Here is a 72,089-nt window from a genome sequence, read left to right as displayed (position 1 = left end):
AATTTTTTTTTCAACGTTTATTTATTTTTGGGACAGAGAGAGACAGAGCATGAACGGGGGAGGGGCAGAGAGAGAGGGAGACACAGAATCAGAAACAGGCTCCAGGCTCTGAGCCATCAGCCCAGAGCCTGACGCGGGGCTCGAACTCCCGGACCGCGAGATCGTGACCTGGCTGAAGTCGGACGCTTAACCGACTGCGCCACCCAGGCGCCCCAATAACTACCTTTTCTCATTGACCCTTCATCACCAATCATCAAATTATCAAATGGCAGGAGTTATCCTTGGTTCAATTCTGGAGGGAGGCCCTTCCTAAACATTGCAGTGATGAACATAGAAAGTGCATTTCTCCATGTAGCATGGTTGAAGAGAATTAATCACAGCAGGAAAACAAGAGTGATTCAATAAAGACATCAGGGCTTTTTTAAGACATGAACGAAGGTGATAGCGGAAGCTGGGAAGCAGGTGTAACTGCTGCTGTTTTCCAGAATACATGTGAATGATTGATGTGAAACTTACTTTCTGTTCATAATATCACTTATTCAAGGCACAGACTTGACTATATATGCCACTGTTTCCTTTCATATCCATTTAAAGTATATATTAATGCATTTTTAAAATTTTCACTTTTGCAACAGGTTTTTAGCATTACTAGATTGAGGATACTTAATGTTTAGACCATGGACTCTTTAATCTGATGAAAGGTATTTTTTTCTCTCCCTAAAAACATGAATAAATATCCACATTTTTACATGCAATTTTCAAGAGTTTACTGAATCCATAAAGTTTGCAGACTCAGATTACAGATCGGAGTCTGAGATTACAAGATTTGAACTTTGATTTAAGCATTTATCATTTGTAATTATGTAATAAACTTGTGTGCAGTAAAAACTACATTTCAATAAGCTAGCATTTTCAGTGTGTTCTGCAGTTAAATAGTTTTGTTGAGTGTTAAAATATGTTACACTAAAAGTATTTCTTTGGCTCCATAGTCAAAAATGCTTTTAAGAATTGCTGAGTGAAACAAAAGTTAACAATTATAAACAGGGTTCTCTTGAACAGGGATTTCTCAGAGTTTTTAATTTTCTAATGTGTGTTTTGATTCTCCAAGGAGGGAAATAAAACCTGAGAGTTTGAAGAATATATTTACATATTGAACTTTTCTCTTTCACAGAGAAGCTCACAAAAATGTTTTTTCTCTGAATCTCAAAAATTTTGGAAATATTATAGTAACCTTTTTCAAATCAGGCAACAAAGATTTGCTTTGGAGATGCAACTACTTTGGGTAGCTCTTGTATATTGAATACAATTGAATCACATTGATTCAAGCATATTCTGATACATCTTAAAGCCTTCACAAATGAATTTAGTTATTTCAGATTTTAACTGGCACTGGTGTGCAAACTGATCAGTAGGGTATTGCTCAAATAATTATAGACTCATTGTTGTTTAAGAATATAAGAGCCTGAAATAAATGCATGGGAAGCAGTTTGAATACATTTATCAAATAAGTTCCTTTCTGTTGTCTTTTGTTCTTTAATTTTTTATTCTGAGATAGAGGGAGGGAGGGAGGGAGGGAGGGAGAGAGAGAGAGAGAGAGAAAGAGAGAGAGACAGAGAGACAGAGAGAGAAAGGGGTCAGAGGGAAAGAGTGAATCTGAGGCAGGCTCCCTGCTCAGTGCATAGTCCCACGCAGGACTGGATCCCATGACCCTGGGATCATGATCTGAGCCAAAATCAAGAGTCAGATGCTCAACCAACTGAGCCACCCAGGCACCCCCAAATAAGTATACTTAATAAGTGAAACTGCAAACCTATTTCTTAGGAAACAGAGCCAATATCGTGTTTAGTGTCTGAGTGGAGAGTCCTATACTTAGGGGACTCAGAACCAAATTCTAACCCCACTATGATTCTGACACTGGGTTAGAAGCTAACCATTCTGTGTGGCAGATTAGAGTCAACTTTCTGCAATTTACATTGTACTTAGTTGGTTTTCCTGGGATTATATTACATAATATAGAAAGACAGAACATGACTCAAGGAAAACATCTAAACATGGCAGACTGTTAGTCCTATTCAGCATCCAAAAAAAAAAACATATATATATACACACACATACACACATATATGTATATATGTGTATGTATATATTTATATATACACAAATATTATATGTGTGTATTATATATGCATATAATATATATGTAAATATATATGTATGTATATTATGTATATACATATACTTATATATGTAAAATTTAGATCAAGATGTGTCTGTTACACTATAAACTCATCCAACGGTAAATGAGTTTGTTACATTATAAGCTCATCCAAAATGAGTTTGTTACACTGTAAGCTGAGCCAGTTTTGTCTAAGTATATAAGCTTCTTACATGGAATAACTTGATCACTTTTAAAACAAATTAATTTATGACACTTAAATTCATTACTTTAGTGACCTGATAAATTTAATGATGCTGCCAAATTACTTACGTTGTCTTCATTTAACAGCTAACTAGGAGAATTTGAGCCAGAAAAAGTAGAAAGATTCAGACATCTTTAAATATTAGTTAATCTAGCTCCATCTTGGTCTCCATTTTTGCCTCTGTTCCTACATCCATCTCCGTCACACCTACCTCTATATCCGTATCTATAGCTGCATGTACATCAGTGTATATCATTCTTCTCTCCCAGCCAGGATCTTGGAAAATACAGTTACTTTCCTCTCATAGATTTTTGTTTTTTTGCAAATAACTCATTCACATTTACAAAACACATTTTCAAACCGAAATTATTCCTCACTGCTAACTTGAAAATGTGATTTTAATATCTTGATTCCCTTATTTCCCAGGAGATTATATTCAACCATAGATTCGGTACAAGCGTATTCTATCAGGACACATAATTAGAAATGAAATTGCTCCAGAATAGTTTTATCTGTGGTGGAACCATCTTACCTTTAGTTATGTGCTTGAATGGACGCAGCCTAATTATCAGCTCTCAACTGAAAATGAGTAGTGCAGGCTCCAGCTGCTCTGGAGCCTGCATTTTATTTGTTTTATTTTTCTCATCAATGAGGCAAGTATAGCATAAATCTGTGAGACACAAAACTGAGACAGGAGCTTCAACACTTTCTACAGCTATATTAGGCAGAGTGTTGTAAAAGCAAACACATTGCTGTCTGCAAAGTTAAGGGGATGGAGTTTATAAAAGTCCACTATTCTGGTCAAGAGAGAGTCAGTACATCACACAGGTGTGAAATTAGAGATTTCCGAAGGATTAGAACAAGATGAAAAACACAACTGTAAATGGGTAACAACAATACAACTCTTCTTTGATTAACAAATGGAATTCTCTGGGTCTGAGTCATTACTAATCACTATTGTAAGAATAAATATGGAGGTGTTAATAGACATTTTAACATTAGTGACTAACACGGTGCTAGAAAAATCAGGTTTGGCATATTTTATTTATTTTTCAATAAAATGTGCTCTAAAAAACAGCATACTTTGAATTCAAGAACACACACAGGCTGCTTGTGAAGAGATAGAAAGTACCATTCCACACAAATGGCATTGTTTAAAGTTTTTCAGAATGCATGAATGCAGTTGGGTAACAATATAATTGAATATTCCCATTTTCTATACCCTTCCTTTAATTGGCTGGTGTAGGTGGGATAAGTAATAGTAACATTTGTTTGGGTTTCTGTATGTGGATTTATGCCTTGGGCTCTGTCAGTCTGAGGTCCTCAAATTCCAGATAACTGCAACTTCATGAGAACTGTGTCCTGAAAATTCAGAGAATGAGGAGTGTCAAGCCTGGAAATTCTGTATCATTTGCTCATAATTTTTCTCCCACTTGAGGGAGTCACTGTGGAGTGTCTTGAACAGGGTAAAGAAGAAAATCTGTGTAATTTGACGTCATGAATTGAATTTTCCTTAATGTTGTTATATGTACAACTTCTTTCACCAGGTAACTGCTTAATCACTCTATTGCTCTGGCTTGACTTAACTTGTTTTGGAAAACAAAAGCAAGAATTTAGACAATGGAAAAGTTTCACTAATGCCACATTAATGCTTTCACAGAGCAGAAGTCAAACATTAATTTTGGCTGCCTTGTTTGATATTTGCCTCCTTTATTTCTGTATAAAATTACTGCAGATCCTCACTAATAAATTTTCTTTCAGCAAGTTATTGATTAGATTTTTAACCTTTGGAACTGGATTCCTGTTTTAGCATAATGTATCTCAGCTGAACTATATATTAATGTCATCTGATCTTCTGCAAAGTCCTCCATGGAGAATTTACATTTATGTTAGATGTGTTGGTAGGGCAATTTATTGGAAAGAAAATCCATAGTATAATTACAAAACAACATGGGTGACCTATTTTTCTCATTTTACATTTTTCTCTATTGATTCCAGTTAATGTATCTTTGTTTTGCCAGTTAAACTCCAAGGTGTCTCTGCATATACTTTAACTGAAAGTATGATAAAAAAAAAAAATTACCAGCATGACTATAATGAGGAAAAAGTACTTCTGACTATATTTTATCCTAGAGGTTGATTACAGTTTTGGGGGGGAGAGGGGATACTCATATTTATCATGCAGTGGGAAGCTAGACCACTGAGGACAACTTTCTTAAAGCATTCATTCAGTTGTATAAACAATACAATTCCTAGTTAAAGAGAGCAATGTTAATATAATTAAGCTATATTTGGATTTAAAGAAAGGTGATATGCGTATTCATCCCTCTAATTAAAATATATAGTGCTACTATGTATCTAAAAGTAAGAAAGTCTTTCTCAATCACTAGAATCAATCATTATTTACTGAATATATTTTAGAAGAGCAGCACATAAGTTTGGGCAAAAACCATCTTAAGATGGTTATCTTATCTTAAGGTGGTTATCTTATCTAAAAAAGATAACATTTTATCTAAATCTGAAATGTAAGTAAACCAGAAGCCTCATTATGTTGCTTCAGTTCAAATTATTTCCTAAGCACATGTAATTTGGAACAGCAAAGTGTTGGGTGATAGGTAAGGTTATTTGGAGTTGACCCTCTTTCTCCTATTGGTGAAAAGTGTGTATATGGATCTTCACGCCATTTTCTTTCAGCTGTCTAAAACAGCAAATTAAAAAAAAAAACAAAATAAAACAAAATTGAAGCATGGGTTATAGTAGGCAAACGAAACATCCAAATGAGAGCCATTTCAGAGAACCCTGGGGTACAGAGCAAGTTAGTGAATGACCTAGGGAAGGCTCTTTCGCACATGGTGTGCTAATTATTTCCACCTTGAAAACTGTGAGCTAAAATAATTTTAACAGGAAACAGAAATTGGATGATAGGTATATAGGAAATGAGAATCTCTGAATTAAAAAGGCACTGTCTGGAAACTCTGCTAAGGAGAAAACAGAGCACCCAGCCTTTTAATAGTTTACATAGCCATTGGTACAGAAAGATTCAAAACCTTAGACATAAAAATGCCAATATGCAGTGAAAGCTAATGGTATACAACAACTGAAATGTAAAGACATAAAGAAACACACACACACACACACACACACACAAAGTGAAGAGAAAAGTATGACTTAAAGAGTTTGAAACCAGGTGTTTTCCCAACAGTGTGATGGAAACTATAACAGACCAATGGAAGAAGGACTGAAGCAGAGGGGGCCCGGATAAGAGGAAATTCTTCTCAGTGGGGTGTGAGCAGAGGTAGAGGGTCTTGGATTCCAGGGGCTGGCAGAGAAGACTCAAATACATGAACGAGATATCTGAATATTTAGTGCAAAGAAATGGAAACGTAGGAATAAATGAAGCAGACTAAGGATTCTTTATTCAAGAATATGTGGTGACAGGAGAGGAGACGAGACCTAACCTAAGGCAAAATTGGGATACTGATACAGGCGGGGACCGATGCTCATGCTGGATTTAGAAGTGGGGATATATTCTGTCAAAGCACAACAAGGCACCCGATTCTCTTTTTGCATCACACAGTGAGGCTTCTGGATATATCTGGTAAGGAAATCTGATATTCCAGATTTGGAAAGCATTCCAACAATAACTTTATAAGACTTCTTGGTCCATTTTAAATTCCCTATTTCCTTATGTGTGTTATTCTTCATTTCTGCAGATTGAGGATCTTCAAACTACTAAAACAAGAAAGAACTTAAAAATGATTCAGTGGCTGGGAGGGCATTTTTTACGTTTCTCCATAGTTAATCCATGGAGGAAAGTAACATCCCCAAATCGGGAAGAAAGCAAATAGCTGTAGAAAGAAAAGAATAGTAGGCTGAGTGCTTCAGAGTCAGCAACACGACAAAGAGGATATAGGCTTGGAAATATCTGTACCTACCCTCTGGGAGACTAACATTAGTGGAGGACTGGTCCTAAAAGTGGTCATTTGTCATGTTTACTGGCTGGTTTCTAGATACCCTGTCCATTTCAGGGCACTTCTAGGACAGCTGGAAAACAGGCCCCTACCAATGTTCACTCCCCCAGTTTTGGGGAGCCAGAGCATGGAGATAACCAAAATGCCTGGATATTCCTGTCTAAGGCTTTGAATCCAGGACCAGTGGTGCGAAGTGTGACAGAGCTCACAATTCATTCTGGAGAGAACAAAAGCAGCATCTGGTGCCGTGATGGCTATGACAGTGGTATGTTCATGTCAATACCAGCCATTGTGCAGGTGTCAGAAGGGCAGCATGGTGATTTTCTGTTATTCCTTTTGGATGATTTTGGCTGTAGTTCTGGGGCCCAGACAATTTCAGTTCTTTCTAGTTTACCAAGTCTGGACTTTCAGTCTTTGAATGACTCTGTGAAAGACTGCCATCCTTGAAATAATTTATTTTCACCTTATATTAATCAGAGTAGGGCTTCTTATATTTGTAACAAAGAATTCTGATTAATAAACAAATTTACGAAAGAAGAAATTGTTGCTCTAATAATGGAGGGAAATCCTACCCTGGGAATAAAGATATAGAAATGATGAGTTATGTGTAAGTAGCCAGAGATATCTTAAGAAGAATACAGACCTGGTGTGGGCTTGTAGGCTTCAAATACTCTCTCTACTATGTAGTTGCTATTTGAAAATTAACTCATTTCCTTAGACTTCATCCTTTATGACATCGGGATTATAACACCTACCTTACATAATTATTAAGAGGATTAAATGACTCATTTATAAAATGTTTAGAAAGAGCCTTGGAACACTGTTAATCCTTAACACTTATAATTATTGTCCTTATTTATTTGAATTTATTTTCATAACTTTTTATGGAATTATAGTTATGCACATGATAGATGCCAGACACTGATTTTGGCATGACAGATAGAGGAGTGAACATGACAGGTTAAGATCCTCATGTAATTTACATCCTAATAAAATTAGAGGGTTTCTATACTTAGAGATGGTGAGTGGAGCAGATGATAAAAATCATTCCAGACGGAGTAAGGAAGCATGAAAGGCTGAAGTGACGTCTCCTGTTTGGGGAATAGCCATAGTCAGGTGTGACTTCTCCCACATAGAGGCATATGGGACAAACAGGAAATTGTGCTGAGGCAAAGGAACCTGGCTGAACATCACTAATATGTGAATATTTGCAAACTTTCCCCTTCCATTGCCCAGATGCCTCTGGCATCACACAAATTTTGGTTCTGTTTCAGGAATTCTAAAGTGAGTCCTCCTCAGACTGAAAAAAAGGTGATTTTATAATAAAAAGTAGAGTGATGTGAAGAGAGATTAGGAGTAAAAGTCTCAAGGTCAGAGGATGAGTTTTTATGGATTTGAGAGGAGCAGATGGTGATAAGAAGTAGTGGCAAGGTACAAGTGTGGGATTACCCAGTAGTGAAAACCTTATAAAGGTCTATGCAGAGATGACTCAGTATATATGTCATCCTGACCATATGACATAATTTGCATTGATATGCTTTTAGCTGGTAAAGCTCGGAACATTTAAATGTGTTCCCCTGATGATGCTTCTGCTGTATGGCTCACTCTGGGAACTTTTTTGGAAAGAAATAGCTTTCGTGGGAAAATTGGATCATGCCATGACCCTGTGTTTTTTTTATTTTTATTTTTTTATTAACCACCGCTATAGTTTTCTGGAAAATAAACCATATTTTGTGAAGATTTTTGGAGTTGTGCTCTTGTCCTGCCACATTTGAACTATTCTGAAATTACTTTTGGTTGAATAGATTACTTCTATAGATCAACCTAGATGCCATTCCAGATTAAATAGAAGAGTTCTATGAGTTCTAAACAAGACTGTTGAGTAAAGGGAGTGCCAGGCTAAGGAATTTGAACTTCATTCTGTATATAGTGAGGTAATCAAACAACGATATTTGGAGTTAGCTAAATCTGTGTTCAAATAAATTTTTGTACTTTCTAGTTACTTACAGGATGGGGCAAGCTGGAAGTGTCTCTATAAAAGGGAATAATAAACACTACTGAGGATTAGGATCAAATAGGATAACATATATGGAGTACATTGTAATATCTGGCATCCCAGTGTAATGTTTACTGTGACTGAAATGTGGGGCTAGAGGTGAGGAAAAACAAGTCAGGGCCACAGATATATATTTGAAGAAATGATGGCTAAAGCTATGAACTAGAACAGGGATCAGCCAACTGCAACACTCTCTCACTTGTTTTTGTAAAGAAAATTTCACTGGAATGCAACTACATCCATCCCCTTAAGTATCTCTAGTGACTGTTATCATACTACCATAGTAGAGTTGAGTAGTTGTGACAGAAACCACATGGCTCAGGAAATCTGTAAATTTGTTATCTGGCTCCTAACAGAAAATCTTTGCTGAACTCTGGACTAGAGGGATAGATGGGCTGGATTAGGAATAAAATTTGGAAAGAAAACCGAATGGGCCTGAGTCTATGTATGAGGAATATCTACGAATAAGGATTTTTTTCTTTCATCTTTGGGATATCATTAGTGCTTCCCCTTTATCTGGAGAATAACAGGATCATCATCGCATTCTACTAAAAGGATAGTAGAGATCAAAATGAATCCTTTCATCATTTCCAAGTTTGGTTTTCTTTGTATCAAGGAAATAGAAGCAGGGGCAGGAAATCCAACTGTTTCCATCATTCAGCCTTCCTAAAGATTCTGAGCATTTCTTAGCCATAAGAGGAAATTCACAAAGGTAAAATTCTAGAGATTTCCTATAACTAAGCCCAAAGCTAAGAAAGTAGGGGTTTACTAGTCAAAAACCTATGGGCATAAGTTCTCAAACTGTCATAATATCTCCATTGTTCTAATAAAAATATATAAAAGACCAGTGATATAGTTTGACATTGTACTGTATATCTTAAGCTTTACTGAAGAAGTGAAATAAACAAACTGGTTTGTGTGATAATATTTTAAATTTTCCTCTTTAGACTCCAGTTTAATCCTATTATTCCCAGCCTGGAAGACAGAAGTTTTAAATTGCAAAAGGAAATTTGCAGAATTCCAAACAACTGAACTAACTATTCCAACACATGGATGTTGCTTTAATGGCTGCATCTAATACTGTCTCTACAATCCTTCTATTAAATTCAGTGAATGAATAGCTCAAGAGAGATGTCTTCCCTAACTCTGTGATATGTTCACCAGAGGGCACCCTTGAGGATGGCATTTTGGCTTCAGGCCCTCACAGATTTAATATTTGTTCATAAACTTTAGCTCTCATTGGCACATCCTGACTGAGAATGTTGCTTCTCAATAATACATATCCATTTGGACATCTGTTCCTACATAAATATTACTCTGATTCAAAAAAATTTACCAAAGCAAGTTAACAAAAATTATCGTAGAGTCCAAGTGCCAGATAAAAAAAAGGCAGTTTAAAGAACCAAAATTGTTATCTGATTTGGTGATTTCCTACTCAATTAGTTTCATTACCATTTCATATTTAGTTTTTATTTAAAAGTGTCTTATTTGAATGTGTTTCATTTGAAAGACTTTTATTTAAAAACCTATAATACTTGAAAGTAACTGAGATGGGTTAGAAATACTTTAGCCATTTTATTGATATGGAAAAAGCTGGCATGACTTGAGCCAGCCATTTTTGTTTTTATTTTTCTAAAAATTCTGACCATAAAATATTTAAATCCTTTCCCTGAAATACTCAAGCATTATGCTTTTATCTATGCATCTTGATGTGTCCAACATGAAGGTTTGTTTTGATTTTTGACTACTTGCTTAAGACCACAGATGAAAGTGAAAAAAAAGTATGTGTGTCTGAGAGATTTATAGGAATAAGTTAATGAAGATTTTCCATGCAGTTCATTCTTGATTTTTCTGAAGTCCAATAGTAGATGAGTTTCAAGATGAAATTCTAGTTGAAGTTATAAAACATATAAAAATCGAAAACTCAATAAATCTTGTTTAAAGACTCCAGGAAGAACATTTATCATGCTGTTCGTACTCTCCAGTCATCACATGCAGAATCCCTAAGCAATAATACGAACTAACCACCTTCATTTGATTAAACAAAGGTTACCTATTAACCTGTCAAGACCAACTAAATAAAAGTCAAATTCTCCAAATGTCTCTGTCTTAACAATGAGTTGTGTTAATTCTACAGCCAAATTGATTCTGATGCATTTATAGGAGAAAATTGCCAGTATTTAATAATGAGAAAAATCAGAATATATTATAAAATTAAAAAAAAATACATTTTAAAACAAACAGGTACTTTCCAATCCTTATAAGTAATGTAGCTTCAATTTCACAGGACACTATTCAGAGGCCCTCCCACTGTTCTCTATTTCTTAGGAATGGCCACACTATTTAATCCAAAGCGTCCGAAGACATATCTGGGGAGCTGAACACACCATTTTCTGCAGTAGCAACACGATAGAAATATATTTCAGACCTGATATAGGTAGTTAAGTTTTTCCTATTTTTATTTGCCTATGTATACCAGCTGCTACAGCTCAGATTTCTCTAAGGAGAGTATGAAATAAGAAATTTAATTTAAAAGTGTAAGCTGTGAGCAGTTGAGGTTTAATTCAGGAATTTATAGACTTACTACTGGCAATAAGCTCTAAGGAGTACATCTAATATAGTGCATTATGGCAGCATCACTCAATGTGCTGTAGTTAAAGACTTGTCAGCATTTCTATTTTAAGCTCTTCTTTTCTGATGTTTATGATTTTACCATTAAGAATTGCTGGGGCTTAAAAAAAAAAAAACAGTTTGTGAAGATTGAGTTCAGCAGCAAATTGTACCGTTTTCCTTTCTGACCAGTAGAATGAATGAATAGCAAAGTTCTGTGGAAGGATGGAATCGAGTTAACTAAGTTAGGACTTCACCTTGTTAAAGGAAGGGAGGGGGAAATCTCCAGCTTAGGTTCTCATGTGGATTGTGTACTAGATGTTCCAATTATGTGGTTATACACAGGAGTACATAAGTTGAGTTTGCAATCAGGAAGAAAAGTCAATTGGAAATGAAAAAATATCATCCTTTTTCAAAGCCTTGTTGTTATATGCGATATATATTTGATAAGGTATCCCTTATTTGATAGAATAATGCTATGGTGTGATGTGTAGTGTTAAGCTTTTGGAAAATGGGTTATATAAAAATGGGATATATTAACATCTGCCATCTTATTTTTTCTAGGAATAAGGAGATTTGTGCTCTTCTGTAGTGGTGGTCAATAAACTACATAGATGTTTACATGCCATCTCAGAGTGTGGACTCTGAGCTTATATGTCAGCATTAAACCAGAAAAACACACAGATAAAATTACAAAAGACAAACAAAACAAAACAAAAACCCAGCCTTTGTGTGTTTTTATTTCTCTCACTAGAGTGACCAGAGGGGAAAGCTTACACTGGGAAAAGTGAAAGCCCATAATTAGATATCACAATATAAAAAGAGACAGAAAACAACTCCCTAATAATGTAGTACTATAGTATGGTATAGTATAGTATAGTGTAGTGTAGTATAGTATAGTATAGTATAGTAAAGTCTATTCCATAGCTCCCTTACTAGACTGTTTTTATCCAAGTGTCATGGACACCACTAGGGTTGAATTGATTCCCCCTTTCAGGAAAGTATGATGACAGCAGCTCCTTAAATTTCCAGTGTGTATTCATGAAGCATGACTCTATTCCTTGGCATCAATTAATTGGTCCAGATGGAGCCTCAGGCCTGAGCTGAGTCACCTCAAATCCCTTTTCTGAGGGCTTGGAATTAGGAACAAGGAGAGGCAGAGGATACTATATTGTAGAGAGAAAGAGAGGAAGAGAATAGAGAGAAGGAAAGGCAAAATACATACATACAGCAAAATCCTAATAGGTTCCTGCCTTTGGTTTGTTCCTGAGGCCTGCATATCTGTTCTTGGGTTCTCTTGAGACTACAGGGTCCATGAAATAAATCCCCTTCTTGTGTTAAAGCTTCTTAGCACACATTAGTTCCACTGAGATCCTAACAAATGCACAAGTTAACAAGGCGATACGAATATAGTAGCAGTTATTCCATTTCTTAAAGTCATAAGACTTGAATCATTTCTGATTTCTCATATACTCAGCTTTTCTACACTGGGGATCATATTGATGAACTATTCTTGATTTTCATGCCTTATTCAAATATAGACCAGATGTAGTGAAGCCTATTTTTATCACTATTTTTCTCATTTCCCTCTCTGATTATCTATTACTTTTTTCCCCTACACTGCATCTTTTCCTTTGAGATGTGAACCCTAAAGACTTATTAGTTACCTGGGACATAAAATCTCCAATTTGAGCTTCAGCTCAGGTCATGATCTGACAGTTTAGAGCCAGGAGCTGGTTTCGGATTCTGTCTCCATCTCTCTCTGTCCCTCCTCCATTTGCACTCTGTCTATCTGTCTGTCTGTCTCTTTCTCTCTCTCAAAAATAAGTTAAAAGTTAAAAAAAAAAATTAAAATCTCCAGTTTGATGCGAGTCTGGGTTTGGATACTTTCGATGATAAAAGATAAGAGTAATACAGAAATAATAAAAACTTCAAATGGGATTAAATAATAAAAACCTCAAATGGGATTAAATAATTCTTTTGATGATAAAAGACAAAGGTGATATGGAAATAATACAAACCTCAAATGGGATTAAATAAAATAAAAATGTTTTTCAAACATGGGCAAAAAAACAGCATTATTTCTGAGGAAACCAGATCTAGTTCTATTTTAAGCCTCTTCTTTGGTAGCCCCCAAAAGCTCTAGTTTCTTTGAAGGAGGTAGCAAATTAACTGCAGCAATTTCAGCATTTCTACAACACAGTATTTCACCTAAAGGAAAACAGAATCGTTTCCCGTAGCTTCTGAAAAAGGCATGGGACCCTCGTGCACTGTTGGTGAGAAGGTAACCTGGTGCAGTCCCTGTGAAAAACAGTATGGAGCTTTCTCCAAAATTAAAAATAGAATTACCATATGCTCCAGTAATTCCACTGCTGAATATTTACTCAACGAATACAAAAATACTAATTCAAAATGATATATACACCTCTATGTTTATTGAAGCATTATTTACCAATTAGCCAAATTACATAAGCAACCCAAAAGTTCATCAATAGAAGAATAAAGAAGATGGTGTATATACACAATGGACTATTACTCAGCCAGAAAAAATGAACTCTTGCCATTTGCAACAATGTGGATGGAGCTAGAGAGCATAATGCTAAATGAAAGAAGCCAGTCAGAAAAAAACAAGTACTATATGATTTCACTCATATATGAAATTTAGGAAACAAAACAAACAGATAATAAAAAAAGAGAGAGACAAACCAAAAAACAGACTCTTAACTGTAGAGAACAAACAGATGGTTACCAGAGAGGAGGTGGATGGGGGGATGGGTGAAATAGGTGAAGGGAATTAAGAGTACACTTATCTTGATGAGCACTTAGTAACATATAGAATTGTTGAATCACCATATTGTACACCTGAAACTAATTTAATACTGTATGTTAACTATACTAGAATTAAAATTTTAAAAAAAAGGCATGGTGTTCCTTTTTATGTTTTTCCCCACACCAAGTCAGGTGACCATCTGGCCGAAAGCAATGAGATGTGCAAAATTGGCCTAAATCAGTAGAGGTCCACTCTTAATCCAGGAAAAGGAAAATCCCACCCCAAATGCACTCCTGATAATAGGAGAGAGATAACTTCTCAAAGAATGATCACAGATACTCAGTAATATAAAGAGGGAAATGATGTAGAGCAAATGTGTAGCACCATATGTGTGCATTGTTTTCCCAAAGTGAAGTTAGTTTAAAGAATTTGGATCCAATGGTATGAATTTGGGTGAGAAGATGAAGCATGGCCAGGTCACAGAAGAAGGAATATGCAGGATATAAGAGCTCCTGTGGCAACATAGGTAGTAATTAAATAGGCAGAGAATAGTGAGAACACGGATCACTAGAACCAAGGCCGGAGAGGCATAGAACAGCTAAAGCAGAACACAGCAGTAGCCACAGATCTGGGAGAAGAGGAGAATCCCAAATCCAGATCTGAGCTCCCATGACCTCAGGGGACTGAAAAAGATCAAGGCCAAAGGAGAAGAGACTCTGCGAAGCTTTCACTTATTAATAAACAGAACATTAAAATTTACTAATGGAGGCAAGGACTGGTACATACTAAAGAATGTAAGTTAAATTATACCGGATGACAGATGTCTTTACTCATCTCTTCAGTCACCTATTTCATAGGTTTTCATTGTGTATTTATTTACTGTGAACCAGGTCTCATGCTGCTTCAGAAAACACAGATACAAAGTAGACAGGATCCTGACCTCTTGACGGTTATAGTCTAGGGAACCTACAATTACATTGTAAAAAGTACCCTAATGCATGTCTGCCCAAGTGGCTCTGAGTTCAAATAAGAAGGGCAGCTAATTCAGAGAGATTTTGGAAGGCTTCTGGAATAGGGATGCTGAGCAGAATCCTGAGAAATTAGTAGGAGGTAGGTAGGTATGGAGAGTTGGGAGAAGTGTTCTAGACAGAGGGACTGCCTTTGTGCAGAGATCTTTATATACATATACACAGCAGTTCAATCATGTTCCTATTTCTCCTGCTAGGGACAGAAAATAACAGCATAAAATCAGAGCATCCAAGACATGAAATAGATCTGATCTTCATGAGCTGGGATCTGAGAATTCATAAGTATCTTACAATGGTCTTCAAGGGGTCTGTGAACTACATCCAAAGCACATCCAAAAATGTGTTTGTGGGGGCGCCTGGGTGGCGCAGTCGGTTAAGCGTCCGACTTCAGCCAGGTCACGATCTCGCGGTCCGTGAGTTCGAGCCCCGCGTCGGGCTCTGGGCTGATGGCTCGGAGCCTGGAGCCTGTTTCCAATTCTGTGTCTCCCTCTCTCTCTGCCCCTCCCCCGTTCATGCTCTGTCTCTCTCTGTCCCAAAAATAAATAAACGTTGAAAAAAAAATTTAAAAAAAAATGTGTTTGTGGGTAGACACCTTTATCTAAACAAAGGTTTTAGAACAATTATCATAACTACAAAGGGATTGAAAATACCCAAAAAAGTTTTAAAAGATTGAGAATTTTAAAAAAGAATAGAAAATCTCTAACTTACAGGTCTTGTAGAGGAAAACTGGAGAAGATGGATGATTAGAGATTATAAAGACTGCCAAGGTGGCATCTATGCTGCACTGAGGGCCAAGAGTGTGCATTCAGGCTTTAGGCTCATTAAAGGCCCTCTGGTAGTGTAACCAGTGTGGCCCACCCCAGTGGTCTCAATTCTAGCTCCTTGGATATTACTTTATTCTGCATTCTCTTCAAAAACTTTGATTCTGCTCTTAGGACGCAACTTCCTGTAAACTGCCTCCATGTTCCTCATCCATTTCTTAGATTGCATTGTCTCTCTGGGACTAGCTTCCCCTGTGTTTTGTTTCGGGAGGTAGAATGAGAAAATTATAAACATCTCTTCTTGGTTGACTTTAACAACTGTTGAAGTTCATTTTGTTTGGACATGAAATGGAAGATGTCTCCAATGTGCCCCTCTGGTGAGTGGTTTGTTCCCATGCAAGTCTCCTAGGAGTCCTGAGGAGACTGGCTACAACTCTACTGCATTCCATCACAACATCTCCTTGTTTGTCATGCAGTGTAGACTTGGCACTTCATTTTCTTCCATCCTCTATGGAGACATAATGGACCTACATTGCATTCCAGCTCTATTCCTTAGGAGCTGGGAATTTAAGTGTGGTTCTAACTCTCTTTACATCTGGCAGTGATCCACCAGGCCAGCTGATTCCAATTCTCTTTTCTTCTGTGCTGTATGTGACAAGACTTCAGCACTTCTTCTGCCTAAGCAGGCATCCCAATAAGGAAGGAAATTCTCACCCTTCCCTCTTGAAGAAAATCCCAGTTCTATGAGTGTTTGTGTTTTCTCTCCGAACCTCTTTCCAAATACTTTTTGAGTAGGAGAAGGGGAATATTCTGTCTCCTGCTCCTTGTAGAAGAAAGAAAAGGGCCTTGGTCCACCAACAATGCATTCCTCACAAGGTTGCAGTCATGGTGGACATGAATTTTGGCATCTCTCAATAGATCCAGTGGAGACTGCTGATCTCAAATGCTGGTGACTCCTTTAGAGTATGGAATGTTTTGTTATATTCAGCATTCTCTTAAAACTATCTTGCCCTCTCAAGTCCTCATAGGTGGGCCCACTGTTTATCTTACGTATAGATTCAAGCATGCTCAAATTCACTGGATAATCGATAAGGAGAAAAAAAAAACAGTATCTTTAGGTATGATGGAATTGGGGCACTTAAGATTTAAGCCTCTCTTTCTCTCTTTTTGAAGTCAGATACAGAGTCTTAGCATAGATTGATGTGTCATGGTTTCTGAGAGGCAGGCTTTTCCCAGTTGTTATAATAGAGCTTGGAAGCAGTAGAGAAATTAAGTTGATGTTGTGGATACACTGCCTTGGTATTTATGGTCTACAGAGTGTCCCTGTGAGCCAGGAATAAAGGGGTGGGTAGGTAGAGGACATTATCATGGTGCCAAAGTGATGGGAGACAAAGTGGAGAACAATGAGTCCTTCTTGAGCTGGCATGGGGAATGGGATGAGCCACAGTCACTATTTAGATCCTGGTCTGTTTTTCTCTTTACCTGAGTATATTGTGGATCATCCAGAGGCAAAAATTCTATTTAGCAACTACTTTGAGTGTTATCACCAGATTTGTAAATGTGTCCTACTAGGTTTTTATCTTGTCCTCTTGCAGAGACCGAAATCCTGGCTTACTCTTGTTAGTCGTTTGTCCCTGAGTGGTGAGGATTTGCTAAGAAATCACAGACTAAAGACAGACTGCTGCTTGTTTTCCCTTCTAAAATGGCTGTTTTGCAATCAATATGTAAACTACCTCATTTTGGACTCCAGTGGAAAATTGCCTTTTATTATTTGCTGTCCATCACTTGCTGCCTATTTCCCGTTTCTATTATGGATGAAATCACCTTATGTCTTGGTGGAAGGCAAAACTTGCTACCCACACTCAAGGCTGAAAACACTGAATGCTCACTTTTCTCAGTGCCTCTTTGAAACCAGAGCACAATAACAACAACAACCAGGCTTGGCTACTCAGATGCAGCTGCTCTGAACTTTGATGGAAAGAAGCAAGGTGGTGGTAGGTGATGGCTAAGCCACTGGCAACACTGAATCTCTAGGATCAACAGTTTCTGATTTTCCAGTGGATCTTTAAGTGTTCAGAAGTGATGACTGTGGAACCAGATGTGCTCAGCATCCAAGCTGCAGCAGCTGTGGCATCACGTCCTCACCAGACCCCCTTGGCTACTGTTCTGCCTTGTTGGTCCAAACCAATTTTGAGTCCAACATCTTTAATTGTCCAGCATTCCAGGTGATTCTGTGAACTATCCAAAATCCTATTTTGTGTATATCAGCCAAAGACAATTTTGACACTTGCCACTAAGAAGATAAACTGGAGCACTGTATTCTGTCTGGCTGTGTAAATTTCTACTATCAGCTCATGTGGCTGACTTCTCCCTCCAGTGATTTTCATATTCAGGCTACATTTCTTCTAGAACATCTTGTTGGGGCAGGGTACTAAGCCCAAGAATGACAGAAATAAAAGATAGAAGAAATAAAATTGATACAGTAATAGTTATTAGCTAAGTAATTTTTTTGTTGGGGCACCTGGGTGGCTCAGTCAGTTGAGCATCCAGCTCATTGGCTCAGGTCATGATCTAATGGTTCATGGGTTTGAGCCCCATGTCAGGCTCTGTGTTAACAGCTCAGAGCCTGGAGCCTGCTTCAGATTCTGTGTCTCCCTCTCTCTCTGCCCCTCCCCTGCTCATGCACTGTCTCTACTTCTCAAAAATAAGTAAATATTAAAAATAATTTAAATAATTTCTTATTAGGAAATATTTAAAAATTTTTGTTGTACTTATGGGCATAATGGGTATATTATATTATTAGTGGAGATTATTTTACAAGTATATACCTATGTCAAAACTTATACAATGATACATTTAAAGATGTACCATTTATTTTATGCCAATTATACCTCAATAAAGGTGTTAGCACTTTTTATACCTGGCAAATGCTTATTAGTGAAACTTGTAATTAATGTTTGTAAATATTTATGTTATATAAATTATGGAAAGAAAATTGTTGCAGAAGAGTTTGAAAAGCATACCAGATAATTGAAAAATGTTAAGTGATTATTTTGACAACATCTTTAATTGCCCAAACATATCACCTGGAGAGTTTAAGACTCTTTTCAATAAAGCATTTTTTTTTTATGAGAAAGGGAAAAAGCAAATCTTGCCAGAAGGGACCCTGCCTGGCACTCACAGGTGGGTGGAGGCTTGTTCTCGTTTAACGTTAACAATTTCACAAAGAGAGCCACCTTTTTACCATGATAAATCAAGGCAAACACATAATCAATGTGTAAGTATATATGAACACAAAGAAAATTTAAACACCAGAGAAGCCATGAAAATGACCGTAGATCTCCCTGTCCTGGCTAATATTAGTAACTTCTGCCCCTTTACCAATCACAGCAGGAAGCTCATTCTGTTCTTCTCAACTTCTAATTTTTTTTAATGGTTTATTTATTTTTTTATATGAAATTTATTGACAAATTGGTTTCCATACAACACCCAGTGCTCATCCCAAAAGGTGCCCTCCTCAATACCCATCACCCACCCTCTCCTCCCTCCCACCCCCCATCAACCCTCAGTTTGTTCTCAGTTTTTAACAGTCTCTTATGCTTTGGCTCTCTCCCATTCTAACCTCTTTTTTTTTTTTTCTTTCCTTCCCCTCCCCCATGGGTTCCTGTTAAATTTCTCAGGATCCACATAAGAGTGAAACCATATGGTATCTGTCTTTCTCTGTATGGCTTATTTCACTTAGCATCACACTCTCCAGTTCCATCCACGTTGCTACAAAAGGCCATATTTCATTTTTTCTCATTGCTACGTAGAATTCCATTGTGTATATAAACCACAATTTCTTTATCCATTCATCAGTTGATGGACATTTAGGCTCTTTCCATAATTTGGCTATTGTTGAGAGTGCTGCTATGAACATTGGGGTACAAGTGGCCCTATGCATCAGTACTCCTGTATCCCTTGGATAAATTCCTAGCAGTGCTATTGCTGGGTCATAGGGTAGGTCTATTTTCAATTTTCTGAGGAACCTCCACACTGCTTTCCAGAGCCGCTGCACCAATTTGCATTCCCACCAATAGTGCAAGAGGGTTCCCGTTTCTCCACATCCTCTCCAGCATCTATAGTCTCCGGATTTGTTCATTTTGGCCACTCTGACTGGCGTGAGGTGATACCTGAGTGTGGTTTTGATTTGTATTTCCCTGATAAGGAGCGACGCTGAACATCTTTTCATGTGCCTGTTGGCCATCTGGATGTCTTCTTTAGAGAAGTGTCTATTCATGTTTTCTGCCCATTTCTTCACTGGGTTATTTGTTTTTCGGGTGTGGAGTTTGGTGAGCTCTTTATAGATTTTGGATACTAGCCCTTTGTCCGATATGTCATTTGCGAATATCTTTTCCCATTCTGTTGGTTGCCTTTTAGTTTTGTTGGTTGTTTCCTTTGCTGTGCAGAAGCTTTTTATCTTCACAAGGTCCCAGTAATTCACTTTTGCTTTTAATTCCCTTGCCTTTGGGGATGTGTCGAGTAAGAGATTGCTACGGCTGAGGTCAGAGAGGTCTTTTCCTGCTTTCTCCTCTAAGGTTTTGATGGTTTCCTGTCTCACATTTAGGTCCTTTATCCATTTTGAGTTTATTTTTGTGAATGGTGTGAGAAAGTGGTCTAGTTTCAACCTTCTGCATGTTGCTGTCCAGTTCTCCCAGCACCATTAGTTAAAGAGGCTGTCTTTTTTCCATTGGATGTTCTTTCCTGCTTTGTCAAAGATGAGTTGGCCATATGTTTGTGGGTCTAGTTCTGGAGTTTCTATTCTATTCCATTGGTCTATGTGTCTGTTTTTGTGCCAATACCATGCTGTCTTGATGATGACAGCTTTGTAGTAGAGGCTAAAGTCTGGGATTGTGATGCCTCCTGCTTTGGTCTTCTTCTTCAAAATTCCTTTGGCTATTCGGGGCCTTTTGTGGTTCCATATGAATTTTAGGATGGCTTGTTCTAGTTTCGAGAAGAATGCTGGTGCAATTTTGATTGGGATTGCATTGAATGTGTAGATAGCTTTGGGTAGTATTGACATTTTGACAATATTTATTTTTCCAATCCATGAGCAGGGAATGTCTTTCCATTTCTTTAAATCTTCTTCAATTACCTTCATAAGCTTTCTATAGTTTTCAGCATACAGACCCTTTACATCTTTGGTTAGATTTATTCCTAGGTATTTTATGCTTCTTGGTGCAATTGTGAATGGGATCAGTTTCTTTATTTGTCTTTCTGTTGTTTCATTGTTAGTGTATAAGAATGCAACTGATTTCTGTACATTGATTTTGTATCTGGAAAACCTCCAAAAGCATGGAGGTTAAAGAACACCCTACTAACGAATGAGTGGGTCAACCAGGCAATTAGAGAAGAAATTAAAAAATATATGGAAACAAATGAAAATACAACAATCCAAACGCTTTGGGATGCAGTGAAGGCAGTCCTGGGAGGAAAATACATTGCAATCCAGGCCTATCTCAAGAAACAAGAAAAATCCCAAATACAAAATCTAACAGCACACCTAAAGGAAATAGAAGCAGAACAGCAAAGGCAGCCTAAACCCAGCAGAAGAAGAGAAATAATAAAGATCAGAGCAGAAATAAACAATATAGAATCTAAAAAAACTGTAGAGCAGATCAACGAAACCAAGAGTTGGTTTTTTGAAAAAATAAACAAAATTGACAAACCTCCAGCCAGGCTTCTCAAAAAGAAAAGGGAGATGACCCAAATAGATAAAACCATGAATGAAAATGGAATTATTACAACTAATCCCTCAGAGATACAAACAATTATCAGGGAATATTATGAAAAATTATATGCCAACAAATTGGACAACCTGGAAGAAATGGACAAATTCCTGAACACCCACACACTTCCAAAACTCAATCAGGAGGAAATAGAAAGCTTGAATAGACCCATAACCAGCGAAGAAATTGAATCGGTTATCAAAAATCTCCCAACAAATAAGAGTCCAGGACCAGATGGCTTCCCAGGGGAGTTCTACCAGACGTTTAAAGCAGAGATAATACCTATCCTTCTCAAGCTATTCCAACAAATAGAAAGGGAAGGAAAACTTCCAGACTCATTCTATGAAGGCAGTATTACTTTGATTCCTAAACCAGACAGAGACCCAGTAAAAAAAGAGAACTACAGGCCAATATCCCTGATGAATATGGATGCAAAAATTCTCAATAAGATACTAGCAAATCGAATTCAACAGCATATAAAAAGAATTATTCACCATGATCAAGTGGGATTCATTCCTGGGATGCAGGGCTGGTTCAACATTCGCAAATCAATCAACGTGATACATCACATTAACAAAAAAAAAGAGAAGAACCATATGATCCTGTCAATGGATGCAGAAAAGGCCTTCGACAAAATCCAGCACCCTTTCTTAATAAAAACCCTTGAGAAAGTCGGGATAGAAGGAACATACTTAAAGATCATAAAAGCCATTTATGAAAAGCCCACAGCTAACATCATCCTCAACGGGGAAAAACTGAGAGCTTTTTCCCTGAGATCAGGAACACGACAGGGATGCCCACTCTCACCGCTGTTGTTTAACATAGTGCTGGAAGTTCTAGCATCAGCAATCAGACAACAAAAGGAAATCAAAGGCATCCAAATTGGCAAAGATGAAGTCAAGCTTTCGCTTTTTGCAGATGACATGATATTATACATGGAAAATCCGATAGACTCCACCAAAAGTCTGCTAGAACTGATACAGGAATTCAGCAAAGTTGCAGGATAATGGTTTATTTTTGAGAGAGAGAGGGAGAGACAGAATATGAGCAGGGGAGGGGCAGAGAGGGGGAGACACAGAATCTGAAGCTGGCTCCAGGCTCTGGGCTGTCAGCCCAGAGCCCAAAGCGAGGCCCAAACTCACAACCCATGAGATCATGACCTGAGCTGAAGTCAGATGCTTAACCAACTGAGCCACCCAGGTGCCCCTGTTCTTTGTAACTTGTAGAACAGAATTCTTACCCCTGCTTTCTGAAAGCATCCATTCCAGATCAAAGCCCACTAGCGACAAGAATTCTCCCCAAAATCATCTTACACAAGTCCCAATCCTATAACAAGTCCTCCTAACACCCTCTTATTGAGACATCCCACAGCTTCCATAGTGTGCTTTCTCTGTCATGGCAATAAGTCAATCAGTACAAATGCATTCAATTACAGGTATTTTCTCATGGTCTTTGGTTGAAGGGCATTGGTAATTGAAATGCATATTCTGTTTGGCTTTCAGGTGTACACTGAAGAAAAAGCATATCTGTACTTATCATTAACAATTTTCAGGGTTATTTGTCCTATCAAGATATTACATGCATTGAGTACTATACTTCATAAAATTTTCTCAGAATTAGAAAACTTAACATTACACAATAGGTAATTATTTTTATAATCGGTTCATCAGAAATCAGGACTTAAAAACCTTATATTTTGCCAAGGGCTTTTTATAAGAGATACATTTTTCCCTGCTGCCCTATTGTTCCAGTATTAATTTCAGAACCATAAAAGCAAATTATGCTTGTCAGGAGGCAGCTGCTATTCTGTTGCCTGAATGTCATGTTGTTATTTAGATTTAACTTTAAATGTAATTTTCAAGTTGCAAAGGGAACCCAGACCGTTTTCTTTTCCATACCCCTAAAAATTGCTATTGAAACTTTTGGTCTGAAGAGAATTTATTTATACAAAAGATAAGCTCATATTTCTACTATAAACAATCTAAAGAAAATAATTTGGCTGGCCCAACAAAACTGAATTTGATAAAGATCAATTGATATTACTATAATTTCAAGATCTTTCTAGGTTGGAATGTAAAAATATAGAAACTCTTTTCTTTGATAATCTTTAAAAATAAATATCTATATAGAAATAGGTATAGATTTCTCACTGAAGTTAAATTGTAAGCTGAAGAAATATGCTTTTGTCTTTCATCAATCATTCTGCCAGCAGCTATCAGCTTTGTATCAATCCTAATAAATTTTACAGAACCACAGAGTAGAAGGCCTCCAATAGAAAGCAAGAAGGTGGGTGTGTTGCTGGGCATGCCTCAAATAGAGTGACTTATGATGCTCAAGAGAATAAAGGGCAAACATTTCTTATTCAGTTTTGTTAGTCAAAGCTGGATCTTGGAAACTTATAATAGGAGGTCTTCAAGATACACAAAGAATTTGCAAATGAATTCAGGTATAGGATTGAAAATTTATTAGTTTTTTTTTTAAAAAGAAATTGTTTTTTAAGGGGTGCCTGGGTGGCTCAGTCGGTTAAGCGTCCGACTTCAGCTCAGGTCATGATCTCTCAGCTTATGGGTTCAAGCCCCATGTCGGGCTCTGTGCTGACAGGCTGACAGCTCTGAGCCTGGAGCCTGCTTCAGATTCTGTGTCTCCCTCTCTCTCTGTTCGTTCCCTGCTCGTACTCTGTCTCTCTCTCTCTCTCAAAAATAAATAAACATAATTTTTTAAAGAAAATCTTAAAGAAATTTTTTTTTAAATGTGTATATGACATATTCTCACACATAAAGTTGAAAGAGCATTATAAAGGCAGAAAAAAATTAGAATATAGTCTACATTCACAGAAAATGTAATTTAAGTAATCCCGGTATATTGAAGTGCTTTGATTCTTAGCAAATATAATTTCTCCTTAGTTATTAATCAAAGAGAGAAAGATACAATTTTTTTTTGGACAATGAGAAACATCAAAGATCATTTTTTTTATACAGTACAAATGGCTTGATCATTAAAAGCTTCCATTAGTGACTCCTAAAGTAACTCAGTTGCAGATTCACAATGCTTAATGCACATCAATTAATATTTTATTTTGGGTAACTATTACATAAAGAGTCTAGCCCACAATACATCTGAACAGGAGCTAGCAAAATAGTTTTGCATTGGTTGGTAAAGCTACCTAAAGTACCTTGTCAATGAAGATCAAAGGAAATTTAAATCTTTCTTTTAAATTTAGCACTGTCAATAATAGCTAAACTATGGAAAGAGCCCAAATATCCATCAATTGATGGATGGATGAATGAATAAATAAGTTGTGGGATATATACAATGGAATATTACTCAGTGATCAAAAAGAATGAAATCTCACCATTTGTAACAACATGGATGGAACTAGAGTGTATTATGCTAAGCAAAATAAGTCAGTCAGAGGAAGACAACTATCATATGACTTCACTCCTTGTGAAATTTAAGAAACAAAACAGATGAACATGGGGGGAAGGGAAAGAAAAATAAGATAAAAATGGAGAGGGAGGCAAACCATAAGAGACTTTTAAATATAGAGAACAAACTGAGGGTTGCTGGAGGGGAAGGTGGGTGGGGGTTGGACTAAATGGGTTATGGGTATTAAGGAGGGCACTTGTTGGGATGAGCACTGGGTGGCATATGTAAGATATGAAACAATGGGTTCTACTCCTGAAGCCAATACCACACCGTATATTAACTAACTTGAATTTAAATGAATATATTTTAAAAAACAAACTGTCTTCCTGATCGTATGCACTTTGTGTCAACCTGTTTTTGGTTTCCACTACACTAACTCATCAAGTCTCAGACCTCTTCTCAGTATTTCTCCATGTGAAGTGATACTCTCTTTTTTGTTTGCTCGGTCTTTGTGTGTTCTATCAACTGCTAGGATCCTCCTGGCTTCTACATTTACTGCAGTCTGGGTCTGTGCTTTAGCTGATATCCTACTTGCATATAACTTGTTAGCATTCTTTGACTTCTAGTTATTTGATAGGAGTTGGTTGAAAAGGTATTTACTTCTATGATATATATTCTTATGGAGGATATGTAGATAAATTTAGATTTACATGGCTGCCATTATCATATCAGAACCATGGGGCTTAAAAATAGATTGTGTTAGGATCATCTTGACTTCTTTTGAACCATAACTCAAAGACTGAGTAAATAAAGAAAAGGAATATAGATAAACAAAAATGTAAGCAATTCAATATTCATTCTCCTTTCAACAGATGCTATCCTGAAATAGTGCCTACCACAAAGTAAAGGGTCAACAAATGCATATTGAATGTTAAGCAAATATTAAAGGAAAAAAGGATTCATCTGATTTATATTCTCATGAACATTTTTATATTAAGTGACATTTATCAGCTAAGTGTATAAAAGGCATGTGATATTTAAGGGAAAAATAAATACCGTGTTAGGACTATGAAATTCCCAGAGTTCCCTCCCTCCTTTCCCAAAAAGAGAAAAGAGAGACTCTACAAGGAAACATATACTATAAATGTTATATGTTTCTTAGAAATTATCTTCATGGAAAACAACAGATCTTTTTCTCATTAAATTTTTTTAAATTCCAAAAAGGAAATGTTCTTTTTATTATAAAGTTTCAGTGATAATCAATATAGAAAATTCTTATGATATTTAGTACACTCAAGTTTACTTTATCAATAAACATTTTGCAATCTATATGCAATCTATTTGCAATCAATATTGATATCCATGATAGTTCCACAGTACTTTATGGTTAGCTCTGTGATTCCTTTACTATAAAGGTTAAAAGGAATATATGTTATTTAAGACATGTACTTATTTTTTGATGATATACAAGTAATTTGTTCATTTGTTTAAAAAATCCCTGTAAGTCTTTTAGACATTTCTGTGAAAGCACTGCCAAACTAGGAAGATGAATCAATTTTAATGAGTCAATTTTCACTTGATTTTTAACCAGTCCCTTTTTAGAAAGAGATCTCTAATCATCACCATAAAAACTACTAATAAAAAGAGAGAAATATATTTTGTATTGATGAAATAAATATAAATTCCATGAAGAATAATATTCTAACAATTATAGTTAATTGACATAATCAGTTATCAGCTTATCTACTCTGTTCTTAGTGATAGAAACTAATACTAGCTAACTTGCTTCTGAAGAATATTGACAATAATAAATAACCAATGATCTTGTCTAATTAACCCTTAAATATCATTTATATCATTTGTGAAGTTTGTTAATTCAGAGGTTCATCAAAGACAGACAGACTTGTCTGTGTAATGTTCCAGATCCCTTAAAGTACTATTTCCTAACTCAAAATGCTGTTGATTGTATTCATGTTGCTTCAATAAATCTAAAATAATGATTATGGTCAAACATATTTATTTTAAAGCTACCACAACTTAATTATAGATTTTTTTTCTGTGTTCTCTCTCTTGTACCTTTTTACATGGAGCTATAACTTAACTACTTTCTCAAGTTACTAATCTCATATCAAGAATAAAAAGGAAAAGCCAACAGCAACAACAAGAACTCTCTGTAGCTGGCAACAACCAATGCACTTCATCTCTTTCAAGATATTATGCACCTGAATATAATGTTACGAACAAAATTATGCTATGAATAAAATTATTTTAGTGTACTAGTTTTTTCACCTGTTAAATTTCTGATGCATTTCTGGTTTAATAGCCTTACCATGAATAGAAAAATTGTAACTTTTCACATCTTGACAACTTCTTAAAGTAAATATTTATGCACTATCTTTAGAAAATGACTAATTTATTCATGTGGTTTATTGGGGATGAAGTTCTCATTTATTTACAATATTTATTTTTTTCAGCGAGGGAGTGTTTATTAAATAATTAAAAGATATATGATCAAATTGCCATAATAAGTGACTTTACTCATGTGTATCAAAAATGGCAAATTTCATGTATAAAAATGACAAAAAAGGTCCAAAATAACATAGTAACAAAGCTGGCATAGCATTACACTAATTGTGTCATGAATTTCCATAAAAAAATGTTTTTAAAGGCTCCACCCAAAACTACTAAAACTGATAAATTAATTCAGTAAAGTCACAGAATACAAAACTAATATATAGAATTCTGTTATGCTTTCTATACACTAATAACGAAGTAGCAGAAAGAGAAATTAAGAAAGCATTCCCATTTGCAATTGTACCAAGAACAAAAATCTATGAATAATATTAACCAAGGGAGTGAAATAAATGTACTCTGAAAACTAAAAAACACTGATGACAGAAATTAAAGACAGCACAAATAAATGGAAAGATACTCCATGCTCATGGATTGAAATAACAAATATTGTTAAAATGTCTATACTACCCAAAACAATCTACAGATTTAATGTAATCCCTATCAAAATACCAACAGTATTTTTTTCACAGAACCAAAGCAAACAATCTTAAAATTTCACAGAACTAAAGCAAATAATCCTAAAATGGAACCACAAAAGACCTCTACTAACCAAACTGATCTTGAAAAAGAAGGGCAAAGCTGGAGGTATCACAATCCCAGATTTCAACATACACTACAAAGCTATAGTGATCAAAACAGTATAGTAGTGGCACTAAAATAGATACATAAATCAATGGAATAGAACGGATAGCCCAGAAATAAACCCACAAATATACAGTTAATTAATCTTTGACAAAGGAAATGGAAAAGAATGAAATTGGACCACTTCCTTACAAAAAGCAGAAATAACTTCAAAATGGATTGAAGACCTACATGTGAGACTTGAAAGTATAAAGTTCCTAGAAAAAAAATGTAGGCAGTAATATAGCTTTGACATCAGCCACAGAAAAAATTTTTTCCAGATTTGTCTCTTTTGGCAAGGAAAATAAAAGCAAAATTAAACTTGTGGGACTATATCAAAATAAAAGGCTTTTGTACAGCAAAGGAAGCAATCAACAAAGCAAAAAGACAACCTATTGAATGGGAGAGGATATTCACAAATGATATATCTGATAAGGGGTTAATATCCAAAATATATAAAGATCTTATACAACTCAAAATGTTCCCCCCAAGGGGCGCCTGGGTGGCGCAGTCGGTTAAGCGTCCGACTTCAGCCAGGTCACGATCTCGCGGTCCGGGAGTTCGAGCCCCGCGTCAGGCTCTGGGCTGATGGCTCGGAGCCTGGAGCCTGTTTCCGATTCTGTGTCTCCCTCTCTCTCTGCCCCTCCCCCGTTCATGCTCTGTCTCTCTGTCCCAAAAATAAATAAACGTTGAAAAAAAAAATTTAAAAAAAAAAAATGTTCCCCCCAAAAAACAAATAATCCAACTAAAAAATGGGCAGAGAACATGAATAGACATTTTTCCAAAGATTTAGAGATGGCCAATGTACACAGGAAAAGATGCCCAATATCACTGCTATGGGAGATGCAAATGAAAACCACAATGAGATATCATTTCACACCTTTCAAAATGGCCAAATGTAAAAATACGAAAAATAAGAAGTGCTGGTGAGGATGAGGAGAGAAAGGGACCCTCAATCACTGTTGGTGAGAATACAAGCTGGTGCAGCCAGTGTGGAAAGCAGTATGGAAGTTCCTCAAAAAAATTAAAAATAGAATTACCATATGATCCAATAATTCCACTGCTGGGTATTTAAAAGAAAACACAGACACTAATTTGAAAAGACATATGCATCCCTATGTTTATTGCAGCATTATTTATAATAGCCAAGATGTGAAGTGACCCAAGTGTCTTTTTTGATAGATGAATGGATAAAGAATGTGTGGAATATACATGTAATGCAATACTACTCAGCCATAAAAACAAATGAAATCTTGCCATTTACAACAACATAGATGAATTTAGAGGGCATAATGCTAAGTGTTATAAGTCTGTCAGAAAAAGACAAACACCATTTGATTTTACTCATATGTGGAAATTAAGAAACAAACTAAACAAATAAGAAAAGAAATAACAACAACAACAAAACAGTCTTAACTATAGAGAACAAATCGGTGGTTGCTGGTGGGGGGTGGTGGTAAGTAAAATAGAGGAAGGGGATTAAGAGTACACTTATTGTGATGAGCACTGAGTAATGTATAGAATTGTTGAGTCACTATATTGTATACTCTAAACTAATATAACATTCTATGTTAATTATACTTGAATTAAAAAAAAAAACATAGTGGAGTGCCTGGGTGGCTCGGTCAGGTAAGTGTTCAACTCTTGATTTTGGCTCAGGTCATGATCTCATGGTGTGTGAGTTCGAGCCCTGTGTTGGCCTCTGCACTGAGAGTGTGGAGCCTGCTTGGGATTCTCTCTCTCTCTTCCTCTCTCTCTGCCCCTCCACAACTCATGCATGCACACTATCTCTTTCTCAAAATAAATAAATAAACTTTATCAAAAAAATAGTAACATGGCTAGTATAGCAATATACTAATTGCATTATTAATTATCATGAAAATAAAATGTTAATCCCTTGCTAATCGTCTTTAAAACTACATGAGATATTTCATCAATGAATAAGCAGAAGCAGCTATAGACAGTGTTAAAGTTGGGGACAATAACACCCACCATCAGCAGTCAAGTCTGAGTTACTATTTAGTTCAGTCCCTGAGGTTGGTTGAGACAAAAACCAAGCACATCTGTCTTCTGGTACCTCATCAGAGAATCGCTGTGTCAGACAAAAATGGCAGGATTTTCCAGGAAATCCTTAAATGTCACAAGCGTCCTTAACATTTAAGGTACATGTAAATGTTTCTCCCTCTTTCTTGGTATAATTACAGGAATAGCACATTTTGATCGTATCTTTTATTGTATTAAATATAATTTTTAAATAAGTTAAATTAAATTCTGGGTATCATCTTCAGCCCGATAAATTTCACATTTCAGAACAAGAGGAACTTGCAATGTTTATCAGTTCTGAGAAAAAAATGTATTTTAAAATTGGTCTTTGAAATGTAATGTCACAAGAGAGAACTAACTGTGCATTTAACCCCATCAAACTACATTAAGACAGTTATGAGTGTATATCATTACTGTCAATCATATTGCTGCCAAAGAGAGCTATGAAAGGGCCAAGACCTCTCCTTCCTTTGAAGTAACATCTAATTATAGACAAAGGAGCTGAAGGAAAAAAAAAAGAGTTGGTGTTTGCTCTAAAAATAGAAGTGGATTTCAGTTAGGTTTAAGCCTATGAAAAAAAAGACTAAAATAAAGAACTGAAATCGGTGTGGTGCTATCTAAAATAAGTAGAGAATTTAGGTATGTAGTAGAGAATACAGGTAAGAAGAGTACCAATTTGGTGTGTTTCTGGGATCGCATTTTGACCTGGTGTATTTGCCTCATCACTTATTTTACAACAATTGATTCTCATACTTGGGCCAGAGAAGGAAGTCATCAATGACATTTGGCAAGTAATAAATAGGGAGGTGGAGGGTGGCTGCCACTGGGTTGGGAGGGAACATTATAATACAGTAGAGAATGTAAGTTATAGTAAGGAAGGAAAGTGAGAGGGATAGGCCTAGGTTCAAAAAGTAGATGAGAAAAATAGAAGAACAAAGATATGATGAGCTCTATATATGTAATAGAAAGTTGGAATGAAAGATTAGAGACAAATTCAAGATACTTTTCTCATTAAACTATAATTTGGCCATTTTCTTATGTTAGCAGCCCTACATTATGTATGAAATTGTCCAAAACACATTTCTTGATGATTATCACAACACTACACAGTCAAGAATTGAGAAGTCAGTTTCTTCCAAAAGATTATAACCCCAAATAATTAACTTCATGGTAAAATACAGCTGTTATCAAAGAAAAGATCTCTTCCTGGTGAGTCAGTTTTATTTATTTGTTTATAGTCTAATCCTGGTATTTCTTTTGTTTGTGAGTTGGCATGCTTTGCTGAACAATTGTGGAAGCTGATGCCTAACATATTTATGATTTTCAGATAGATTCTATTCTTGATTTGCTTTGGGATTGTGCAAGGAGGAAGTTTCAAGGTTCAAGAAGACATAACTTTCCTGGGCAGGAAGATTGCAGCTGTGTGTTTGGGCAATAAGTACATAGTGATACTAACCAATGGCACTGTTAAGGACTGAATTGTGTCCCTCAAATTTATGTGTTGAAGCCTTCAATCTCAATGTGACTGCATTTGGAGAAAGGGCCTTAAGGTAAAATTATGTCATCAGGGTGGAACCCTAAACCAATAGGGCTGGTGTTTTTATACGAAGATGAAGAGATCCCAGAATATTCTCTCTTTCTGCACTTGCACAGAAAAGAAGCTTTATGAAGACACAATTAAAACAAACAAACAAACAAACAAACAAACAGCTGTTTAAAAGCCAGGATGAGATGTCTTACCAGAAACCAGCCCTGACAGAACCTTGATCTTGAACTTCTACTCTCCAGAATTGTGAAAAAAATAAATTTCTGTTGTTTAAATCACTTAATCTGTAGTATTTGGTTAGGGCACTCTAAGCCAACTAGCACAGGGCAGAATTTCAAGAGAGATAATGAAAATTAGAAATGACATCAGAGTCGTGGAGGGATTATAGAACTAAGGCCCATTTAATGATAAAACGCCACACTTTGGGCTCATTAGCATCATATTATAATTAGTAAAACATGTTACTAATTATTTGGTACTTTGCAAGATTCTTTATACATAGAAACTGTTTTATTTAATTCATTAATGATTTTATGAGGTGTATGTACTTTACCTCAGCAAAGGCCAAGGCTGAGAAAGAAAAGTAAAGCAACTTGGTCATGTTCCACTGGCAATAAGTCAGTGCCTGATTTTAAATCAAAGTCTCTGGGACTCTATAATCTGAATGTTCTGACCCTAGAACCTTTGCTACTTTGTCAACTAGTCACTATTTACAGCCACTTTAACATGTCAGTAGTTCCCAAAACCTAGAGAAGATTTAGTTGGTTAGGCATCCAACTCTTGACTTCGGCCTAGGTCATGATCTCATGGTTTGTAAGTTTGAGCCCCACATCCAGCTCTGCACTGACAGTGTGGAGCCTGCTTGGGATTCTCTCTCCACTTACTCTATGTTCCTCCCCATGTTTGCAGTTACATTCTGTTCTCTCTCGCTTTCTTTCTCAAAATAAGTAAATAAACATTAAAAAAATAAAAATAAATGAAATTATAATTTCCAGTTATAAATTCCAATCTACTATTGCAGATTTTTAATTCAGGAGTTCTGTGATGTATTCCTAGAAGCAATTATAGAATACTCCCCCAATTATTTTTCAATCCCCTTTGTACAAAGTGATGTCAATAATCTACTTTCTTTTTCACAACTTCTCTTTAGAGCTGGGATATCCAATATGGTAGCTACTGAACAACATGCGGTTATTGAGCATTTAAATGTGGATAGTCTGAATTGAGATATGAAATAAATGTAAAATATACATTAGATTTTAAAGACGTAGCATAAAAAAGGAACGTAAAATAACAAGTTTTTGTTAGCTGCCTTTTGAAATATTTTAGATGTGTCATATTAAATAAAATGTATTATTTAAATTAATTAATTTAAAATAAATTAATTTCATTAACCTCAATTCTTAAAATCAATTTCATACATTTATTTTTATTTTTTTCCAATTGAATAGCACTGCTGTAGATGGTTAAATATCAGTATAAAGTTAAGTGTTTTTTAGAATAACATCTATTAAAGAGGCAAGTACTTTGTGCAAGGATGAGGAATTCACCAATGTTTGTGTTTTGCAATGCTCATTTATGAAATGTCATCGCCTCAGTTGAGAGGCCACATATAGTCAACAGTAAGAACTGGATGGAATTCTCTTATGGTACTCTACTCTATACCTTGGTATTGGTTCTTTCATGATTGGAATCAATATTTCTGATGAAAACAGCTTTAGAAAAAATTTGAAAGACATCATTAGCCCTAAAGTCCTCAGCAAAGTTACTGAAATCAGAATTCTGGGGTGAGGGGGTACTTAGGTGGCTCAGTTAGTTAAGCCTCTGACTCTTGGTTTCGGCTCAGATCATGATCTCATGGTTCCTGTGATTAAGCCTCGCTTAGAGCGCTGCGCTGACAAAGAAGAGCCTGCTTGGGATTCTCTCTCTCTTTCTCTGCTCTTCCCCTGCTTATGTCTCTCTCTCTCTCTCTCTCTCTCTCTCTCTCTCTCAAAATAAATAAAGTTTAAAAAAGTTAAATCAGAATTTTTATTATAACATCAAAATTTTCAAACACTCATTTCAAACACTATTTACATATACATGTTCAAAGCAAAACTAATACAATATTTTTCTGTTTCTGCTACTGCATGATAATTACATTATTTCTGACAGAGGCAAGCTTTCATCTGAAACCACATTCTGCTGAAGGATAGAGTTTCATATAAATCTTCTCAGTCACAGATTTTATATAACACTGTACACTGACTATAAAATGTCTTAGTTTTATAATATAAAAGTCATATTATTATGTTTTTTCTTACTACTATGGTTCAGAAGGTTATAAACTTCATTATCAATAGGACTTGTACCTGGTTGTAAGCTCTAATTTCTAGCTGTAGAACTTCGATCATATTTGTGTTTTAGTTCTTTTGAAAGTGTAACATTAAGATTATTCACTCTGTATGGTTGTCTATGAATTAAATGGGGTATACATCTTGAAAAAGAATTTTGACAAAGATAAATTCTGGTAATATAGTTGTCTTTCTTGTGTTACTTGTTGGCTTGTTCTTCACATTTTGTCAGTTTTTGGTTCCTAGCATATGTCTTACTTTTTTAAATAGTTGGGTGTTTTCATCCAAAGAAAACAAAATCTCTGCTTCAAAGAGCATGTCAGTTAGCAATGGGGTAATAAAACCCTTCACTACTTAGAACTGAAATCGAAACAACTACTTATTTAACTCATGAATCTACAGGCAATGCTTTAGGCTGGTGTACTAGTTCCCTACTGCTGCTATAACAAATTACCACAAATTTAATGGCTTAAAACAACAAAATTTATTATTTTACAGTTTTGGTGGTTAGGAGTCGGAAATGGATGTAACAGGGCTAAATGAAGTTACCAGCAGGGCTCTCTTCCACCTGGAAGCTCCAGAGGAAAATCCATCTCATTCCCTTCTCCAGTTTCTATAGGTCATGCATATTGTTAGGTCCATGGCCCCCTCTTCTATCTTAAAAGCAGCATGTAGTATCATTAAATCTCTCTTTGTCTCTGATCTCCTTTCCTGACCCCCCTGCCTCTCTCTTCTAAGAACCCTCATGATTACATAGGACCCACCCAGATAATCTGGGATAATCTTCCTATTTTAAGATTCACAATTTAATTACATCTGCTATGTCTCTTTTGTCATTTAGGTGTTATTTACCTCTTTACAGGTTCCAGGAACTACAACATGCATATCTTAGGGGATCATTATTCTGCCTACCACAGCTGGGCACAGTTAAACACCCTCATGGTTCTCAGTGGGTTGAAAGTCAGATAGCTCTGCTTCTGGAGTTTATCGCTGGCCTTCTTCCAAGCGTCTCATCCTTAGGGAGTCTATCACAAACCTGCATGCACAAGGCCGGCATTGTCATGCTTACATGACACTAGCAGGGTTAAGTTGTCCATGACATGGATTCAGAGAAGCCACTAACTAGGATCTTTGAGGCAATCAGTCTACCAGAGCAGGTCACCAGTATTTAAGTTTAATAAAAAAATATATAATAATTTTCACAAAACAGATTAATGATCTTGAATTTGTATCTGCTTAACTCCTGCACCATAATGGCATTTTTTTTTAAGTTAAAAGGTACTTAGACTTAGATAGGCATAGCTGCTACGTCTCAAGTTACCCAGGGGGTTATAGGTGGTGGTTACTTAAGAGTTCAAATTTTACCTGGGTCGTAGTGAGGCCACTTCTCAGACTGAGGTCATCCGTCTTCAAACCACAATCTAATGACTCAAATACCTTGCACTTTGTCCTTTGTTAGTATTGGGGCCCTGGACATTTACTTGAAAATAAAAAAATCTTTTTTGAAAGGTGTCAACCATCAGTCATAACCTCGGCTTACTCATTCGCCCACTACGTGCCTTTGGGCAACTCACACAGTTTAAAATCCTAAGCACACAGTATCTACTACCAATCGTCAAATAGAGTATATACAGTGTGAGTGTCCAATGATCCATGTCTCCTAACAGCAGAGCCCACCCAAAAAACTGAGAAGGAATTATAGGTCATATGTTAATATAGATTAACATATACATACTGGTGCAAAAATTATATTGACTTTCAATTCAGCTAACCACAAGATCTTGACAGTGAAACAGGAATGTCATGCCATACACACCACACACACATTTTGTGGTGTGACCTATGAATAAGTTGTGCTTTCAAAGTTAGGTTTTCTTTGATGACTGAGGAACTCTGTGCCAGGTACAAAGATTTTGACTTAACCCCGGCTACTAAAGTTTCATGCCCCTTTCACCTACTAGAGAGGAAAGTACCAAGGGAGCACACAGATTAGTTCAACCACTGATTTGTTTGTGAACTAACCATTTGTTTTTTTTTTTTTTTTTTTTTTTTTTTTTTTCATTTTTTTTTTTTTATTATTTTTTTTTTTATGAAATTTATTGACAAATTGGTTTCCATACAACACCCAGTGCTCATCCCAAAAGGTGCCCTCCTCAATACCCATCACCCACCCTCTCCTCCCTCCCACCCCCATCAACCCTCAGTTTGTTCTCAGTTTTTAAGTCTCTTATGCTTCGGCTCTCTCCCATTCTAACCTCTTTTTTTTTTTTTTTCCTTCCCCTCCCCCATGGGTTCCTGTGAAGTTTCTCAGGATCCACATAAGAGTGAAACCATATGGTATCTGTCTTTCTCTGTATGGCTTATTTCACTTAGCATCACACTCTCCAGTTCCATCCACGTTGCTACGAAAGGCCATATTTCATTTTTTCTCATTGCCACGTAATATTCCATTGTGTATATAAACCACAATTTCTTGATCCATTCATCAGTTGATGGACATTTAGGCTCTTTCCATAATTTGGCTATTGTTGAGAGTGCTGCTATGAACATTGGGGTACACGTGGCCCTATGCATCAGTGCTCCTGTATCCCTTGGATAAATTCCTAGCAGTGCTATTGCTGGGTCATAGGGTAGGTCTATTTTTAATTTTCTGAGGAACCTCCACACTGCTTTCCAGAGCGGCTGCACCAATTTGCATTCCCACCAACAGTGCAAGAGGGTTCCCGTTTCTCCACATCCTCTCCAGCATCTATAGTCTCCGGATTTGTTCATTTTGGCCACTCTGACTGGCGTGAGGTGATACCTGAGTGTGGTTTTGATTTGTATTTCCCTGGTAAGGAGCGACGCTGAACATCTTTTCATGTGCCTGTTGGCCATCCGGATGTCTTCTTTAGAGAAGTGTCTATTCATGTTTTCTGCCCATTTCTTCACTGGGTTATTTGTTTTTCGGGTGTGGAGTTTGGTGAGCTCTTTATAGATTTTGGATACTAGCCCTTTGTCCGATATGTCCTTTGCGAATATCTTTTCCCATTCCGTTGGTTGCCTTTTAGTTTTGTTGGTTGTTTCCTTGGCTGTGCAGAAGCTTTTTATCTTCATAAGGTCCCAGTAATTCACTTTTGCTTTTAATTCCCTTGCCTTTGGGGATGTGTCGAGTAAGAGATTGCTACGGCTGAGGTCAGAGAGGTCTTTTCCTGCTTTCTCCTCTAAGGTTTTGATGGTTTCCTGTCTCACATTTAGGTCCTTTATCCATTTTGAGTTTATTTTTGTGAATGGTGTGAGAAAGTGGTCTAGTTTCAACCTTCTGCATGTTGCTGTCCAGTTCTCCCAGCACCATTTGTGAAAGAGGCTGTCTTTTTTCCATTGGATGTTCTTTCCTGCTTTGTCAAAGATGAGTTGGCCATACGTTTGTGGGTCTAGTTCTGGGGTTTCTATTCTATTCCATTGGTCTATGTGTCTGTTTTGGTGCCAATACCATGCTGTCTTGATGATGACAGCTTTGTAGTAGAGGCTAAAGTCTGGGATTGTGATGCCTCCTGCTTTGGTCTTCTTCTTCAAAATTCCTTTGGCTATTCGGGGCCTTTTGTGGTTCCATATGAATTTTAGGATGGCTTGTTCTAGTTTCGAGAAGAATGCTGGTGCAATTTTGATTGGGATTGCATTGAATGTGTAGATAGCTTTGGGTAGTATTGACATTTTGACAATATTTATTTTTCCAATCCATGAGCAGGGAATGTCTTTCCATTTCTTTAAATCTTCTTCAATTTCCTTCATAAGCTTTCTATAGTTTTCAGCATACAGATCCTTTACATCTTTGGTTAGATTTATTCCTAGGTATTTTATGCTTCTTGGTGCAATTGTGAATGGGATCAGTTTCTTTATTTGTCTTTCTGTTGCTTCATTGTTAGTGTATAAGAATGCAACTGATTTCTGTACATTGATTTTGTATCCTGCAACTTTGCTGAATTCCTGTATCAGTTCTAGCAGACTTTTGGTGGAGTCTATCGGATTTTCCATGTATAATATCATGTCATCTGCAAAAAGCGAAAGCTTGACTTCATCTTTGCCAATTTGGATGCCTTTGATTTCCTTTTGTTGTCTGATTGCTGATGCTAGAACTTCCAGCACTATGTTAAACAGCAGCGGTGAGAGTGGGCATCCTTGTCGTGTTCCTGATCTCAGGGAAAAAGCTCTCAGTTTTTCCCCGTTGAGGATGATGTTAGCTGTGGGCTTTTCATAAATGGCTTTTATGATCTTTAAGTATGTTCCTTCTATCCCGACTTTCTCAAGGGTTTTTATTAAGAAAGGGTGCTGGATTTTGTCGAAGGCCTTTTCTGCATCGATTGACAGGATCATATGGTTCTTCTCTTTTTTTTTGTTAATGTGATGTATCACGTTGATTGATTTGCGAATGTTGAACCAGCCCTGCATCCCAGGAATGAATCCCACTTGGTCATGGTGAATAATTCTTTTTATATGCTGTTGAATTCGATTTGCTAGTACCTTATTGAGAATTTTTGCATCCATATTCATCAGGGATATTGGCCTGTAGTTCTCTTTTTTTACTGGGTCTCTGTCTGGTTTAGGAATCAAAGTAATACTGGCTTCATAGAATGAGTCTGGAAGTTTTCCTTCCCTTTCTATTTCTTGGAATAGCTTGAGAAGGATAGGTATTATCTCTGCTTTAAACGTCTGGTAGAACTCCCCTGGGAAGCCATCTGGTCCTGGACTCTTATTTGTTGGGAGATTTTTGATAACCGATTCAATTTCTTCGCTGGTTATGGGTCTGTTCAAGCTTTCTATTTCCTCCTGATTGAGTTTTGGAAGAGTGTGGTTGTTCAGGAATTTGTCCATTTCTTCCAGGTTGTCCAGTTTGTTGGCATATAATTTTTCATAGTATTCCCTGATAATTGTTTGTATCTCTGAGGGATTGGTTGTAATCATTCCATTTTCATTCATGATTTTATCTATTTGGGTCATCTCCCTTTTCTTTTTGAGAAGCCTGGCTAGAGGTTTGTCAATTTTGTTTATTTTTTCAAAAAACCAACTCTTGGTTTCGTTGATCTGCTCTACAGTTTTTTTAGTTTCTATATTGTTTATTTCTGCCCTGATCTTTATTATTTCTCTTCTTCTGCTGGGCTTAGGCTGCCTTTGCTGTTCTGCTTCTAGTTCCTTTAGGTGTGCTGTTAGATTTTGTATTTGGGATTTTTCTTGTTTCTTGAGATAGGCCTGGATTGCAATGTATTTTCCTCTCAGGACTGCCTTTGCTGCGTCCCAAAGCGTTTGGATTGTTGTATTTTCATTTTCATTTGTTTCCATATATTTTTTAATTTCTTCTCTAATTGCCTGGTTGACCCACTCATTCGTTAGTAGGGTGTTCTTTAACCTCCATGCTTTTGGAGGTTTTCCAGACTTTTTTCTGTGGTTGATTTCAAGCTTCATAGCATTGTGGTCTGAAAGTAAGCATGGTATAATTCCAATTCTTGTAAACTTATGAAGGGCTGTTTTGTGACCCAGTATATGATCTATCTTGGAGAATGTTCCATGTGCACTCGAGAAGAAAGTATATTCTGTTGCTTTGGGATGCAGAGTTCTAAATATATCTGTCAAGTCCATCTGATCCAATGTCTCATTCAGGGCCCTTGTTTCTTTATTGACCGTGTGTCTAGATGATCTATCCATTTCTGTAAGTGGTGTATTAAAGTCCCCTGCAATTACCACATTCTTATCAATAAGGTTGCTTATGTTTATGAGTAATTGTTTTATATATTTGGGGGCTCCGGTATTCGGTGCATAGACATTTATAATTGTTAGCTCTTCCTGATGGATAGACCCTGTAACTATTATATAATGTCCTTCTTCATCTCTTGTTACAGCCTTTAATTTAAAGTCTAGTTTGTCTGATATAAGTATGGCTACTCCAGCTTTCTTTTGGCTTCCAGTCGCATGATAAATAGTTCTCCATCCCCTCACTCTCAATCTAAAGGTGTCCTCAGGTCTAAAATGGGTCTCTTGTAGACAGCAAATAGATGGGTCTTGTTTTTTTATCCATTCTGATACCCTATGTCTTTTGGTTGGCGCATTTAATCCATTTACATTCAGTGTTATTATAGAAAGATACGGGTTTAGAGTCATTGTGATGTCTGTATGTTTTATGCTTGTAGTGATGTCTCTGGGACTTTGTCTCACAGGGTCCCCCTTAGGATCTCTTGTAGGGCTGGTTTAGTGGTGACAAATTCCTTCAGTTTTTGTTTGTTTGGGAAGACCTTTATCTCTCCTTCTATTCTAAATGACAGACTTGCTGGATAAAGGATTCTCGGCTGCATATTTTTTCTGTCTAGCACCCTGAAAATCTCGTGCCAATTCTTTCTGGCCTGCCAAGTTTCAAAAGAGAGATCAGTCACGAGTCTTATAGGTCTCCCTTTATATGTGAGGGCACGTTTACCCCTTGCTGCTTTCAGAATTTTCTCTTTATCCTTGTATTTTGCCAGTTTCACTATGATATGTCGTGCAGAAGATCGATTCAAGTGACGTCTGAAGGGAGTTCTCTGTGCCTCTTGGATTTCAATGCCTTTTTCCTTCCCCAGTTCAGGGAAGTTCTCAGCTATTATTTCTTCAAGTACCCCTTCAGCACCTTTCCCTCTCTCTTCCTCCTCTGGGATACCAATTATGCGTATATTATTTCTTTTTAGTGTATCACTTAATTCTCTAATTTTCCCCTCATACTCCTGGATTTTTTTATCTCTCTTTTTCTCAGCTTCCTCTTTTTCCATAACTTTATCTTCTAGTTCACCTATTCTCTCCTCTGCCTCTTCAAGCCGAGCTGTGGTGGTTTCCATTTTGTTATGCATTTCGTTTAAAGCGTTTTTCAGCTCCTCGTGACTGTTCCTTAGTCCCTTGATCTCTGTAGCAAGAGATTCTCTGCTGTCCTGTATACTGTTTTCAAGCCCAGCGATTAATTTTATGACTATTATTCTAAATTCACTTTCTGTTATATTATTTAAATCCTTTTTGATCAGCTCATTAGCTGTTGTTATTTCCTGGAGATTCTTCTGAGGGGAGTTCTTCCGCTTGGTCATTTTGGATAGTCCCTGGAGTGGTGAGGACCTGCAGGGCACTTCCCCTGTGCTGTAGTGTATAACTGGAGTTGGTGGGCGGGGCCGCAGTCAGACCTGATGTCTGTCCCCAGCCCACCGCTGGGGCCACGGTCAGACTGGTGTGTGCCTTCTCTTCCCCTCTCCTAGGGGCGGGATTCACTGTGGGGTGGTGTGGCTCGTCTGGGCTACTTGCACCGTGCCAGGCTTGTGATGCTGGGGATCTGGCGTATTAGCTGGGGTGGGTAGGCAAGGTGCTCGGGGGCAGGAGGGGCAGGCTTAGATCGCTTCTCCTTAGGTGATCCACTTCAGGAGGGGCCCTGTGGCAGCGGGAGGGAGTCAGATCCGCTGCCGGAGGTTTGGCTCCGCCGAAGCGCAGAGTTGGGTGTTTGCGCGGAGCGAGCAAGTTCCCCGGCAGGAACAGGTTCTCTTTGGGATTTCGGCTGGGGGATGGGCGGGGGAGATGGCGCTGGCGAGCGTCTTTGTTCCCCACCAAACTGAGCTCTGTCGTCAGGGGGCTCAGCAGCTCTCCCTCCTTTTGTCCTCCAGCCTTCCCGCTTTCCGAGCAGAGCTGTTAACTTATGACCTCCCAGACGCTAAGTCGCGCTTGTTGTGGGAACACAGTCCGTCAGGCCCCTCCGCTTTTGCAAGCCAGACTCGGTGGCTGTGCTTGGCCGGCGAGCCGCCCCTCCGCCCCGGCTCCCTCCCGCCAGTCCGTGGAGCGCGCACCGCCTCGCCGCCCTTCCTACCCTCTTCCGTGGGCCTCTCGTCTGCGTTTCGCTCCGGCGACTCCGTTCTGCTAATCCTCTGGCGGTTTTCTGGGTTATTTAGGCAGATGTAGATGGAATCTAAGTGATCAGCAGGACGTGCGGTGAGCCCAGCGTCCTCCTAAGCCGCCATCTTCGAAAATGCCCTGAACTAACCATTTGGAAGCAGTATTTATTTGGTATTGAACATAATTTTACGAAGATGTGGTTTTGCATATGTTTCCTCTAACACTGGTTCTGAAAGAAATGGTCATGTCAAAAATTTAAAAATTACTGCACTTGAGTGCTAAATTAGCGAATATATGTAAGATAAAATTTAGTTTAATTTAGCTCTCAAAGAAAAAGAAGTTAGTTATATTGGAACAAATTTCTACTCTTAAAACAGTCATTTTTAAACATTTTAAATGTGTACTATTACAATGAATGTGAGAGTGAATTCGTTTCATTATAATGTAAAGCTTGCCCTCTAGTGGTTCCAGGCTAGTTATAAATTTAGGGGAAACCATCTACACTAATGGAAGATGTTAATACTCAATAAGGATTTATTTTCTTTCAGGAAAAGAAGTATGCTAAAAATATAAATATTATAAACAAAATGCATCAGCTCCTTTGAAATGTATATTAGCAAAGTATCTCTATTGTAGATGCCACTAATAAGTTTTTTGTAACCAAATGTATTTTAAATGAACACGGAATATTACAAGTTAAATTACAACAGAATGTTATGTTTCACTTTCCACTTTACTTGTTAATACCTCTACTAATACTGTGGTTATTAACAATGAATAGGAAGTCATTGATGGTGTCATATATGACCAGGTATTGGATCAAATGATGAAGAAATCTCTATTAATAAGATTGAGTCTATTTTACTAAACTTTTAAGGCTCAAGTCACCATATTTTTTAAGTTGCCTACATAATAAAAACGTAGAATTGTAATGTATATATTAAAATCTGGCTTAAATATATTTGTTTAAAAAATAAAGTGCTTTAAAAATAAAGTAGTAGTTTGAAGTTTCAAGGTACATTAAGCACATTGATTTATTATCCAAATTTGTTTCTGTTGCACTTATGGACTCAGTTTCTTTGAAATAGTGTTCTCATAGGAGATTTAAAAATTTTTTATGTTCCTTTTCTTTTTTGAAGCACACATTTAATGACTTTTTAGGAAGGAACAATCATTTTTCTGACCCTGTGTTTAGAATAATGATATCTGTTAATAAACCCGTATTTTCCTTGGAGTTACATGACTAATCTAACAAGTATTAAATAAATGAAGTCTTGGCCCCTAAAGGGGTTTCTGAAAGTAGTTTTAGAATAAAACCTAAGTAAATTACCTATATTTAGTCTACAGAAACTATTATAAGCAATTTTTGTCTGTTTAGTTTATGTTTTATTCTTATCAAATTTATGTAGCTATAATTCAGAGAGAAATACTGCATCTACCTAAACAGCAAAATTACACTACATGAAACAAGCTAGTCACAGAAGGGCAAATATTGCATGATTCTACTTCCATGAGGTATCTAAAAGAGGCAGACTCGGGGCGCCTGGGTGGCGCAGTCGGTTAAGCGTCCGACTTCAGCCAGGTCACGATCTCGCGGTCCGTGAGTTCGAACCCCGCGTCAGGCTGATGGCTCGGAGCCTGGAGCCTGTTTCCGATTCTGTGTCTCCCTCTCTCTCTGCCCCTCCCCCGTTCATGCTCTGTCTCTCTCTGTCCCAAAAATAAATAAACGTTGAAAAAAAAAACTAAAAAAAATAAAATAAAAGAGGCAGACTCATAGAAGCAGAGAGTAGAATGGTGGTTGGCAGGGTTAGGGGAAGGGGGAAATGGGGAGTTGTTCATGGGTATAAAGTTTTAGTTATGCAAGACCAATATTTTCTAGATCTGTGGTACAACATGGTGACTATAATTAACAATACCGTATTGTGCAGTTCAAAATTTTGTTAGGAGGATAGATCTCTTAAATGTTTTTACCACAAAACAAAACAAAAAACCAAAGGGGTGTGAAGAAACTTTTAAAGATGATTGATATATTTATTATCTTAATTGTGATGATGGTTTCATGGGTGCATGCCTATGCTCAAACTCACAAAATTTTGTACATTAAATATGTGTGGCATTTTGTGTATCAATTACACCTCAAATGGCTGTTAAAAATCAATCAATCATTTACACGGTAATTCTAGAAATCAGATTCCTCTTCCCCAGGTTTGTTATTTTTTTGTTTTGTTTTGTTTTTGTTTTTTGTTTTCTTTGCTGTTGTTAATGTTGCTGTTCACTTAGTGATTTTCCCGGATTAATTATGTACAGTCTGCATTGTTTGTCATGTGTAGCCACTGAAATCTATGCTTTATTTCTTTAGTGGTCACCTAATGAACGGACTGAGATTTAATGCTTAGATCAAATAGGTCTCTCTTTCCTTGCTGAATGTGTGTGTTGTGGCTTAATTTCAATATTACTGGATCAGTTTACTGCTTTGCATTAGCTTTCACTTTCTGCTTGCAGAGTCTCAAGGTCAGACCTAGCTGAGATATTAGGGCCCTTCCATCTCTTTTCTGGACATGTACATAGACCTGAACATGGGTTTTTAGATTTCTTATAAGATTTCTGGAATACGCCTTAGCTTTTCAAGCTTCTTACAAACATCTTAGTTTCCAAATTTTCCCTTTTAAGCATTTTGGTCAGCCTTTTGCTAACCCCAACAAGTAATGCCACCTGAGACAGATATGAAGTTAAACAATTGCTACTGGTTGTTTTGGACAAATACCCTGAGGATAGGTCCCCACATTCAAAGGGAGAGTTTTGACTAAGACCAAGTAAAGATAAATCCTGAGAATCGTGCTTTTTAGCAAGCTGCCAGACAGGTAAATTAGTGACAAATCTCTGGGAATGGGACTTTATGGGCACTCCTAACTCATTCTATCTCAAACTGCTGGTTTTAACAGCTATTATATAGCTAGACAGGATTTTTAATGTTATTAAAAAAAATCATGGCTTTTTTTTTTCCAGAAAAAATAGTTTTGACATTTTTGTCAGTGTTCTTCTGGTTGCTTTAATGGAGAAGTGGATCTTCAGAGATCTTACTCTGCCATTCTGAAAGTCAAATTTCTTCAAGTTCTAAAAGTATCACTGGTCCTTATTTGGCATTACCCTAAACCTATGAGTTAATGTAACAATTTAAATTTGTAGCATTCTCATGGGGCTCCTGGGTGTCTCAGTCAGTTAAGAGTTCAACTTTGGCTGATGTCATGATCTCATGGTTTGTGAGTTCAAGCCCTGCATCAGGCTCTGTGCTGACAGCTCAGAGCCTGGAGCCTGCTTCTGATTCTGTGTCTCCTCTCTCTCTCTCTCTCTCTCTCTCTCTCTCTGCCCCTCCCCAATTCATGCACATGCAGGCACACGCTCTCTCTCTCTCAAAATGAATAAACATTAAAAAACTTAACTTCTTTGTGCGGGTCTGAAGAAAGGTTGTTAGTTTCTGTATTTTTCATATGGCTATATAATGAACGCTTTTAATAATTCTAATAGCTTTCAGTGTACTCTCTTGGGTGTCCAGGGGGATTCTGAATTTCCATATGCAATCTCATACTTAATATTTGTTCTGTATACAGATTTTCTCATTAATTAAATTCAGGATTGAAATGGATTTTGTTAAGGGTTATTATTATTTTTAAGCTGAAACATTTACCAATGATCACAATGACCACCCTCCCCTCATATTTGTGCTAAATATGAGTCCAAATTTTGTGGTGAGAGCAGAAAACATCTTGGTCGGTGTGCTAGATAGTTCTAGTTTCGCTAGGTGGAATATGCTAAGCAAATAAGAGTATATGAAAGGTACTCTTTATATTTATCTATTCTTGCATTAGAGCTTCTATGAAACAGAGCTGGATAGACAGAAAGGAAAGTGAGGCACTTGCCTTGGGCAAACTTTTAAAGGGTTACCAAAAAAATTCAGTAATTAAGGTAAATATTTAATACAATATTTAAGAAATAAAAAGTAATGTAAAAACTTATGATGAATAAAGCATCTAAAATTTTTTAAAAAGTTTAGACTTAGTGATAAGCCTTATTGGAGAGCTGAGCTGAAAGGAAAAATCAATAACTGTCCCAATTACCTCATCCTAGGCCAACCCTTGAAATAACAGTAATTACACCAGTAAATCTTGTGATGCATTTTATGTGATAAGAATAATGTGTCCCATATACTAAAAAAATTTTATATATAGGGTTTTTTAAACATAATTTAATTGTTGGAGAAGTATCTTTATATGACATCCAATGGCACTTGATGCGGGACAGAAATTTTTCAAGACGTTTAGAAACACAATAATGAAAGAAATCTCAAACTATTGCTCTCAAAGTCGGAAGTATCGTGTCACTTCTTTATATATGGTCTTTGTAGAAGACTGAACAGATTATAATGAGTAGGTATCTAAACCTTTGTCATTGAATACAACACACAGAAAAAAGTTCTGAATAACAACTTTGTACTTTTAATTTGTTAATTATGATAACAGTGCTTATGATTCAAGCACCGTTTCAGCATTGGACATACGGTAGTGGACCATATTAGTCAAAACTTTCTGCTCTTATAAATTTCATATTTTTTGTGGACGAGGGAGGTGTAAGTAACATAAATGAAATATCTAGTGAATTAATGGTAATAATTATGAAAGAGAAAAAGTAAAGCAAGAGTGTCGGCTATTAAAGAGGTTCATATTTCATATAAGAAGGCCACGGAAGGTCTTACTGAGAAGTAGCATTTGTGTAAAACCCTGAAGGAAGTAAAGGAAAAAAAATATAAAGATATCAGCAAGAAAAACATTCTTGCAGGAAGAGGAGCTAGTGCAGAGGTATGAGAAGAACAGAGCCTGGTAAGTTCAGGAGATAGCAGAGAGCCAATGTGACTAGAGCCAGGTGAGCAAGGTAAAGAGAATCTGGATATGAGGCTAGAGAGAGACTAGGGGCATGGTTGGAGGAGCAGGGCATATAGATAATGAGAACTTTGTTTTGTTTGTTTGGTTTTTTCAAAAATTATACAGGAAGACCTTTGAGGACTTGAAGCAGAAACACAACATGATTTACTATCATATTTTTTTTAATTAAACTTTTATTTACAAAAAGAGGTGGCCAAAAGGATTTGGCCAGTGGGCCCTAGTTTATCAATACCAGTTCTAGATTATATTCCAGGCACATAGGAATTACTTAAATAGACATTGGATGAATAAATGAATGATTTCCAAACTATTATAGTTAGAATGTTTTCAGGAAAGCTACAGCAAAATTATATGATGGTAAGTCAGTTTTACTTTCTTTTGTCATAATTCTCTGTTCAAGGGTGTCTTGTTTGACATACTTATTGTGGTGTGTATAGCTCTACTAGGTATATAAAAAACAAAAGTTTATGGTACAAAGTTCTGCTTTCAAAGATCAATATAAAGTCAGGAATATTAATGTGTGATTTTCATGTATCTGCACAGACATTACATCTAACTCCAAAATTATGATAATCCCTAATAGCCGCAAAAACATAAAATGCTAGTAAAAAGCCCCAAAAATAGTTTTGAAAATTTACTGTCATAGGGTTATTAAAAAAATATAGATGCTCAAATGGTTTCAAGATATTCCAGAAGTTGATTTCTCTTTTTCAGTTAAAACATTAATACTTAGGGAGAGAGAGAACAGATGTCATGGAAAGAGACATAACTATAAATCATTGCAAAACAACCATATATACACAGGGACAACTTGTGGAGTATGGTATAGTGAAAAGACTTCATCTTAAAGCTGGTTCTGATTCTTTCACCTTCAACTTAGATAAATGGTAAGCCTCAGTTTTCTCATATGAAAATTTAGAGAGAGACCTATCTTTTCTAATTCATAGGATTTGGGGAGGATCAAATGAGAGAGTGATTGTAAAACACCTTACAACCCAAAAAACAACAACAATATAAAGCTCAAAATTAGGTGGTTTTTTAAAGTCAACCATTTGCAGTTCATAATGAGAGGGAGAGCTGCAAAAGTATTAGGTATTTAACAGTAGTAGCTGCAGTCATAAACCAAAGACTCCTTATTTACCCACAGCTAAGAAAGGGCAGGTACATGAAAGATCTCCTTGACACATAGACATGTCTGTGACTGCCTCTTAGTAGACGTCTGAATACACCTTATTTCCCACTGAGATGATATAATTTTCTTGACTACAAGCATGAGAGCATGGTTTCTAACACACTCCTCTCAAAAGTTTATAAATGGACACATTGGTTATTTTGGATAACTGCCAACAAAAAGCCTTACTAAGTGCTTATATTTAGTATTTATAATTGTGGAGGAAGGCTAAAAGCAAGTGTGTGGTCTTATCAAGGCAGGGAATCCTAAGTGCCTGGAATATAGAAAGGTGAAAACTAATCCTAGAAACAGAGCAAGGCCATATCACGAGGGCTTTTATCCTTGCTTAGGAGTCTGAATTTAAACCTGTAGGTGATGGGGAATTCTATCGCCCTAGAATGGGAAGGAGGGTTTAATAAGCACTGGTCACTAAACACCTTACTAACGTTTTTTATATACTTCATGTTGTTCCAAAAAGGATTTAAGATGACTTTTAAAAGGCTTGCTAGGGGCGCCTGGGTGGCGCAGTCGGTTAAGCATCCTACTTCAGCCAGGTCACGATCTCGCGGTCCGTGAGTTCCAGCCCCGCGTCAGGCTCTGGGCTGATGGCTCGGAGCCTGGAGCCTGTTTCCGATTCTGTGTCTCCCTCTCTCTCTGCCCCTCCCCCGTTCATGCTCTATCTCTCTCTGTCCCAAAAATAAATAAACGTTGAGAAAAAAAAACAAAAAAAAGGCTTGCTATATGACAACATTAGAAGTAAACAAAAGTGCTCTCTGCTCCTCCCCATTTGAGAGACAGCCACATATTCTGGTGCAGTGACAGCTGCATCCCCAAAACACAACGGTGAATGTCAGAGTAAACAGATTTGGCAGTATTGGGCACCTGGTCATCAGGGCTGCTTTCAACTCTGGCAAAGTGAATATTGTTGCCATCAATGACCCCTTCACTGACCTCAACTATAGGGTCTATGTGTTCCAGTATGATTCCACCCATGGCAAAGTCTACAGCACAGTCAAGGTTAAGAATGGAATGCCTGTCATAGATGGAAAGCATATCTCCACTTCCAGGAACAAGATCCTGCCTACATCAAATGGAGTAATGCTGGTGCTGAGTATGTTGTGGAGTCCACTGGAGTCTTCACCACCATGGAGAAGTCTGGACTCACTTAAAGGGTGAAGCCAAGAGGATCAACATCTCTGCCATGCCTGTTCATGCCATGGTTGTGATGGGTGTGAACCAGAAGTATGACAACTCTCTCAAGATCGTCAGCAATGCCTCCTGCACCACCAACTGCTTGGCCCCTCTGACCAATGTCATCTATGACAACTTTGGCATCGTGGAGGGACTCATGACCACAGTCCATGCTATCACTGTCATCCAGAAGACCATGGACAGGCCTTCTAAGAAACGGTGGCATGTTGCCCAAGAGGCTGCCCTGAACACTCTCCCTGCTTCTACTGGCACTACCAAGGCTGTAGGCAAGGTCACATCTGAGCTGAATGGGAAGCTCATTGGTATAGCTTTTGGCATCCCCATTCTCAATGTGTCAGTCATGGATCTGACATGCTTTTTGGAGAAAGCTGCCAAATATGATAATATCAAGAAGGTGGTGAAGCAGGCATCAGAGGACCATACTCAAGGGCATCCTAGGCTATTCTGAGGACCAGGTTGTTTCTTGCAACTATTTTTTTAAGAAAGAGAGAGACAGAGAGAAAGAGAGAGAACACAAGAGCAGGAAAAGGGTTAGAGGGAGAGGGAGAGGGAGAGAAGGAGAGAGGGAGAGAGAGAGACAGAGAGAGATACAGAGAGAGATACAGAGAGAGATACAGAGAGAGAGAGAGAGAAAGAGAATACCAAGCAGGCTCCATGCTCAGTGCAGAGTCTGATGCAGTTCTCAATCCCACGACCCTGGGATCATGACCTGAGGCAAAATAAAGAGTTAAGCACTCAACTGACTGAGCCATACAGGTGCCTCAGTGTCTCCTGCAACATTAACAGTAACACTCGCTCTTCCACCTTTGATGCTGGGACCAGAATTGAGGATCATTGCCTTCAATGACCACTTTTTCAAACTCATTTTCTGGTATGACAATAAATTTGGCTACAGCAACCAGGTGGTTGACCTCATGGTCTACACGGTGTCCAAGGAGTAAGAGTCCCCTGGACTACCACCACAGTGAAAGAGGAAGAGAGAGGCCCTTAACTGCTGGGGAATCCTTGCCCCAACTCATCCTCCAACACACTGAGAATCTCCCGAACTCTACACAGTTTCTATCACATAACTCCTTAAGAAGGGGAGGCATTTGGGGAGTTATACCTTGTTTTGTACCATAAAGTATACTGTATCCAGCCCCCCCAAAATAAATAAATAAGTAAGCAAAAATGGTCAATCCAAGGAAAGATGGTAGAAAAAACAAGAAAGGTCAGGTATATTATCAATAGACAAAACACATGCTCATAAGGACATATTTGTAAATCAGAAGACATTCATTTGACTCCATTCTTCCTAGTATCTAATGCAAGGGAGGATATAACTAGTTAAGAGGTCAAATATTCAAAAGGAAAAATCAGTTTCTCATTAGTATAATTTATCTTGATTCAGGTAACATAAGGCATTTAATCTATAGTTTGTATTGATTATATAGAACACAATGTGATATGGTCAATATTATCTGTAGAGTAAAATACAAATTCCTGGGGTTATTGGTATCATCTTTCAATATAAACCAATTGCATCATAGCCAACTTTAGTTAAGAGCAAGTCTACAAAAATCCAGAGTCAAAAATAAAATCTTAAAGCATTTAAGGGTGTTCATGGATTTATCATGTATGTTTAACATTTAGGCAATCCCTTGTTAAGTTTATTTTTTGCTAAAAATTGGGTGGTAACACATTTAAGCAGAAAAGCAACATGATTTGATATCAGTTTTAATATTTACTTTTGCCTATTGTGTTGAGAATAGATTACAAGGCACCAGAAGCAAAACTATTGCTATAATATAGATAGGAGGAATGGTGGCATGGTCCAGGTTAGTGAGACTGGAAGTGGTAAAAAGTGATAACATTCTGAATTTTGAAGACATATCCAATAAGGTTTGCTTATTAAAGAATTGTGTTTGGGACTTTTACAGAAATAGATATATCAAAGATGGTTTCAAACATTTTGACCAAGAAATTTTAAGAATGGAGTTGCAATTAACAGAGGTGGTGGTTTGTGATGGAATTTCAAAAGCTCAGTTTTGGCCATTTTATGTTTGAGATGGCATTCAAATAGAGGCTTTAGTTGGCATTGGATATTGTAGCAGACTGAATAATGACCCCTCAAAAATGTTCATGTTCTAATCCTTAGGACCTGTAAATGATCCTTTATGCTGCAAAAAGGGCTTTACAGATGTGATTAGGAATTTTGAGATGGAGGGATTATCCTGGATTATCCATATGAGCCCATGTAAGCATAAAGGCTCTTATAAAATGGAGAGAGGAGATCAGAGTCAGTAGCAGGAGATGTGATAGTGGAAGCAAAAGGTTGGAATAATACAAACATATGGCCATGAGATAAGGAATGCAGAAAAATTCTAGAAGCTGAAAATCCAAGGAACAAATGCATTCTTTCCCCAAATCTCCAAAAGCAAAGTTCTCTATTGATACTGTGATGTTAGATTGGTGACCTTCAGAACTGTATGAGAATAAATTTGCATTGTTTTAAACTTTTTTTGTGGTAATTTGTTATAGCAATAATACAAAACTAATAGATATATTAGTGTTCAAGGGAAAAGTCTGGCTGGAAATATAAACTTGGGCATATAGATAAACTGTTAGATGTGATTCTGAAGCAGGAAGAAAGATTAGAGAAACCATCTGAGGAATGAGCCTTAAGGTATACCAACACTTAGAAGTTGAAGACCTGATAAGTAAGACCTGTGAAAAAGAGAGTGATAAAGGGTCTTGAGAGGCAGGAGAAAAGCCAAACTATGTAGTGTCCTGAAGATTTAGTAAAGAATCAGTTATTGGTGCTATTAAGAAAGCTGTAGAGGGAGTGAGATGAAATCCTAAACTAGTGGGTACATAAAAAAATGGGAAAGGAGAAATTAAAGATTGCAAGTATAGAGAAATCTCTCAAGGAATTTTGCTGTAATAGGAGGAGAGAAATAGGGCTGTCCTGGAAGGTAAAGTGAGGTCAAAAGGCAATTTACTTTTTAATGATGAAAGAAATAGTATATACTTGTTCTGATAGAATCATCATTTATAAATGATAAAACTGTCAATCATGGAAATAAGGAGAGTATTGCTAGAACAGTATTTTTAAATAGGCAAGAAGGCATCGGGGCGGTTGCACAATTGAAGAAATAGCTTTAGCCAGGAGCATTTTCAGCCTATCTGTAGAAACAAGGAGAAAGTACATGGGCAGAGATGTAGAAAGTTGATAGATATAGTACGGGTAATCTATAAAAGTTTTTTTTTTTCCTGATTGCTTCAATTTTCTTGGTGAAGAAGAAATAAAGTCAGCAGATGAGAGTGAGCGTCAGGAACAGAGATATTGAGGGGGAAGCAGGTCTCCTTAGATATAACACTCTCATATTATTTTCCCCCTGAGGTTTTTCTAATCTTAAAATCTCCCTTGTGAATGTTGCAGTTTTTATAAACTCTCTTTAGAGCAGTTTTGGGTCTACAATGAAATTAAGAGGACACAGAGATTTCCCACACACTTCCTTCTTCCACACATGCTTCCACCATTATCAACATCACTCATCAGAGTGGTACATTTTTACCAAGGATGAACTTAAATCGATGAATCATAAGCACCCAAAGTCCATAATTTACCTTTAGGTTCACTCTTGGTGTTACACATTCCATGGGTTTGGACAAGCATACAATGACATACATCCACCATGAGAGCATCAGAGTATTTTCACAGCCTTAAAAATCCTCTGTGCTTGCCTATTTGTTTCTTTCTTTGCCTATTTATCTCTTTGCCAATGTTATCTGCCACCCTGGAAAACACTGGCCTTTATTATTTTGTCCATACCTTTGCCTTTTCCAGAATGTCACATAGTTGGAATTATATGTAGCCTTCTCACATTGGTGCTTTTTCATTTAGTAACATTCATTTAAAGTTCATCCATGTTTTGTTTTTTTTATGGTTTTCTGGTTGTGGTAGGTAATTTCTTTTTAGTGATGAATAATATTCCATTGTCTGAATTATGTCAGTTTGTTCACCATCACTTACGGAAGGATGCCTTGGTTGCTCCCGAGCTATGGCAATTATGAGTAAAGCTGCTACAAACAAAGCAAAGCTGTATGCAGGTGTTTATGTGGACACAAATTTTCAACCCCTTTGCATAAATACCAAGGAGCATGAATGCTGGATTTTATGGTTGAAGTATGTTTGTAAAAAACCTGCCAAACAATCCTCCAAAGTGGTTGTACCATTTTGCTTTTCCACTACCAATGTATGAGAATTTCTGCTGTTCTACATCCTACACCAACATTTGGTGCTGTCAGTGTTTTGGATTTTGGCCATTGTAATAGATGTGTAGTGGTATCTTGTTTTAATTTGCATTTTCCTGATGACATATGATGACTTTATCATATATTTATTTGCCATGTGCATTATGTTCTTTGGTGAGGTGTCTGTTAAGGTATTTGGCCCACTTTTTAATCAGATTGATTTCTTATTCCTAAGTTTAAAGTATTTCTATATATTTTTGATAACTATCATTTATCAGATGTGTATCTTTTGCAAAAATTTTATTCCAGTCTATGACCCTTTTTTTCCCTCTGATTCTCTTGACATTGTCTCTCACAATGCAAAAATTTTTAATTTTAATGAGGTCTAGAATATCAATTATTTTATTCATGGATCATCTTTTAGGTGTTATACCTGAAAAGGCATCACCATACCCAAGGGTACCTAGGTTTCTTTTGTATTATCTTCTAGGAGTTTTAAAGCTTTGGATTTTACATTTAAGTGTATGGTCCGTTTTGAATTAATTTTTGTTGTATTTAATTTTTGAATTCCAGAGTTTTGGAACGAACTTAACTGGAGAGCATAATCTCATACATGGATCTGTCTCTACCTCCATCTTTTTCTGTTTTTCCGCTCCTTTCATCTCTATCCTCCCCTTTTATTACCATTGTTTTTCCTCTTTTTCTCTCCTTTGTTCATACTGCCTCATATTTTAAACTTCTGTCTTTTGGCCTGTGTTTTATTTTGTATCAAATATTTTGTAGGCCTATTAAGTTAACAATTATTAAATAAAAGCTTAGAATGTTGTTTGTGATCATACGAATAGTTGAAGAGGAGCATTTGTATTTATACTGGAACAGTGTAGAGCAGGGAAAGGTAACTAGAAAATAAATCTTCATAGAATGCTTTGACTTACATAGGAAAATGAAGACCATACAATAGGAATAAGTATTATCATGAAAAATGCCCTATTTATTTCTCTACAGAATTAATAAATCTGAAACTCCTAAGAGTAAAAGAAAAATTTTCTTCCATTTGGCATAATAAGAGTTTTCCACTGATATCTTAAGTTTATTTCAATGAAATTTGTTTTACCACTAATTATTAGAGAAGCAATATGTTAATTAAAAATAATTCAAGCAAGGGAAATATAATTACTCTATTTTCAGACATTTTGTCAAAGGAGTATTAAGACAGATTTGGTGCAATGGAATTATAGAAAATGAATAATGTAATTACAATTTTTTAAAAAGATATGTTTTTGGTATAAAATATGCTCCAGTAGGCTACCAAAGAGAGATAATTTGGCTCATATTGTGCTTTGTACTCTATATTAATTAATACTTGATAGATTTATGCTATTCCAAAAACAATAATTTTCATATTGAAAACTATATTTACCTTGATGAATACTAAAAAAGTCATTAAATTTTCAAAGTGTATCCTCATTTAGGTTGTCTACAGAAGAACATTTTAAAGAGTCATGCGTGTATTAAAAATGCATTATTGGGGCGCCTGGGTGGCGCAGTCGGTTAAGCGTCCGACTTCAGCCAGGTCATGATCTGGCGGTCAGTGAGTTCGAGCCCCGCGTCGGGCTCTGGGCTGATGGCTCCGAGCCTGGAGCCTGTTTCCGATTCTGTGTCTCCCTCTCTCTCTGCCCCTCCCCCGTTCATGCTCTATCTCTCTCTCTGTCCCAAAAATAAAAATAAACGTTGAAAAAAAAAATTAAAAAAAAAAAAAAAGACATGGTAAGACTAGAAAGATTTTACCGGTTCCCCACCCTTGCATGAGTAACTTGTAAGAAATTAGCAAGTCTAACGTTCTCATACATGGGAGTCCTCACTAAATGGAGTCTTCCAACCAGCCCGACTAAAGTTTTGGCTGATCCTACCATCAGAATATTGTTACCTCTACCTCTGAATGAAGCATCCTATCAAGGTGCTCCCTAGAATGTATCAGGACAGAGAGTGAGACTTTCATTAAACCTACATGAACACATGGCTTGGCTTTTTGAGTTGGATTTCTAGCCAATGCTTGTATGTTTGTCAGAATTGGAATACGATTTACAGTTATTGTAGCACACCAGCTGGCAATGAGATGATGGGAGAGAAGATACAGAGCTCCTACTAACCTCTAACAGCAGAGGCTACCAATATTTACGTAAAGTACTCAACAATTGATGAACAGTCAGATTGGCTTCATTCCATTCAACACAATCAGATAAGAACAAAATCTTGAAGTACTTTGCAAATCACTAAAGTTTTGGAAGCACAGACAACTTTTCCAGAAAATCTTCTGTAACCAAAGAAGTGACAATTCCCCTTTGGGATACTCTCATGAGCATGAATTCCAATTGTTCTTAGATAAGAGATAGACTAATACCAGAAGGGAATATATTTAAATACATTTAAAAATCACTGAAAAATTTCCAATCACAACATGTTTTATCTGGACTGGCAGTCAACCGAGGTGAGACAGAGCCACACATTTTTACCACAGTCTCATACAGTGTTCCAACTAGAGAGACAGAGTATTTCATGTGAACTCTCTAAGATGGAGAGGTCATGACCCCAGAAAGAAATTTGTCCAAGGATCCTGGTTTGTTCTTATAGTCCTAAATCTCAATTCAGTTCTTTGTGCAACCCAGTAATCATGCTACTCTTTACAATCCACTCTTCCATGTGACTAGTTCCTGCTATCTCCTCTCTTCAAGGACTGTTGATCCACACTTACCCTTACTCACTGATAAAATAGATGCAATTGGAGGAAAAATTCTCCATGTTCCCCATCATATCTACAATCTACAATTATATCTGTGCAAATATTCTGTCTTTCCTCCTGTTCCTCTGGATGAATTCTCAGTGAGCCTAGCCATGGTCATGCCCTCTGCTTGTGTAACTAGAATCCATCCTATTTTACCTACCTAACCCCATCATTCCAGCAATTTTCTCTTTTTTCCCCCAAATCGTATTTTTCTCCATTCTGCTGGGTTCTTCACATCCAGTCTTATGTCTCCAATTTCAAAAGCAAGTTTCTCTCGATTCTGGTATTTAATGCAATAGTTAAATCTCAGTTTTCACTTATTTGACTCATTAGCAACACTTAATACAACGGTTTGTTTCCTCTTTCTTGGAACATGGCTTTCACCTGGCTTGCAAAAAAAACAAGTTGCTTTTTTCTCTCTCTCTCTCTTTTTTTAATTTTTACTTTACAGGGCTCCCGTTTATAAGATACTTAAATAAATATCTTAAAAGTAACAATTCAAAACAGAATTCCTTCTTTTCACTTCTAAACCTGCTCCTCTGTCAATACTTTTCCAAAGTAACCTGTGGCAACTTTATTCTTCCAATTACACAAGCAAATCTTAACATAATCTTTAATTCTTCTCCTTCTTTCATACCTTATAATTAATCTGTCAGCAAATTCTTTTGGCTCCATCTTCAAACTATACTTGGAACGTGACTATAGTATCAATACCACCTTCCTAGAAAGAAAAAAAAAACCATTTTCTAATTTTTACACTTCTTCATTTGCTTTGCACAGTGTTTTCTCAGCATAACAGCCACCTACAATCCTTCATAAGACTGTATAAGATTGTATTTCATAGTCTTTCTACTTCATATATTAACAGCTCAATGATTTGTAGTGGTCTACAAGAACTTCCATAATCTGGTCACTTAATTCCTCTCTGCCCATATCTCCTGTTCTTCTAGTTGCTCATTCCGAGTCTCATATGTCTCCTGACTCTTGCTTGATAACACAAGGTATACACCTGAGTTAAGGAACCTTCATTTGCAATTCTCTCTGCCTAGAAAACTATACACATAGCTCACTTCCTTGACACTTGCAAGTGTTTGCTCAAATATCACTATGTCTATAAGATCCTCTTTCAACAATCTTGTAAGATTTGCATACATGCCCCCAGGCTTCAGAACAGTTACCTCACTTCCTTTTTAAGGTTTTTATCCCTAGCATTTAACACTTTCATGCATACTGATTATTTTATCATCTCCTTCAAAGTCAGGAATTTGGGATCCTTGAGAAGAGGTGTTCTTTCCTCCCTTCTATCCTTCCTTCCCTTCTCTTCCCTTTTCTTTTCAAGTACACCCATTTAACCTTCATCGCTGCCTTTTATAATGAGTACTATTATCTCGTCCATTTTCTAGATAAAAAAATGGAGACACTGAGGTTAACTAAAATATTCCAGATCCTAGAGTTTATCAGGTTTGGAGCTGAGATTCAAATCTAGGCAGCTTGTAACCCCAGTCCATGCTCATAATTTCCACTTTACTTTGTTCACTGATGAAGACTGACATAACAGGTATTCAACTACTTATTGGATAGGTTATCCTGCCTCATCCAGGTGGTGTGCCCTGCAGCTTCTGGCAGCATAAGCTGTTATTGCACTGTCTTCTTCTGTGTACAATGTGTGATTCTCCAGGGCATTGGTCACTAGAGAGGGAAAACCACCGTACTCACCAAAGATCTAGAGCTACGCGTCAATACAGGAGCCATTAACCCCATGTAGCTCCTGATAACTTGAAGTATATCTGTTCTGAATTGAGATGTGGATAAATGTAAATGACATCTTGGATTTCAAAATTTAGCATTAAAAAAGAAGGCATATCACCTCATATTGATTATGTAAGATACGAAATGATAATATTTGGAGTGCACTGGGTCAAATAAATGTTATTAAAATTAAATTCACTGGCTTCTTTTACTTAAAAAATTACATATGTGGTTTATATTACATTTCATTTGGACAGAACTGATCTAGACAATAGCTGGGCAGCAAAGGCCTGCCTGTAAAGTCAATGCTGTGACCTACCAAGGGTTAGTTTCAGCAAAGATGATGACTTTTACAGCAAGACCAAGATGATTAGCTCATACTTCATGACATTTTAAAGACAATTCCTCCTGTTCACAACCACCCTTTACTCTGACACTCTAGAAAGCATCTTTTTGTTATTTATATTGTCTCTAACCATGCAAATGAAGTTTAAGGAAAGAGTTAATATATCATGAGAACAGATCTCTAGTAATATGGTGTGCCTTGGTATTTCATCGAGCATAAAACTGAATTATGTTACCTGACTAGCATTTGGTAGAGTTGATCTTTAAATTGTTAACATCCCTACACAGAGAAGATAAGAGACTTGATTTCTGGACTTGATTTTGGAGTCTAAAGTAATTATGGCCTGCACGTGTTTTTCAGTGAAGTATATATTGACTGCTTCACACAATCTCTCTTCATCGTTGCAGATTGATATGAACAACACATCCGGCAAAATACACCAAGGATTTCTGCCAGACCATGTTTAGTGTATTTTCAAGGAACATATGTGATCTGGGACAAGAAGAAACATCTAATTTATTTGCAAACTCAACTTGTAAAAGGTGACTTTTTTTTCTGACATAAATACATGTTTACTGTGTGGCAATCGCATATGTTATATATTATTTTAAATGAATTACTTAATTTTCTTTGTATAATCTGAAAGCAACCAGATTCTTCTTCTATGGCATCTTTAAAACTTTGGACTACCTATAATTTCTTCACTGAAAAATATCAAGGTGACTTATACTACATCCTGTGCAGAAGTGTTATACCCAGATTACAACAATAGAGGCCAGTAAAGCACTAGGCTTTGTAATTTCACAAGAAATTAACAAGAAAATTCACAACGAAAAAACCCCAGCATTGTAAACATCTATGCTTTTTTCAATTCTAGCTATATTATCAAAATACTTTGTTTTCATATAGAAGAGAAAATGAAAGAGCTTTTAGAAATGGAAGGGTTTGGCACAAAAACTGAAGATCCTATGTGAGCTCTGAGAATATGGTAAAATTTAAACTTTCTGTTGTTAGTGAGAATTTTTACTATTTTATAAGAGAGACTTTTGGGAAAAAGAATTTTTTAATTTAGCTCCAATTTTTTTTCTATGACCTTAGAACACTAATAATAAGAATCTAGTCACCTCCAATGAATCCCTTTTATAGCAATACAATGAAATATGTGCAGCTCATTTACTGTACATTTTTTTAACAAGCTTGAGTGTAATCAGTTAAAAGGAGGAGCATATTCTTAGCTCATGAACACTTTTTTTTCCTCATCCACAGATCTGTCTCCCAAAGTAAAATTTTAATTGAATTTTGTTGGTGTTTTAGAAGGGTGAAGAGTGGATTTGTAAAAACTATTAGTGTGTTATAGACTGTTTTCAATATAATTCATAACATAACAGCATAATACAGGCTTATTTACTTTTGCCAAAATAAATATTGGCAAAAAATATTGAAGCCTGGCTAATTAGATTAGCTTTTAAAAATATAAGTCTATTTTCATCTCACAAATTTTAGACAGGTCAGTGGAACAACCTTCAAAGAATAACAGCTGAAGAAAAATTTTTTAGGTAAAAGTATAAAAATCTGTTCGACATATGGTAGATCTAACTGCATGGGTAATAAGAAAATAGTTATTATTATTTTTTTAATTTTGGATTTTTATATGCCTTCCTGATTTCAATTGTGATAAAATTTGGAATCATAAATGCTAAAGAATTGAAGTTCTCTACCTTTCTGCCAAATCTAATATAACATAGTTATTTTAGTTACTTAAATCTTATTTTACTCTGATAAGTTATTTCATATAAAAGGAGGGATGAGGGAATGACCTTAGTCACAGGCTCATAGTAAACTGTATGGCACTTTCTGGTGTTTCAAATAACATGCTGTGATGCTGTTGTAATACTTTTTTGTGTTAAATATAAAACATAAGTCTCTATTCTTAAACAGAGGATAACCTTAAAAGTTTGAGTTTATATCTATGTTTGAAAAAAAATAAAGCAAGAGTCAGTTAAATTCAGTAATTTTAACCAATTGTCTGAATAATACATGATGCGAAATATTTTATTAAAGATTTATTTGCCTCCCTGCCCTAATCACGTATCATAAAGCACTAGCATGGTACCATTTATGCACACCATTGTAAATCATTTAATGCTGTCTACCTTCCAGTCCATTCGCTGTGGATTTTCTTAGAAGTCAGAAAACTATACAGATAGAAATAAGACATTTAAATAATCATTTCGGCTATTAACTTGATATTAGTGATTTCAGTCATTTTCTGGGAAATAAGCTAGAATATTATAACTCGCCATATGGCCCTTGATAGTGACATGGCAAATGGAAGCCTTATTTATGGATGACTGCGTATACGACAGTGATGATACACTCTTTGGGTCACAACCAGTTGGTTGCATATCATGCAGCCTCCCAAATAAACATAAAGTAATTATTTACCAATTAGCATGCTTTCATTTCAATAGCATGGAGAAAGTAGATACATATTCCATGTCAGGAACTATGATTTAAATAGATCTTCGCTGGGGCTAGAATAAAACTCATTCAAGATCTCAGAATCAGAGGTGCCTGGGTGGCTCAGTCGGTTAAGCATCCGACTTCAGCTCAGGTCATGATCTCATGGTTCGTGAATTTGAGCCCCATGTGGGGCTCTACCCTGACAGCTCAGAGCCTGGAGCCTGCTTTGGATTCTGTCTCCTCTCTCTCTGCCCCACCCCCGCTCACACTCTGTCTCTATCTCTCTCAAAAATAAATAAACATTTAAAAAATTTTTTTTAAAGATCTCAGAATCAAAACCTGAGAGCCAATGTGGAAAGTCATTTATTTAGTTGTGATTTGAACTAGTCCTAGAGTAGCGAATGTAGATCTAGGGCTTTAAAACAGTAGACTTTATATTCATCAAAATTTTTATTCTTGAGGTTTTCTCACTCTCAATGTCTGTGCATAATTTTCATATTTTAAAGATATATAAATGACCAGTAGCATATTCATAATATAGAAAATGGAATTAAATATTAAAAACAGAGTAAGAAGCTTGAAAAAAGTTATCCTATATCTTCCAGGTGGGTCAGTTTTATTTCTTCACTCTACTTGGAGCTCAAGGACAAGGACTTTTGAACTGGGAATGAGCTTATTCACCTGAAAATGCCAGTAGGGTGAATAGTTCAACAAAAATGTAATACAGCATTTTGATGTATTTGGAACCAAGATCAATAAAGAACTTTTTAAGTGTTTCACTAGGAGGTATTAATGAGGCTGTTATCATTGAGCAGTTTCTCTTGGTAACTCCCAAAGGACTAATAACATATTAATATAGAATAAAATCCTAATAGAATAATAATTTCAGCCAGCAACCTAGAATAGAAACTAACTTTTATTATGAGAGCTACAAGGTCATTTGTGTAAATGTTCCAGAGAAGTCAAGCAGTTGTTTGTGTTAGTGTCACTTAGAATTCCAGAAACCTTCAAAAAGAAAGCAATATGCCAATTTATTTAAAACAGTTTCTGCCATATATCCACTTGACTAGCCCCTTTATCCCCTTTTAGAGCTTTGCTCAACTCTCACCCTTTCTTTGAGGCCTGACAAATTTATTTGCTCCTGTGCCTTCTACCCCTCTAGTCTCCACAACCCCTTGCATTCTGATTCCCGTCTCCTTGTTCTATTTTTTCCCCTTTCCCCCATACCATTGTAAGACTAGACTTAACTAGGAAAGTATGACTTCCATTAAACATTGAATCTTTCAGCATAATTATGGTAATTGAACTATTAATAAGATGACTATTTTCCAGATTGGGGCTTAGATATCTCTAATAAGTTCACCTAATTCAATCTTCACCTGATTCAAAATCTAATATGTTCTACCATCATTGCTGACGGTACCCTATCCCTTCCTGTCCCTTCCCATTATTGTAGCCTATCTATGCAGCCAGATGCATTTTTAGAAGCCACGTTAAGAAACATTAGTTAAAAAATATTTATTAAACAATTTCTGAATATAGAAAAAAGTTACTAATAAAGAAAAAATTTCTCCTGTTCTTCCATGACCCAAAGCCATTCATTGTTAACCTCTTTGTGTGTCTCCTTCCATTAGTTCTTCTGTTCTGGTTACTATTTGATATCTATTTGGGGCTGTGATTTTTTTTTAAGTTTATTTATTTATTTTGAGAGAGAGAGACAGAAAGGCGGGGGTACAAAGAGAAGGAGAGAGAGGGAATTCCAAGCAGACTCCATGCTGGCAATGGGGTGCCCATTGTGGGGCTAGATATCATGAACCAAGAGACCATGACCTGAGCTGAGATCAAGAGTTGGCACAGCCTAACCAACTGAGCCACCCAGGCACCCTGAGAGTTGTGATTTTTTAACAGAACATTATAGCAGAAATACTTCCTAAGTTATCTTGAGGTCTTCAGCATCTTCATTTTTAATGGTTGCATATTACCACATAAAATGCATATGCTATACTTTATTCCCTCACTTCCTTATTTCAATTTGTAGTTTGCCTGGAGAGGTTCTAGGTGTGCAGTCATCTTTGGCTCTAGTCCTATGGTTATTACCGTGCTCACAGGAATCTTTGTAACTTGAAAGGATCAGGCATTTGAAGTTGCGAAAGAAAAGTGTTTATTTTTACCCCTTACCTGTTGGAGAACTATGCTTTAATGTCTTATAAGAGTCTAGAGAAGTTTCATTTATCTTATCCTCTTGCTATAGATTTGTTTTTGGAAATTTTCTAAATTTTTCACAAAAATTCAGATAGGGTGTATTTTATCCTGTCATTTAATTGCATTTTAAAGGCAATAAATCCTTTTTATATGTTTTTAAAAAGGTTTTCATGTTATTATTCATAATTGCTTTGTCTTTCTCTGTAGTGCAAATCAACATTGTCTCATCCCATGGTTGTTAAAGTATATCTCATAATCATTACAATCCCCAATGATCATTCAGAAACTTTTCTATGCAGCCACTGATCTGTATGAAATCTGTTATTAACTTGTTATATAACTAAATATAACTCACATTTTATTATTTAATCATGTCTCATATCTTAGCATGAAACTACCAATGCAACAAGAATAAACATTTTATTGGAATCAACACAACACTTTTAAACCCAGCAAACCTTCCTCAATCCCCCTTTAGTTTTATAGGATAATCAGTCCTATAGTTTTTAACCTATACATTTACAAAATTCATTGTGAATTTCTCTCAGAGAGCTGGTAATAAGATACATTCAGGTAAAACTATCCAGAAGATCCTTTCATAGAAGTGCTTAACATGGCCCAGTTAAGAAGGACCCATCCCATTTGTTCATGACCTGTTTATTCAATAGTGTCATATTAACAATGCAATTACATTGGCCAGGATGATTCATGGGACAAATTAAAGCACTGAATAAAGTGTTATTGTAGTCATTACCCTTCATTGTAAGTGAGCATTTTCACAGTATTATATAAGTATTATGCAACATAAAGTTAATAGGGAAACAGTACTAACCATATTCCTACCTTTTTTTTTACCTTATTTATGTATATGAGTTTCCGTTGGTATTTTAAGTGGTGAAATGAGTGTAATATATTATTGAAACAATTACTACAGAGTTATAATTTCTTATACTGCGTTTAGGATTCATGGCCACTTTAGAATGATTACATTTGCTGGCATGTTCCAACTCTAATCTGCCCAGTGCTTTTGGAATATAAACATTATATGCAAGAAGGAAAGTTTTGATCAAATTGTGTTGCTATCAGAATTGCTTTTAATTAGCAGACATTATGCCTATGGTATATATAGGTACTTATGACAAACATCCTGCTTACTCTCTGTTTACTGTCCACTCACTGACCATAACAGTTCTGGCATCTCTTCACTGCATCCTGACTGGCCTAAGAAGGGAACTTGGTTGCAATAAGGTGATTTGGCTGAAAAAACTGGTAGACAATTAAACTTACAAATTTGAAGGTATATATTTATTTTCAATTTTCTGAAACCTCTTTAAAATGTTACCAGTAGTAACTATTGAAGCCATTTTAGGATGTGGTGAAATTTTAAGAAACTTCAATACATTTTCAGAAAAAAAAATTATGCATTCCTTTAACGATCTAGGTAAGGAGTTGAAGACATGCTACTCTGAAAGAGCAATATCTGACCAAAGAGCAATATCTGACAAAAAAAGGAGACAGAAATAATCCTCATCTTCTTGCTTTTTAAGTGCTAAACCAGAAAAGCGAGGATGGCCAAGTTGGAAGATTCAATTTTTATTTATTTTTTTATTGCAAGCTGTTTGCAAGAGAGTGAAGACACATGGTTAAGTTAAATCAAAGAATGGTTTGAAAATTACTAGATAAGTGCAGGGGCGCCTGGGTGGCTCAGTCGGTTAAGCATCCGACTTGGGCTCAGGTCATAATCTCACAGTCTGTGAGTTAGAGCCCCACATCGGGCTCTGTGCTGACAGCTCTGAGCCTGTAGCCTGCTTCAGATTCAGTGTCTCCCTCTCTCTGACCCTCCCTGGGTCATGCTCTGTCTGTCTCAAAAATAAATAAACATTAAAAAAAAGATTACTAGATAAGTGCATTTGTGCTAAGATATAGCACTGTTTTCAAATACTGAAGCTTAATATATTTATATTGCAATTATGGATAGATTTAGTGTGTATTTGTATTATAGTGCCAAAAAGCAAATTTATGAAATGTGCAATTGTATTGTTTTTTTTTGTTTTAATCTCATAGAAGCAATCTGCACTTCTTTGATAGACAGGCAGAGTGGCTATGAGCTATATCAGGTGGCAGCTATCCTAATACTACTGGAGAAGAGCAGTATTCATTCCCTCTTCTCTTCCTCAAGACATTGAAGTCTTTTTTTTTTAAATAAAAATATAATGGTCATTATATTTTAGATAAAATCCTGGATTTATTCTTATTTCGAGGTAATTTTTCATTGAAATATACATATAGTTGTATAGATCATATATTTAAAAATATATACAAAATTACAAATACACATAAATACAGACATGTATATGTATTATACATATACATATACAAATATTTTGGATATTAATTCCTCATCAGATATATAGTTTACCAAGATTTTCTCCTATTGTATAGGCTGCCTTTTCAATTTATTGATTGTTTCTTGTGCTATGCAGAAACCTTTTAGTTTGATATAGTCCCATGTGTTTATTTTAACTTTTATTGCCTATGCTTTTGGTGTCTTGTCCAAAAAAAACATTGCCAAGGACAATCTCAAGGGCCTTCTCCCCTATGTCTTCTCCTAGGAGTGTCAGGTGTTACATTTAATTCTTTAACCCATTTTGGGTTGGGGAGACTGGGTGGAACAGTTAAGCGTATGACTCTTGATTTCAGCTCAGGTCGTGATCTTTCATGAGTTCAAGCCCCATATCAGGCTCCATGCTGACAGCATGAAGCCCACTTGGGATTCTCGCTCTCTCTCCCCCCTCTTTCTGTATGCCCCTCTACCCCTCTCAAAATGAATAGATAAACTATTTAGAAAAATCCATTTTGAGTTAAGTTTTGTGAGTGGTGTAAGATAAAAGTCCAATTTTATTCTTTTGCATGTGAAATAAGGTTTTCCCAACACCATTTATTAGAGACACTAATTTTTCCCCATTATATATTCTTTTCACCTTTATCAAAAATTAGTTGGCAGTATGTGTATGAGTTCTTTTGGGTTCTCTTTCTGTTCTAGTGACCTGTCTGCCTGTTTTAATCCCAGTACCATACTGTTTTGATTACTATAGCTTTACAATATAGTTTAAAATCAAGAGGTGTGAAGCCTCCAGCTTTGTTCTTATTTTTAAGATTGTTTTGGCTATTCAGGATCATTTATGGCTTCACAACAAATTATAGGATTTTTTTTCTATTTCTGTCAAAGATAGGGAATTTTTATTATTTTTTTTTTTTAGCGTTTATTTATTTTTGAGACAGAGAGAGACAGAGCATGAACGGGGGAGGGTCAGAGAGAGAGGGAGACACAGAATCTGAAACAGGCTCCAGGCTCTGAGCTGTCAGCACAGAACCCGACACGGGGCTCAAACTTACCGACCGTGACATCATGACCTGAGCAAAAGTCGGACGCTTAACCAACTGAGCCACCCAGGTGCCCCAAGATAGGGAATTTTGATGGGGATTGCATTGAATCCATAGGTTACTTTGGATAATACAATCATTTTAACAATATTAATTATTCTGATCCAAAAGCATGGGCTATCTCTCTATAGCTTTGTCTTTAATTTCTTTCACCAATGTCTTATAGTTTTCAGGGTACATCTCTACTGTTAAATTTATACTAAAGTGTTTTATTTATGATGCTACTGCAAATGGGATTGCTTTCTTATTTCCTCTTTCAAATAGTTTTTAATTAGTGTATGGAAATACAACTAATTTTACGTGTTGCCTTTTATCCTGTAACTTTATTCATTTATTGTCCTAACAGTTTCCTTGGTTGAATCTTTGGGGTTTTCTGTATATAAAATCATGCCATATTCACATCAATAACAAAAAAAAGCAAAACTAATTTAATTTAAAACTAATGAAAAAGCAAAACTATTCAGGCAAAGGTCCTGAATAGACATTTTCCCAAAGACATACAAATGGCCAATAGGCACATGAACAAATGCTCCATGTAACTGATCATTAGAGAAATGTAATCAAAACCATAATGAAACATAACCTCACATTTGTTATGATGACTATTATAAAAAAGACAAGAGTTAAAAAATGTTGGTGAGGATGTAGAATAAAGAGAACTCTTTTTTCACTGTTGGTGGGGATGTAAATTGGTACAGCCATTAGGGAAAACAGTAGGGCAGTTCCTCACCAAATTAAAACTCAAACTACCATATGATCCAACAATCCTACTCTTGAGTACATATCTGAAGGAATTGAGACCAATATCTCAAAGAGATACTTATTCCCATGTTCATTTGCCACATTATTCACAATAACCAAAACATGAAAACTACTTAAATGTCATTTGATAGATGGCTAGATACAGAAACTGCACCACAATGGAATATTATTCAGCCAAAATAGAAGGAAGTAAAAATTAAAGGAAGGAAATCCTGTTGTTTGCAACAACATAAATGATACTAGAGGGCATTGTACTAAGTGAAATAAACCAGACAGAGAAAGACAAATACCATATGGTAACACTTACATGTAAAGTCTAGAAACCAACCAGCCAAACAATTTTATAGAAATAATAGAATGGCAGTTGCCAGGGGCTTGGGGTAAAGGGTATATGGGGATGTAGGTCAAAGGGTATACTTTTTTAGTTATGAGATGAATAAGTTCTGAAGATCTAATATTCAGTATTGTGATTATAGTTAATAATATAGTATTACATACTTGAAATTTGCTTAGGGTAGACTTTAAACATTCTCACTACAAAAAAAAAGAATTATGTGAGGTGATGGATGTTTTAATTATCTTGAACTTGATAATTATTCTACAATAATGTATATGTATATCAAATAATTGCATTGTATACTTTAAATACATAAATTATATCTGTCAACTATTCCTCAAGAAAATTAGAAAGTATATACTGTTACATAAATACATATATTTATAGATATATACTTTTGTATATATATGTATTTATATTATATATTTACAAGTGTTTATGTATATGTTATCTGTGCTCATGTGTACTTATATTTTGTGTATATGAAAATTAACATGAGTACAGATAAGATATATATCTATATCTATATCTATATATATATACACATAACATATATATATATATATATATATATATATATATATAATATTATTCAGTAATAGCAGTGGGCTTTTTACAGGAAAGTGGATAGGTGCTTCAGAAGCACTTGTTAATGCCATAAAGTCTTGCAGATTTGTTCAAGGCAGTGACTGTTTTGGGCTCCTTCCTAGTAGTAGTCAAAAGGAACAAATGATTGAAGGCTATCCAAGACATCGTACAGGACCACCGTGTCTTTTGCTTTGTTTTTTGGCTCTTTTCTTTTTCCACTCAGCAATTCTGTTCTTGGAAGTTTTCATTAGTATTTGCTTTGGAACAATAATAGCTACACTCAGGGGAGAAGTTGCTATAATATCTGCTACTGAAGTTGGAGCATGCTTGTGTCTGCCTTTAGTTAACAGGCTTCTACCCTAGACATTCCTGTACCAGCACTTCCTTGTTGAAGGGCAAAAACTTTATCATCCTGATTTCATTTGTACAGATCCAGGATGCTGAGGTTTTCCTGTAAATAAAGATATACATTTAGAATATCTTTATGTCAAGGATGTTGATGCTTTGATTGTCCACATACTAAAAGTATTTATAAAAGCCTGATAAACTTTAAAAAAGGTATAAATATAGGAAAATCCTGTGTCCTTTTTACAGTGAGAAAGTATTTAGAAGATTTGAGTCCTTTAACAGAACTCTCAGATAAAATACACTTTCTATTTGAAAAACAAAATTTCTTAATTTGATATTTTTAAAGAAAAGATGAATTAGAATTATAAACGTATATCAAATAAGTGTAAAAAATTCTCCTGACTTCTCATTTGGGATGTCAGTTGTTCCATTTCTTTACTTCTTATCACTTTCAAAATCCCACTGAAATGAACAAAAGAATATTGAAGCATTGAAAAAGATGATTAATGTCCATTGTCTGCACAGGTGTGAGTATAGGCTCCCTTGAAAACAATGCTAATGGAAAGGTGAATTATGCGAAATTAAAAGAACAGGTTAACAATATATGTAAAATATTAAATAAGAGGATATTAGAAACATACATTTCTAATTTACATATAATTACTTAACAGTTAAAAAATACTTATAGAATCTCTTACCAGATTGCTCAAATAATGTATGCCTTCAGTGTATATTCAATTGCTTTAAAAATAGAGCAAATGAAGACCATAGTAAACTATGCAGCCATTTAAGATATGCGTATGCATTAAGTTAAATAAGCACTCAAATGCATGTGTGTGCCTATGTGTGTATTTTTATAAGTCCAAAAATATGTGCTAAAATTAATTTGTTTTAGGAGTTAAAGAGACAAATCATAGAGTAGTCCTACAAAGATTTTTAATTTTGTAAATTTATTTTCAATGAATAAACATAACTTCTATTGGAAGATAAAAGAAATGAATTTCCATTCTAAAAGGCATAGATACATAAGCCATTTAATGTTGTTAGATATTATGCATTATCTATTTAATTTATTCATATTTTTATTACAGATCTTCCTTGCCTGTTCGAGGCCAGACCAGGGTAGGTCACAGGATCAAGAAGTAAGACACTGATAAGAATGAAATAGAGGACTAGGGGTTAGGTGAGGTCATTGTGCACTGGAGATTTGTAGAGATTAGTTATGGTCATAAAGGGCAAGCATGAGGCTTATTGTTTTCCATAAATATTTTCTGAGAACTTATTTTATTGATTCACTCTTTAGTCCTATGTGAATTCTTCAGCCTTCTCAGAAGTACTTAAAGTCAATGTTCAAACAGACTGAAGGCGTGGGTCATTCACAGGGTTGCAGGATTCTGTTCTACCAGGCAAGAATGTATGGAAGGGCAGAGGATCTCCATTTCTACGGTCAGTGTCCCTGGATGGCAGCTTCTCTGATAAGGTCTTTGGTGTCTAGATCTTTAAGACAATTTCTTACTAGTTTCTCTGAGTATTGAAGAACCTCTCTAATGTATGTCAGGCAAATACTCCAGAGGCTCTTGAAGGTATTTTGGACATACCACATGACTTAACTGAGGGCTATACTTGCCCCTAAATTTTCGGGCATGACAATTAAAAGGCCAGTTCACTTTGTCATTTGAGATATTACCATCTCTGGCTGCGTGGAGTCTGAATTTGAATACTGATTCTACCACTTTATTGTTCTGAATGCTTGAGCAAATCTTCACTTTCCTGAGCTTTAGAATCTTTCCTTATTAGACAAGGATAACAATGGTATTTACCTCATAGGAGTTTTGCTAGGATTAAAATAATATATGTAGAGAGCTTAGAACTATGACTGGTATTTACAGTACATGCTTAATATTTCTTTGAGAAATATATTTTCAAATATTTTTAAATAGTATAGAACAATACCTAAATAATAATTATGCTTTTAAATGCAAATAGACTTTCAATGAAAGCTATCTTATGCCAAATACTCTATGGGGCTAATTTGTCCTAACAGATATCAAAGATCAAGATCATGAAGCTGTTAATTTTTAGGGAAAAATGATGGAACATTTTTTCATTATGCCTTTGTTTTTAACTGTGTAATACTGTTATTCAGGTTATTGTTTATATAGTATAAGAAACTACAGATTATTTTATGTGTAGTCAATATGTTATTGTCAGGAAGTGTTTTAATTGTGTAATTAAACTAAAACTAAATTTGCTAAGATATTTGCAGTATATTGGATGGTACTGCCATTAGAGAAATACATCATGGAAACCACTCCCTGAGAAATATAGTGGATTAGTAAATTATCTAACTGAGATGTTGGCATAAAGACATATTAGAAAAACACATCCAAATGAATCACTCAGAAGCTATTACTGTAAAATGAAAATTAAACAGGCAATGTTTGTCATCCTTCCTCAGTCCTAATTGTACCTAATGGTCACATTTCTGTATGTCCTTGGTGTTATTTGTTCTTTTCCTATTTTTAGAATCCCTCTTTTCACTCACACCTCCTCTTTCTCTCCATGTAATTTATGTTTTCCTCAATGAGGACCCTTTACAATTTTGTTCTTTTATTTCTACTTTCTTCCCTTTATGAAATTATTTTGTTTTTGAAACCCTATGCTTATCTTTCTCTAATCAGTATCTCTTGTCAAGTATTCAATCCCAATTTCTATAACAATTTAATATATCTATATTAGCACTAGCTACTATGTCACCCAAACTCATTGTGTCTTAATCCAAATCCTTTACCTACTCCCACAAATTAGCTCCCATATTCCCTGAGTTTCTCTGTTTTTGCCAATTATACTTTCTTATCCATTCTAGTTCCATGTGCTAGTAATGACTCAGGGAACACTGAGGCTTAAGCCTCAAGCAATGCCTTCACTCATGGGGATTAACTCAGACTGTTCTTCCAATTGGCCAGTTATTGCCTCTACTCAGCTCTTTCTCTTCATTCCTCTGTGTAAGTATTGTAACTGGTGGTTGGTTATTTTAAGTTGGCAAATGATATAAATAATGTGTTTGATACTAATATGTGCTCAATAAATGTTAGATGTGACATCGATAGCACAGAACCTGCTTGGGATTGTCTCTCTCCACCTCTCTCTGCTCCTTCTCCTCTCTCTCTCTCTCTCTCAAAATAAATTAATAGACTTTTAAAAAAAGAAATAATTAAAAATAAATTAAATTAGAAATAAATGTTAGATGTTATAAATTTCTTTATAGCTTTTCTCTTGGTATTAACTCTCACTTCACCTCTCATTCACCTCTCCCAACATCTTCTGACATGTTCCCTCTGTTTTGCAACACTTTCTACTCAAGCAATGTTCAGTTTTGCCAATGACTTTGCCTCAATATGACCTGTGTTTTTTGGAGTAGCAACTGACAGCTATTATTATTGTTCAAGTTTCTGAGTCTTGAAACCTGGTGGACATTTTTAACTTCATCAAGTACATTACTATATATGAGTATTTATACATAAATTTACCTTTTTTACTGCATAAAATCATAAGGAATTACCTTTTAAAGAAAGGATTTATCTCAAGATTATTACTCCTTTTCATGGGCATAAAACTATTGCATATTATACGATACATGTGAGATACATTACCCACATGAGTGCATGTATAATCTGATAAAGAGGATATAGGGGCGCCTGGATGGCTCAGTCAATTAAGCATCCAACTCTTGATTTCAGGTCGGGTCATGATCTCAGGCTCATGAGATTGAACCCCAT

The 72,089-nt window shown here is 36.2% G+C and overlaps 1 pseudogene; it reads left to right on the top strand.

Moving 5' to 3' along the window:
* The first annotated feature begins 17,698 nt into the window (after positions 1–17,698).
* LOC125166474 (glyceraldehyde-3-phosphate dehydrogenase-like) lies at positions 17,699–49,994 on the top strand (annotated as a pseudogene).
* Positions 49,995–72,089: the final 22,095 nt, after the last annotated feature.

The sequence above is a fragment of the Prionailurus viverrinus genome, chromosome B2, assembly GCF_022837055.1.
Source record: "Prionailurus viverrinus isolate Anna chromosome B2, UM_Priviv_1.0, whole genome shotgun sequence".
NCBI lineage: Eukaryota > Metazoa > Chordata > Mammalia > Carnivora > Felidae > Prionailurus > Prionailurus viverrinus.
This window is presented reverse-complemented; position numbering and strand designations above follow the sequence as displayed.